Source organism: Moschus berezovskii, chromosome 23 (genome assembly GCF_049115385.1).
Source record: "Moschus berezovskii isolate FMDL1 chromosome 23, NW_MosBer_1.0, whole genome shotgun sequence".
Taxonomy (NCBI): Eukaryota; Metazoa; Chordata; class Mammalia; order Artiodactyla; family Moschidae; genus Moschus; species Moschus berezovskii.
Genome location: NC_142482.1, coordinates 6,923,205 through 6,994,862, shown reverse-complemented (window position 1 = coordinate 6,994,862; position 71,658 = coordinate 6,923,205).

Below are 71,658 nucleotides of genomic sequence, written 5' to 3'. Positions count from 1 at the left end.
AGTCCCTGGGAAGTCAGGATTACTTTCGTTTTGTTAGGGGAGCAGCGGGAGTTCCCTTGAGGCATGGAATAGGAATAAGCCCTCATCTAACGTTGAGTCCATAAATTGTGTTCTCCTCTCAAGTGGGGAGAGCTATGTCAGGGAATGTCTTGAGTCACCTAAAGGGTGTGAAATTCCCGTTTGAGTTTCAAGCGGGAATGTGGGATTTCTCTTGAGACTCTGCAGTGGAAAATTCCTCATCTCCCATTGATGGAATAATTTTGTCGTGTTTCTCGATTTCTGGCGGGAAGCTTGGTGTTCTTCTCACGTTGCGACTGGGATCTCAGGAACTCGCTCGTGTTGCCCCAGGGAAGTCAGGTCTCCTATCTTGTTGGAAGGGGAACTTCTTGATTACTCTCGAGCCATTACATGGGAATAGGGCCTCATCTCGAGGTGAGTCCCTAAATTTTGTGCTCCTCTCCAGTGTGGACGGCTATGTTAGGGAACTTTTTGAGTCACATAAATGGTGTCATGTACCTGTTTAAGTTTCAAGCGGTAATGTGGGATTTCTCTTGAGATTCTGCAGAAGAAACGTTCCTCATCTCGTATTGATGGGGGAATATTTTCATTTTTCTCTAGTTGCAGCAGAAAGTTAGGGGATCCCCTCGAGTTGCGACGGGGACCTCAGGAACTCGCTTGTGTTGCCTCAGGTAATTCAGGTCTCCTGTCATGTTGGAAGGGGAACCTCGGGATTCCTCTCGAGGCACAGCAGGGGAATAGGGCAGCATCTAGTGTTGATTCGGTCAACTGTGTGTTCCTTGTTTGTGACGACAGGGATCTCGGGGTTGGTCTCAAAATTCACCTGGGATGTCAGGCCTCATCTCATGTTAAGATATCGAACTGCGCTTTCTTCTCGAGTAGTAAAACGGGCATTAGGTCACATTAGATTTGAATTTTTACCTGGAGATTTTATCGTGTATGCTCTGCGAGTCAGGTGTCCACTTATCCTGTGAATTGATACTCGAGGATACATTTGAATCTGTGCAGTAGAATCAGACAATATCTCGAGTGGCTGGTGACATCCGTACCTTTTCCATTTGTGTTTTGAAAACCTGGGATCCTCCCGAGTTTCAGCGTGGTACATGCTTCCTCATATTTTGTGACTGGATCGTCCGGATTCCATTCCACAAAAAGCAGAGGAATCAACCCTCATCTGGAAAAGAGGACTGGAAAACGGGGTAATTTGTCAGTGTGGCAGGAAACTCGGGGTTCCTCTAAATTGGTACTGTGTATATCAGTTTAATTTTTGAGTCGCATAAAGGATGTTAAGTAACCTGTTGAGATTCAAGAGTTAATGTGGAATTTCACTTGCGAATCTCAAAGGAAATGTTCCTCATCTCGCCTTGAGGGCAGAATGCTGTGGTTTTACTTGAGATGCGGTGAGAAGCTTGGGCTCCCTCTCGAGTCGAGCCGGGGACATCAGGAACTCGCTCGTGTTGCTTCAGGGAAGTGAGGTCCCATTTGTGTTGGAAGGGGAACTTCTGGATTACTCTCTCGAGCCATTAAATGGGAATAGGACCTCATCTCGAGTTGAATCCATAAATTGTGTGCTCCTCTCCAGTGAGGACGGCTATGTTAGTGAACTTTTAGTGGTGCATAAAGAGTGTCAAGTACCCGTTCGAGTTTCAAGAGAGAATGTGGGATTTCTCTTGAGATTCTGCAGCATTATTGTTTCTCATCTCTCATTGATGGGGGAACATTGTCATTTTTCTCGAATTGCGGCAGAAAGCTTGGGGTTCCTCTTGAGTTGCGTCGGGGATCTCAGGAACTCGTTTGCGTTGTGCCAGGGAAGTTAGGTCTCCTTTCGTGTTGGAAGGGAAACATCGGGATTCTTCTCGAGTCACGTTAGAGGAATAGGGCACATCTAGTGTTGTGTACGTAAATTGTGTTCTCCTCTTCAATGTGGACGGCTATGTTGGGGAAGTTTATGGGTCGCATAATGCGTGTCAAGTACCCATTCGAGTTTCAAATGGGAATGTGGGATTTCTCTTGAGACTCTGTAGCGGAAATATTCCTCATCTCGCATTGAGGGGATAATTTTGTGGTGTTTCTCGAGTTGCGGCGGGAATCTCGGGGTTCTTCTCGAGTTGCGACGGGGACCTCAGGAACTCACTCGAGTTGCACTAGGGAAATCTGGTACCCTATCGTGTTGGAAGGGGAACCTCAGGATTCCTCTATAAGGAGCAGCAGAGGAATAGGGCCACATCTAGCGTTGAGTCAGTCAACGGTTTGTTATTCTCCAGCTGCGACAGGGATCTTGCTGTTGTTGCGGGTGAAATGACACAAAGACAAGACACACAAAAGACAGACAAAGACACAACTCCGGCCGGAGGAAAAATTCTGCTCAAGCCCCCTTGCGGTTTATTTTTATACCCCGGTAGCTGGACACATACCAAAATTTAAGCAATGCATTTTTCTACCAAATAAGGACAAAAAGCCAAGCACATTTCAAGGACGGGAGGAAGAAAGGGAGGAAGTGACAACATCGTGTTTATTACGAAGCCTGCCGAGAACTCCAGCCTCTTCCTTATTTTTAAGGAGCTCATGTTCCCTCGTATGCAAGCGGACCATTAACCTTGGATACTGTGTGCAGGCTTCCTGGCAGAACATCCTGTTTCAAGCATGCTCTGCCCAAGCAGAGAGTCTTGTTTGCAGGCTTCCTTAACCATTCTTTCTCGTGGTCACTGTCGGGCTCCTACATTTCCCCCTTCTTTCTGAGAAGCAGTAGCAAGCTGTAAGGTGGCAATAATACATTGTCTGTCCTTTTTTAGTTGTTGCCTTCTCCACCAGCACCGGAAGACTAGAATAATAACACAGCATAATAGTATTATGAGTAAAGTATTCCCAAAGTAGTTCCAATTAGAGTAGATGCATGCCCAAAAAGATTCAAATTTTTCATCCCTTCCTGCAAATCCTTTAACAGATTGGACCCAGGAATATCAGGTAGCGTTTTGCTAAATGTATACAAAATTTGTTGCCCTAATTCCATAATTTCCCTGGTTAGGTTTTGATGCCCTGTTAAAGACCGTTTCACCTTTTCCCAACCCTCACTCATGTTGAAAGGCAGAGGTGTTATACATAATTGAGAGGAGTTCCAATCACATTTCAACACACTTCTTGTGGATAAGACAGTTAATTGATCCCCAAGCCAAGAAACAGTATGTTGAAGATTGTGCACATAATTTGCAAGTTGGGTATCCAAATCTCGTTGTTGTTGCCATAATAAATGAGAGTCTTTATGCCATTCCCGCACAAAGTCTGCTGTTTGGATTCCTTGATGCAAAGCAAGTCCAGCCATGGCAGCGGTTGTAGTAACTGAAGCCACTGCAAGAACTGAAGCTATGATTACTCCAAGCATGCGTCGGGATCAATGAAGCAAATTCTGTACAGCAGTCACCAAATGAGATACAGCAAAAGAGTCTGACCAAGGTCTTGTCAAACTTACAGGTAGCCATACTTCGGTTTGAGTTTTAACAACCACCATAGAAAACTTAGAATTGCGATTTTGTATGTCAAAATTTTTCCACCATGATTGATTTACATATTGTGTTAAATTACAATGATTACACGATATAGATCCCTCAGTTGCATTTCAAATCCAATTCCCATACAACAATGCAAAGGTGTATTTTAAACAAGCCGTAGCAGAATAAGATTTATTAATATGCAAGTTAACATGTAAGAGACCTGAACTGTCACTTGTATCCAAAGAATAGTTTTCTGACCATATAGTGAGATTCCCGGAAACTGCCCACAATTTCCAAATATTCCCTTGGAATTGGGGATACCCTAACAATTGCAACTGAGGGGGAATGAGTGCAAACTGCTGCCATTTTACGGTTTCATTACCGTTACCCATTAAAGTACCAATAATTCGATGCCATTTGAGAGTTTTGTTAGACCATTTTTCCAAAATTTGGCTATGATCAGGGCTCTTATCTACAATAACAAATCCAGAATAGTTCATGACTTTGAAACGCCAATGACCTTGGCAACTTTCCGATTCCAAAGATTCTAGAGAAGAAATAAAAAAATTTAGAAGGACATAATGGTATAAAGGTATCAGAATGATGACTCATTGGTGTCTTAGAGGTTTTGAACCCCCTGGTGGAAACAAGCACAGTAAAGACAGCAGGATGATAATTATTATATTATACCCCCCACGTATTATAAGAGTGATGATTGTGCTTTTTTGTAGAAAGGCAAAAGGGGAGGCCCTAATGCACAAGGGGAGGCCCTCCACTGCAACAGTAACATTATTTATGTTATATTGATTAATATGGTAATACAAATGCTCAATTTCTCCACACGCGGGTGGTGGGAAGAATGCAGTTTCATTGATGCATACCTATACTTCAGGTTCACCCCAAGAGACAGCTCTTACAAGAGGAGGATTGGAACTTAAGCCCAATAAGTATATTCTATTGCTTGCTCATACATTACCTGACAGGTAACCACAGCCATCATAGCCAACAGCCAATTAGTAGGATTGAGAGGTGGACCAGCATTAACGAGGGTTTGTTCAGCCTCCTGTGTAAGCTTCTTCAGTTGGCCCCATGTTGGAAGGGACGCAGATAGGGTAGGGAAAGTAAAGCTCTGCTGTGCAGAAAGCTCTTCAAATTTTCACACAAAGTGGTCATCCATGATGAATCTTGATCAACCGAGTTGGTGTCCAAAACCTAAAATTATCAACAGATATGAAAGCATAACCTCGTCCTAAATATATCAGTATTGCTGGAACCCAACCTTTTTATCTTTATACCAAAGGAGTATATTCAAGATCTTCTTATCCTCATCTTTTCTTTGAAAATGCAATTCTGCTGCTGATAGAATTTCTTTGCGTCAAATATTCAAAAAATTTAAAGTAAGTAAGATTTTATTCAAGATATCTTTCGGTTTCATAAATCTCTCCTGTTCCCCTTTTTTTATTTTTTCAATATATTTACATAAAGTACGATTAGCTCTTTCAATGGTAGCTTGTCCTTGACTATTATAAGGGATGTCAAAATTATGAATTATATGATACTGGGATAAAAAGTGAGCTAATTTAGCCGATTGGTAAGCAGGTGCATTATCAGTTTTTAATTCAATTGGTATTCCCATAATTGCAAAACAAGATAATAAATGAGTAATAGCAGTGTCATCTTTTTCAGAATGTAATGCAGTAGCCCATTGGAAATGTGTGCATGTATCTATAGTATGATGGACACATTTTTGTTGCCCAAAAGATGAAATAAAAATAAGATCCATTTGCCATATCTGATTTGCTTGTAGTCTTCTTATGTTGACACCTGGTTGGGTAAATGGTAAAGTAAAAGGCGCACATTTGGGACCTGAGCGAACAATATTTTCAGCTTGTTTTTGAGCAATATTATAAGATATTTTTAATCCTTTAGAGTTAGTGTGTGGCAGATGATGCTCTTGTTTTGCCACTTTTATATGATAAAGTAATGCATGAATTGCAGCATTTCTGAAGGACAAGGGTCCAGGAAGGGCGGAATGAGCATGGATATGAGTAAAGAAAATTGATTTTGAATGTTGTAGAAGCAATTGCTGCACCTGATAAAACAACTTATCAATATCTGTCTTAAGAGTTATAGGCAGGAAAACTTGAGGAAGTTGAAGACAAGAGAGAACAGCATATCGAGAATTTGAAACAATGTTAACAGGAAGTTGAGGAAAATCTTGCAAAACTAAATAAATATCCCACAACTCAGCAGGCTGTGCAGAGGAGAATGAATGGAGAAGAACTTTAGAACGTTCAAAAGTAAAATGTCCAGCGGTGTTTTTATTTGCATCAGTAAAAACAGTGGGTCTTTTAACTGGAACATCTGAAATAGGAGATTTCATGGAGTTGGCTCGAAGAAAATCAATCAATTTAGATGACGGATAATGATTCGAAAATGAACCAGGAAATGAAGCAAGGGAGATTTGCCAATTTTTATTAAATTGTAAACATAAAGATATCTGAGCATTTGTTACTTGAATGAAAATTTGGTGTGTTTTTTTTTCTGATAATTTTAAAATACGATAGTGACACTTTTGTATAAGAAAGGCTAATTTATCCATATATATATAGTTAATTTTTTAGAGAAACTATTAGGTAAAAAAACCATTTTATTAATCCTTTTCCTTGAGCAATTGTACCAGATGGAGAATGATGGGTATGAAATATTATGAATGCAATAGGTTGAGACGCAGAAATATATGTTAAAAAACCATCATTTAATCTTTGTTCAACAAACTGAAGCTCTTGCAAAGACAAGGGGGTTAAGATTCGGGGACTATCTAAAGCTGTGTCTCCTTTTAAAGTAGAAAATAAGTGTTGTAATTGATAAGTAGGAATCCCAAATACCGAGTGAAGCCAATTAATATCTCCTCATAATTTCTGGAAGTCATTTAAAGTTTTTAAATGGTATCTTTTAATTTGCAAATTTTGAGGCCAAATTTGGTGTAGTTCTAATATGGTCCTCAAATAAGAAATGGGAAAATCCTTTTGAATTTTCTCTGGCGCTATCAGCAAGTTGTATTATTTCAAAGCCTCCTGTACTTTTCAGAATAATTTATCACTTTCAGCGATACTGGGAACTGCCAATAAGTGATCATCCATATGATGATAGAGAATATAATTAGGATATTCTTGACGGATAGATTGTAAGGAACGAGCTACAAACTCTTGATATAAGGTAGGACTATATATCATTCCCTGTGGCAAGTGTCCAATGGTAGTGCTTAACGGGCTGAGCGTGATTAAGAACAGGAACCGTGAAAGCAAATTTATCTCTATCTTGTAATTGTAAGGTAATAGTAAAAGAAAAAAAACAATCTTTAAGATCTAATACCATTAAAGACCAATTTTGTGGAAAAAGAGCAGGAGAAGGAAGGCCCAACTGTAAGGCTCCCATGGGTTCAATACATTTATTAACTTCTCTTTAATCAGTCAACATTTTCCATTTTTCAGATTTCTTTTTTTATGAGAAATACAGGAGAATTCCAAGGGGAAGTAGAAGGCTCTGTATGGCCAAGTTGAAACTGTGTGTTATTAATTACTCTAAGGCCTCGAGCATCATTTTCGGTAATGGCCACTGCTCAACGCATTTAGGAGTATTAATTATCCATTTTAATGAGAGTGCTCGAGGAGTTTGAGCAGTGGCTATTAGTTTCCCGACGGAATGCTTACAGAGGCTCCCATGGGAGAGAGAATATCTCTTCCCCATATGTTAATAGGTATACTAACAATATAAAAATTGATAAAAACTGTTTTTCCATTATGGAATTGGCATTGTAAAGGATGAGTACTTTTTCAAACATCTGCAATGGAGCCTATTCCGGTCAACATTAGAGGACTCTTTTCTTTGCTCCAGTTTTGGGACAGTTGTTCGGAGGATATGACTGAAACATCTGCCCCGGTGTCTATGAGCCCTTCAAAGTTCTTTCCTTGTATGGTCAAGGAAAGGACAGGACGAGAATCCTTGATGAGCATCTCCCAAAATATATGTTGCCCAGTACTTCTAAAACCTCCTGACCTTTCATAAGGAAGAGCAGAAAATAGTAGATAAGATAAAAGAAGTACTTGTGCTATACGTTCTCCAGCCAATAGTGAATTTGTAACAGAAGTAGAGACCAAAATTAAAATTTCTCCAACAAAATCAGAGTCTATTACTCAAGGAATTATGGTTAGGCCTCTTAGAGCGGCACTATTGCGGCCTAATATTAAGCCAAAAGTGCCTTTAGACAATGGGCCAAATACGTTTGTTCTTAATTTATAAATGCCACAGCCCGGAGACAAAAGAATATTTTCAGCGAGAGGCAAATCAGCAGCAGCTCTTTTTGAAGTTGCAGAGCGTAATCTGACACCATTAGAGGTTTGGTTTTTCCTGTTGTAGTGGTCATCTCTAAGGGTTGTTGGGAAACAAAGGAGTTACTTGAGGAGCAGGAGGCATGGTTAATTGCATCCCCGGCATTGATCTTGGGACCCAGGGACTGAGGCATGCTAAGTAGTTACCGAATGTGGGTTACCAATAGGATTGCCATATTTATTAGTTTTAGAGAGGCATTCATTGGTCCAATGAAGCCTTTTACTACATTGGCAGCAAAGCCCATGGGGCTTATTTTGTTTTGTATATCCTTGTTTTGCCTTTATTTTTTTGCTATCCTTTTTCATATGTCCAGATTTCCCACAATGGTAACAATTTTTGCCCTTAGAGGGCTTCATAGCTTGAGTCAAGGCAGTAGCAAAAACAGTAGCACTATGTTCAGTTCCTCCCACTCCCGAACAAGCTCTAATATATTTAGCTATAGAAGCCCCCTGTCCCCTTAAAGGACCTAAAACACGTTTACATTCCGGGTTTGCATTTTCGAAACAAGTGTTTGTAAAAGTATCTCTGAAATTTCATCACGTCCAACAGCCCCTCAACAGCCACCCACAATCTAGCAAGAAAATCAGTATAAAGTTCAATGGGTCCTTGTAAAGTTTTTGTGAAAGAAGGCTGAGCGTGGCCAGTAGGTACAATAAGGCGCCAAGCCCTAAGAAATACTTGGCGCACCTGTTGTAAATCCTGGTCAGAATATTGAGCCTGATCTCTTAAGGCTCGAAATTGTCATTCTCCCATCAATTTATCTTCTAAAGGACCAGAAGGGTTCTCTCCCTCATTAATTTGAGCCTGTGTTTGGGATTTTTCTTCTCACCAACTCTTTAATTGCAACCACTGGGATCCTTTAAGCAGAGCCTGGGCTATGGACTCCAAATCGAAGAGCAGAATCAATTTTGTCTTCTCTACAGAATCTAACATAGCTAATACAAAAGGGGATTGGGGACCATATTGAGCAACAGCAGCTTTAAGATCCTTGAAAAATTTATATTTAAAAGGCGAATATTGAACATTAATCATATTGTTGGGAGCTGCTTGCCATTGAATTGGAAATAACTGTGGAGGATCTATAAAACCACCAGAGGGCACAGGGATATCATCATCATAAAACATGGACTCAGGAAATGAGAAAGAGGGCCCCTCTTGGCCTACATCTGGAGAACTATGCGATACCGGAAAAAGAGAAGCATAGGGAGGGGCTGTAGGAGGAGGAACCCACTTTGTTCCTTCATTCTGTGTTTTCCACCATTGTTGAAAATTTCAGGTCACTTTATCAACATCATCGTTCCCTTCGGATGACGAGGAGAAATCACTAGCACTATCAGATTTGGTGTCTGATTCCCCATCCCTGGAATGCAAAGCAGTGGCCACGGAAGCGTCATTTAAAGTGGCACCATTTGATTTTTTGTTTGTTTGTTTCTCAATAGGACTTCCTCATAAATTACCTCAGATTTGGTAGATTTAGTTTCACTATCGGTGGAAAGCAATGCAAGTGCTTGAGTGACAGCACTACATAGAGTCCACAATTTCAAAAGAATTATGTTACCCTTCTGATGCTGTTGCCGTAATTCTTTCTGTATTAATTTCCATTCCTTTAAGTTTAATTGTACTTTAGGTTAGCACTTAAACCAATAACAATGCTGCTCCTCAAGGGGAAATAACTCCGATAAACGACGACTAGATGCCTTTACCCCGATGGAGTGGAGAAGTCCTTTGAATAGCTCCATGTATTGTGCCTTTGCTGATGGGGAATTCCCCATAATTTTCCCGAAAGTTCCCCTGCCTTGGAACTACAATGCCCGAGGGGGTACTCACCCTTTCGTTTTCGCTTGGGCCCCATGTTGGGCGCCAGATGTTGTGGGCTAAATGACACAAAGACAAGACACACAAAAGACAGGCAAAGACACAACTCCGGCCAGAGGTAAAATTCTGCGCAAGCCCCCTTGCGGTTTAGTTTTATACCCCGGTAGCTGGGCACATACCAAAATCTAAGCAATGCATTCTTCTACCAAACAAGGACAAAAAACTAAGCACATTTCAAGGACAGGAGGAACAAAGGGAGGAAGTGACCACATCATGTTTACTGCAAAGCCTTCCCAGAACTCCAGCCTCTTCCTTTTTAAAGGAGGGCCTGTTCCCTCGTATGCGAGTGGAACATTAACCTTGGATATTGTGTGCTGGCTTCCTGGAAGAACATCCTGTTTGCAAGCATGATCTGCCCAAGCAGAGAGTCTTGTTTGCAGGCACATCTCTGCTTCCTTAACCATTCTCTCTCGTGGTCCCTGTCGGGCTCCTAAACGTGGTTGCTCTCAAAATTTTCCAGGGGATTCATCCCTCGTCTCTTGTTCAGACATGGAACTGCGCTTTCTTCTCGAGTTGTAAAACGGGTGTTAGGCACCATGAGAGTTGATTTAGCAACTGAAGATTGTATCGAGTATGCTCAGGGAGTCAGGTCTCCACTCGTCTTCTGAGTTGATACTCAAGGCTACATTTGAATCTGTGCAGTAGAATCAGACAATATTTCCAGTGGGTGGTGACCTCCGTACCTTTTCCATTTGTGTGTTGAAAACCTGGGGATCCTCCCGAGTTTCAAATTGGTACCCGCCTCCTCGTACTGTGCGACCAGAACATCCGGATTCCATTCCAGAGAAAGCAGAGGAATCGACTCTCTCATCTGGAAAAGAGGACTGGAAAACGGGGTAATTTGTCACTGTGGCAGGAAACTCGGTATTCGGCTGGATTGGGGCCGTGTATGTCGGTTTAATTTTTGAGTCGCATAAAGGATGTTCAGTAACCTGTCGAGTTTCAACTGGGAATGTGGTATGTCTTTTGGGAAGCTGCAACGGAAATGTTCCTCATCTCTCCTTGAGGGCAGAATCTTGTGGTTTTTCTTGCTATGCGGCAGGAAGCTTGGGGTCCCTCTCGAGTTGGGCTGGGGACCTCAGAACTCTCTTGTGTTTCTTCAGGGAAGTCTGGTCCCCTTTTGTGTTGGAAGGGGAACTTTGGGATTACTCTCGAGCGGTTAAATGGGCTTAAGGCCTCATCTTGAGTTGAGTCCGTAAATTGTGTGCTCCTCTCCAGTGGGGACGGCTATGTAAGGGAGATTTTTAAGTTGCATAAAGGGTGTCAAATACCTCTTCGAGTTTCAACTGGAAATGTGGGATTTCTCTTGAGATTCTGTAGCAGAAAATTTCCTCATCTCGCATAGATGGGGGAACTTTGTCGTTTTTCACGTGTTGAGGCGGAAAGCTTTATGTTCCTCTCGAGTTGCTATGGGAACGTCAGGAACTCACTCTCGTTGTCCCAGGGAAGTTGAGTCTCTTTGCTGTTGGAAGGGTAACCTCAGGATTCATCTAGAGGCGCGGGAGAAGAATAGGGTCGTTATCTAGTGTTGTGTAGGAAAACGGTGTGCTCCACATCAATGTGGATGACTATGTTGGGGAATTTTTTGAGTCGCATAAAGGGTTTCAAGTACCCGTTCGAATTTCAAGCTGGAATGTGGGATTTCTCTTGAGATTCTGCAGCGGAAAATTTCCTCATCTCGCATTGAGTGCATAATTTTTTGGTGTTTCACGAGTGCGGCGGGAAGCATTGGGTTCTTCTCGAGTTGTGACGGGGACCTCAGGAAATCCCTCGTGTTGCCCCAGGGAAGTCAGGTTTCCTATCGTGTTGGAAGGTGAACCTCCGGATTCCTCTCGAAGCGCAGCAGAGGAATAGAGCGGCATTTAGTGTTGATTCGTTCAACTGTGTGTTCCTTGCCAGTGGCAACAAGTATCTCGGGGTTGCTCTCAAAATTCACCTAGGGAATCAGGCCTCTTCTATTGTTCAGACATCTAACTGCACTTTCTTCTCGAGTTGTAAAATGGGTGTTAGGCCACATTAGAGTTGAATTTGTACCTGGAGATTGTATCGAGTATGCTCGGGGAGTCAGGTCTCCACTCGTCTTATGAGTTGATACTCGAGGATACATTTGAATCTATGCAGTAGAATCAGACAATATCTCAAGTGGGTTTTGACATTCGTACCTTTCCTATTTGTGTTTTGAAAACCTGGGGATCCTCCTGAGTTTCAAGGCGGTACCCACCTCCTCGTGCAGTGCGACCTGAAGTTCCGGATTCCATTCCAGGGAAAGCAGAGGAATCTACTCTCATCTGGAAAAGATGACTGGAAAACGGGACAATTTGTCAATGTGGCACAAAACTTGGTGTTCCTCTCGACTGGGGCTGTGTATGTCGGTTTAATTTTTGAGTCGCATAAAGGATGTTCAGTAACCTGTCGAGTTTCAAGTGGGAATGTGGATTTCTCTGGTGAATCTGCTACGGAAATATTCCTCATCTTGCCTTGAGGGCAGAATCTTGGTTTTTCTCCAGTTGAGGCGGGAAGCTTGGGTTCCATCTCGAGTTGCGCCGTGGACCTCAGGAACTCGCTCGTGTTGCTTCAGGGATGTCTTGTCCCCTTTTGGGTTGGAAGGGGAATTCCGGGGTTACTCTTGAGCCGTTAAATGGGAATAGGCCCTCATCTCGTGTTGAGTTTGTTAATTGTGTACTCCTCTCCAGTGGGGATGGCTATGTTAGGGAACTTTTTGAGTTCCATAAATTGTGTCAAGTACCCTTTCGAATTTCAAGCGGGAATTTGGGATTTCTCTTGATATTCTGCAGCAGAAAATTTCCTCATCTCACATTGATGGGGGAACGCTGGTGTTTTTCTTGAGTTGCGGCGGAAAGCTAGGGGTTCCCTGCGAGTTGCGACAGGGAACTCAGGAAATTGTTCACGTTGTCCCAGGGAAGTTAGTGCTCATTTCCTGTTGGAAGGGGAACCTCAGTATTCCTCTCGAGGCACGTGGGAGGAAAAGGGTCGCATCTAGTGTTGTGTACGTAAATTGTGTGCTCTGGTTCAATGTGGACGGCTATGTCCGGGAAGTTTTTGGGTGGCATAAAGGGTATCAATTACCTGTTCGAAATTCAAGCGGGAATGTGGGGTTTCTCTTGAGACTCTCCAGTGGAAATATTCCTCATCTCTCTTTGAGGGCAGATTTTTATGGTTATTCTCTAGTTGTGGCAAGAAGCTTGGGCTCCCTCTCGATTTGCAACGGGGACCTCTGGAACTCGATGGTGTGGCTTCAGGGAAGTCAGGTCTCCTTTCGTGTTGAAGGGAAACCTCGGGATTCCCCTCGAGGTGCATCAGAGAAATAGGGCCGCATCTAGCGTTGTGTACCTAAACTTGTGCTCCTCTTCAGTGGGGACAGCTATGTCGGAGAAGCTTTGATTCGCATAAAGAGTTTCAAGTACTTGTTCGAATTTCAAGCGGGAATGTAGGATTTCTCTTGAGACCCTGCAGCGGAAAAATTTGTCATCTCGCATTGAGGGGAAAATCTGATGGTTTTTCTCTTGTTGCAGCGGTAAGCTTGGGGTTCTTCTCCAGTTGTGACGGGGACCATATGAAATCGATCGTGTTGCCCCAGGGAAGTCAGGTCTCCTTTCGTGTTAGAAGGGGAACCTCGGGATTTCTCTCGAGGTGCAGCAGAGGAATAGGGCCGCATCTAGAGTTGAGTCTGTCAACTCTGTGTTCTTTTCCAGTGGCGACAGGGATCTCGGGGCTGCTATGAAGGTTCTACTGGGGAGTCAGGCTTAATCTCGATTTGAAGCATGGAATTCTGCTTTCCTTTCTAGTTGTAAAAGGGGAATCATTCTTCGTGTCTTGATCAGGAGGTTCATTAGAGCTTTCTCTCTCAGCTGAGCATGGGTGTCAGGTTTCTCATCATGTTGTGAGGGGATAGTCGGTGTTCCATTGGAGCTTTGCTAGATCATCAGGACTTACCTCGATTGGAGGTGGAACTCAGAGTCCTCAGCAGCTTCCGCGGGAGGGCACTTGAGTTTCAATAGGAGACAGAGGCCTCCTCTTGTGGTGGGAGAAGAAGAAAGGATACATCTAGAGTTGAAGCAGGGTTTGAATGCTCATATCATGAGGACGTGGGGAATACAGAGCTCTTCTAGAGCTGTGCACGGAAACTGGGCTTTTCTCTCAATTGAAGATGGATATTCTGGGAGCCCCTTCAATTGTAAATAGGGATTCAAGTCTCCTGTGGTCTCTTGAGAGAGAACTCGGGATTGCTCTTCAGGCACTGTAGTAAAAAAGGGCCTCAAATGATGTTGCCTGGGGCTTCTCGTGGTATATGGCGATTGCAAAGGGAAGTATGACTTTCATTTCGAGTTATGCTAGGGAACTCAGGGAGACACTCATGTTGCCTCAGGGAAGAAAAGTTGTGAGGGGAAGTTCGTGATTGATCTCGAGTCAATGCAGAGGAATCGGGCTTCAATTCACATTGAAAGTGGGTAATCCCAAAGTGTTTCTCGAATTTGGGCAGGAATCTTTCGGATCCCTTGAGTTGCAAACGGGGCCTCACGGATGCTCTCAAGTTGTCTCTGGGAAGTCCAGAAACCTTTTGTAGTGTGGAGAGACTTTGGGATGCCTTTCGAGACAGTGCAGGGGAATAGGGTCTCATCTGGAGTTGAGGCGCTAACCTCAGTGTGCCTCTCCAGTTCTTACATGGATCACAGTGTTCCTACGAAGTTTCAAAAGGGGAGTCATGCCAAGTCTCTTGTTGAGGCATGGAACTCCACTAACTTTTCGAGTTGTCAAAGGGGTGGTCGGCCTCCTGTTGAGTTGATTTTCTGTCCTGGGGCTTTTTCTCTACGATGCACCTGGGAAATCAGGCCTCCCTGAGTGGTGTTACTTGATCCTGGGAGTTCCCTTTGAATTGGGATGGTGGAATCAGTCCTTATATTGAGCGGATGGTTAAATTGGTGTCTTTTTGAATTGTGGCACGACTCCCCGGGGTCCTCTCGACTTTTAAGAGGACATAGGCCTCCTCTTCAGATTTGACAGAAACATCGGGATTACTTTCCATACGAAGCAGGGCAATCGATCCTCACCTTGAGATGACGAGTGGAAAACGGGTCTCTTCTTGAGCTGTGGCAGGAACCTCGCTGCTCCTCTTGAGTTTAGCCGGGTATCTCGGGGAAACTCTTCAGTTGCCTATAGTGGGCCGAGTATCCTTTCGAGTTTGAAGAGGGAATGTGGGACTTCTCTTAAGACGCTGCAGCAGAAAAGGGCATCCTGTGGCGTGGAGTGGAGAATTTCATGGTTTATCTGGAGTTGAGTCTTGAAGCTTGGAGGTATTCTCGCATTATGACGGGAACCACTTGGACTTGCTAGTTTTGCCTCAGGGAAGTCAGGTCTCCTTTCCTGTTGAAAGTGGAACTTTGCGATTCCATTGGAGTCGCTGCAGGGCATGAGGGCCACATTTAGACTTGAGTGGGTAAACTCAGTATTCCTTTCAAGTGACCACATGGATCTTGGTGTTGCTCTGATGGTTGCACTGGGGAATCAAGCCTAGTCTTTGTGGAGGAGGGAGTTCTACTTTACCCCCGAGTTGTGAAAGGACTATCAGGTCTGCTTTCTGTTTTAGCGGGAAATTTGCGCTTTTTCAAGTTTCTCAGCAGGGAATTCATGCCTCCGATCATGTTGCGAGTTGATACTCCATGTTCCACTGGAGCTGCTGCAAACACAACAAGACTCATCTCTAGTTGAGTGTGAACTCGGAGTCCTTTGAACATGCTGCAGTATCTACAGTGTTGCCCTCAAGTGTAAATAGATGTGACAGGACTCGTCCTGTGGTACGAGGTGAAATTGGGATTCCTCTTCAGTTGAATGTGGAACGCTCATTATCTTCAGCTGAGGTGTGATCACTGGCCTTTTCTTAAATTGTGGTGGGGAAAATCGGTTTTCTTCTCTCATTGGGACCGGTAGCTCTGGGAGACCCTTAAGTGGCATCAAGGAACTCAAGCCTAATCGAATTTGGAGAAGGAACTTGGGACTTTTGTCTACGTGCTGTAGGCAAAAAAAAGGGGGGCATCATCTTGCTTTGAAAGAGGAATTTGGAGGTTATTCTCGAGTTGCGGCGGGAAATGTGGTGATCCTCTCGAGTGAAGATGGATATATAAGGGAGCCTCCTGTGTTGTTTCTGGGAAGTCAGAACGCCTTTCCACTTGCAAGGGGAACCTCGGGATTCCTTTGGAGTCACTGCAGAGAAGTAGGTCTGCATCTAGATTTGAGTCCGTTTAACTCAGAATTCCTCTCCAGTAGCGAAAGGGTTGCTCTCAAAATTGTCTTGGGGAGTCAGGACTCGTCTCGTGTTCAGACATGGTACTCAACTTTCTTCTCGAGTTGTGAAAGGAGTGTGAGGCCACAATTGAGTTAAATTTTACCTGGAGATTTTGTTGAAAATCCTCAGGAGACAGGTCTCCACTCGTCTTGTGAGTTGATATTCGAGGATATATTTGAATCTGTGCAGTGGAATCAGACAATATTTCGAGTGGGTGGGGACATTGGTACCTTTTCCAATTGTGTTTTGAAACCCGGAATTCTCCCAAGTTTCAAGGTGTTACCGGTATCCTCGTACTGTGCGACGGGAACATCCGGATTTCAGTCCGGACAAAGCGGGGAAATCGACTTTCATCTGGAAAAGAGGACTGGAAAACGGGACACCTTGTCAGCTGTGGCAGGAAATTCGGTGTTCCTCTCGGTTCAGTTCAGTTCAGTCGCTCAGTCCTGTCCCAGTCTTTGTGACCCCATGATTCACAGCACACCAGTCCTCTCTGTCCATCACCCTTTCCCACAGTTCATTCAATCTCATGTCCATCCAGTCGGTCATGCCATCCAGCCATCTCATTTTCCGTCGTCTACGTCTCCTCCCACCCCCAATCACTCCCAGCAACAGACTCTTTTCCAGTGAGTCAACTCGTCACATGAGGTGGCCAAAATATTGGAGTTTCGGCTTGAGCATCAGTCCTTCCAATGAACACCCAGGTTTGATTTCCTTTAGAATGGACTGGATGGATCTCCCTGCAGTCAAAGGGACTCTCAAGAGTCTTCTCCAGCACCACAGTTCAAAAGCATCAATTCTTCTGCGATCAGCCTTCTTCACAGTCCAACTCTCACATCCATACATGACCACGGGAAAAATCATAACCTTGACTAGACGGAACTTGGTTGCCAAAGTAATGTCTCTGATTTTTAATATGCTATCTAGGTTGGTTATAAATTTCCTTCCAAGGAGTAAGCGTCTTTTAATTTCCTGGATGCAATCAGCATATACAGTTTTTTTGGAGCCCCCCAAAAATGAAAGTCTGACGGTTTCCAAGGATTCCTCATCTATTTCCCATGAAGTGATGGGACCAGATGCCATGATATTCGTTCTCTGAATGTTGAGCTTCAAGCCAAATTTTCACTCTCCTCTTTCACTTTCATCAAGAGGGCTTTGAATTCCTCTTCACTTTTTGCCATAAGGGTGGCGTCATCTGCATATCTGAGGTTATTGATATTTCTCCCAGCAATCTTGATTCCAGCTTGTGCTTCTTCCAGTCCAGCGTTCCTCATGAGGTCCTCTGCATATAAATTAAATAAGCAGGGTGACAATATACAACCTTGACCTACTCCTTTTCCTATTTGGAACCAGTGTGTTGTTCCATGTCCAGTTCTAACTGTTGCTTCCTGACCTGCATAAAGGTTCCTCAAGAGGCAGGTCAGGTGGTCTGGTATTCCCATCTCTTTCAGAATGTTCCACAGTTTGAATTGCAACACGACTCCCCAGGGTCCTCTCGAGCTTCAAGGGGACATAGGCCTCCTCTTCACATTCAACAGGAACATCGGGATTAATTTCCAGACAAAGAAGGGGAATCTATCCTCACCTCGACATGACGAGTGGAAAACTGGTCTCTTCTTGAGTTGTGGCAGGAACCTCGCTGCTCCTCTCGAGGTTGGTCTGGTATCTCGGGGAACTCTTTGAGTTGCATATAGGGTGCTGAGTATTCTTTCGAGTTTGAAGAGGGAATGTGGGATTTCTCTTAAGATGTTAAGCAATTAGACTATCCCTGCTGCTAGAGCTGCTGCATCCATTCAACTGTGGAAATGCAGGCTAAAAAACCCCGCATCTTTCCGAGAAGTTCTCCAGATGGGTTTAGGAACAACACGTTTGCAAAGCAGAGTTGATGACATGCATGTCCATGGAAACTTGACACCTCTCAACAAATGCACTACACATGTTTCCTAGACATACATTCCATGCAAAACGGATCACAAATCCAGAAGGAAATGGAGCAGACAATAGACATGAGCTCTGAGTCTTCACACACAATACAGAATGGCACTACACAAAGAGTAACCAGGGAACAGTGAACTTTGTCAAATCCAAGATTTGGACTCTGGGAAAGACCTTCTGAAAAATGCAAACGAGACATCCCACGTTGGGAGACAACTGTTTTCATACACAGAACTTAGGTAGGATTTGGCTGTTAATACACAAAACACATGATCACAAACGAGCCTGAAGGAGGGGTCTGAAAGGACACCAGGCTAAGGAAGGGACACGGAGAGTACACCGAATGATGCCCAGTACTGAGGGCCTGAGAAATACGATCTAGCTGCACTTCCCGAGACGCGTGTTACCCTGGACTAGGCCTGTTCTACCTGGTGGCTCAGAGAGATGGACAGTGAGGAAGGGGAAGAGAAATCCTTGGCATTTCTATCACTCACAGCAAACACTTAGAAGGAGAAGGCAAGTATCAACCCCACAGACGGTGACATTCCCTGAAACGCAATAGCTAGGAGTCCATCTAACTCAGGAGGGAAGCCCCTGTTCTCAGAGAACTGCAAGAGATGGATGAAAGAAGGTGAAATCCACCAATCCAGTGGAAAATAAGGTGTGCTCACGGATCAAAAGAATTCCTCCTGGTAAGATGATGTCGGTTCCCCTTCCCCTCGACCCCCACCGTGGCGCAATCCAGAGTTTCCACGCTATTCCTCTCAAAATACCAACAGCTGTTCTCAGGGTAATATAACCAAAGAATTCCAAAATGTCTATGGAAATATTAAGAGTCAAAGGAGTCAATGCAATCTGCCACAAAGTCGTGAAATGGACATCACAGGCTGCCTGATAGCCAGTTAGACTATCACACTAGGATCATCAGGACAGCATGGTACTGGGAAGAAATGAAACACGCAGAACCAGATCCATGGAATGGAATTGAGGGTCCAGAAATAAACCCAAGCTTCTATGGTCAATTCCTCGATGCCAAAGGAGAGTACACAATACGAATGGGAACAAGAGCCTCTGCAACGAAAGACAATGGGAATTGGAGATGGTTCCATCTGAAAAATCACATTGGCTTTTTGTCTCATAACACCTCAGATTCAGTGAAACACATCAACGCAAAACTGAAGAGATGAAAGTCCTGGAAATAAACAAGGAACATTGGCTCCTTAATGTCAGGGACTTCTCAACATGTGTGGGGAGTGAAGCAAAATTGGGTGTTTTCAAGTCAAGGAAACAGGAAACCAAAGGACACCAATGGGCTTGCATCCATTTGAACAGTTATACAACAGAAAAGCTAAGCATTCACAAATCAAAATGGTAAAAAACTGAACACAAAATAATATTTGCAAGCAGAATATCGGCGAAGGGGTTCCTTCGTAAAAGAGAGTGAGAAATCCCACCACTAAGTCTCCCAGAATTGACCACAGATGAATCCCTTCCCCTCACACAAACTCCAGTCCCAAATAATTACCTCATTCGAAAGGAAAAACTATAGCCTCACCCTAGGTCAATATTATACATGTGTACATGCATTCACAGTTTGTGAGCATCCACAGGAGAGACACAGAGAAGAAGAGACAGACTGAATTTGGACAGGTCATAAAAGAGACGGAACGAGGGACAGAGACTAGACAATGGAGAGAGGAAATGAGTCAATTTCACAGAATTTGCATGAATCTCTCTTGAGGATGGAAACAATGACAGTGCCTATTTCCCCTCGATGATTAGACTCACAGACAAGGATGTGGGGAGCCACTGTTGGAACAGCCTCCCCCACCCCTCGAGGCTGAGTGGGACACTTGAGTAGGACGAGGAAGGTTGATATCAGAAGGGGCGATGTCTGAATATGACCTTCGATACTCCCAATGCGGGGGTCAAGAAATAGGCAGGAAGGGGACTGCCTTCGCCCAGGTCCCAGAGCCCATCCAGGCCTGATTCTGCCCCATTCTGTGCTAGGTCAGCCCTGTGTGGAATCCTTCCTTTGGGAAGTCTGTGTCCAAGCTCCTTTTGATGGAGGCCCAAAGTTTGAACAGGCACTGGAGCTCTTCGTAAGCTGACAGACCTAGGCAGTAGAAGGGAGAGGGACCCCCACTCTGAACACGGAGAGACTGGGGAAACCCTGCGCGGCACATGTCTTGCCCAGGGCCACATCACTCCTGAGAAGAAGGAGCCTGGGTTGAAAGCAGCTCTGTCCTCAGAGCTCAGGCTCTGGCTGCACCAAGTTCTCCCCAAGGCTGTTGGATGGGGTGTGTAGGTGTCACTTTGCCTGCACGTGGACTAAGGGCCTTGGGGAACAGCCAGAAACCAGAGGTTCCCTTTGGGAGCTTGTGGAAGGGACCTCAGCCACGAACCCAGGAAATGATGTCACTTCCTGGCAACAGAACCCAACAGAACCCGCAACCCATGTATCCAGGCCTCCCCAGCGGAAAGAAGCCCCAAGCCAGGTCACTTGCTGTCAAGATGTTCTGCTGCTTGCCCCTGCTAAGAGGCCGGGGCCTCAGGAGAGCTCACAGGCAGACTGTGTGGGAATGTGGTCGACGCTGGCTCAGGCACCCCCCTCCTCGAGAGGCCTGTGGCCCTTTGCCCGAAGGAACAGAAAGGTACCAGGGGAGACCCAGACCGGGTCCAGCCACATCTCCCGTCCCACGCGGGGAAGACTGTGGCCTTTCCCTGTGTGTGGATTGGGGTTTCTCCGGGTGTGTCGAACTGAAGCAAGCCCAGCCACATGAGGGTCAGGAGTCATTGGGCTGCTTGTGGCCACACCCCAGGGGAGAGCAGGCTGGGTGGCATGAGGAGAGTCCGGGCAGTGCCAGCTGCCCATGCTGGCCGCACACCCTCATGAGGTTCTCCGTCCTTCTGGGTGGGTATCTGAGCAGACACTTTTGTCTCTGGTCTTTCTTGGAGCAGAAGGGTAGGCAGGCAGAAGCAGCAGCCATCCTGGTCAGGCACAGCTCAGAAATATCGAAGCAAGGCTGGCTGATGGTCACTATCATTGCAGATCGTCCCAACTGAGGTGCCCCTGAGGGGCACACCCTATCCACCTCCCAGAGGGAAGGCTCATCGCACCAGCCCCCTGCCCTGGAGGCTAAGTACAGGCTCCAGGTGACAGTGACCTCAGAGGGCTCAGCCCAAATGGCGATGAAGAGGAAGAGGGCAAGGCCTGCTGCTCAGACACCACCCAGCACACAACACGGGGCTCAGTCTCAGGCTGCCACGAACTCAGCACAGCTGGCTCTGACCCAGAGCTCTGAGAATCCCTGCCTCGGAGGCAGCTGGAGGACCTGGAGCCCAGCAGGGCAGAGCACAGAGGTGAGGCGGCTGGGGCTGCTCCATGTGAGTGTGGGCAGGCGGTGCTGAGCCACAGAGAGAGGAGTCTCCCAGAGCTGGGTCTGGGCCTGGACCAAAGGCTGGCCTCACACCACCCATCTTGGAGACTGCAGAGTAGACTCCGATGGTGGGCCTTCTTAGCGAATCTCTAGGAAGCTTTCTGGCCCACTTAGGCACATGGCAAGGCTGGCCTGTGGCAAACTCTTCTCCCCCAGCTCTAGCTCCGGCCGTCAAACTCAGCCAGCCTCCAAGTCCAAGACCTGTCACTAAGGAGGAGGAGAGAGGTCCAAGTGCAGGACCCAGGGATCCAGTGAAGGGATACCGAGACCTGAGATGTCCCCTCCCAATGACACGGGGCCAGCCGGGTACTGGCCAGCACCCTCAGCACATCGGATTTCTGTGCCAGGATGACCCCCAGCCCCAGGCCCCGATGTCCCACCCGACCTTCCAGAAACTCCACCTCCACGTGCACTTGCTCCTACTCAGGTTTTGGCAGCAGAACCCCAGTTAAGACCTGAGTGACCACATGTGCAGAGGCAGCCTGCCCTGGCTCCTGCAAAGGACTCAGACGCCCACCATGACTGTCCCACCCCACAGGGAGAACAGGCCCCTGCTCTGGACAGAGACCCAGAGCCCTTCGGCAACCAAATCATCCAGGGGCGCGGTTGGCGCTGCAGCCTCCATCCCTGTATGTTCTCCATGGATGCTGTCTACTCCCTCCACACCCAGGGGAGACTGAATTTCCTTAACCTGAGCTGATTTTCATCAAGGTCCTAGGCATTTTTCTCCTCCTCTTTATATTCATTTATAGCTTTCTGTATATTTTGCTCCTAAGTGTGTGTCAATAAAGCTTCTTTCATTGATGCCAGTTGGGAATTTGGAGGCCTTCACAATGCTGTGTAAGCATCACCACTGTCTACATTGGGACGCCCTCATTCTATCCACCCTCACTTCAAAAAAAAAAAGCCTCAATTCATGGTAAGCAGTCCCCATCCAACTCTACTCCGCCTGACAACATTGAGTCTTCTTCTCTCTGCATTTCTTCCCATCCTTTCGGGGTCCCCAGTCAATGCCAATCACTAAAATGAGAGGAAACTGGATTTTGCTCTGACTAAAGGTGAATGTTATAGTCTCTCAGTATTGTTAGTCTTGGCATTCCCGTGAATTCTACAGTCCATGGAATTCTCTAGGTCAGAATCCTGGAGTAGGTAGCTTTTCCTTTCTCCAGGGGATTGTGCTGATTCCCCACATATTGGAAGACCAAACTGGAGAATTCTGGTTTCTATGTCATTTGAAGGATCCTTTGGGTATCTGATAGGACCAGGTAGATTCTTTCAAGATGTCATCTGCCAAACGAAGCCCTCTCGGCAAATGTGTTCAGAATCTCCAGGTAGCATTGCTGTTGCAAGTGGGACACCTCAGGCACAAGAGAAAGGCTGAGTTCTTCCGCCGGCCCAAACAAACTCACAGCAATAAACCAGGCAGGAGAAATGGAAAGATAAACCCACACCAACAAAGGGACAAATATTCCTCAGAACACAATGCCAGAGAGAGACCCACCATTCTTGTGGCCCCTACACGCTGGAGAAAATCAGTGATGGTGAAGGAAAGAGAAGAAACATGTGCAGGTCCAAAGAGAGGCAATGCACATGGCTAGTGTAGCTCAGAGACAGCCTGACGCTTCGCATGGACATGCGGGCAAAGGGAAACACAGTGCAAGTGGTGCTGGTCATCATCTCAGAGCTAGGTGCTCAGGATGGTGACAACCAAGCTTCACGACCACGAGAGGGAGTGGAGGCCCTAGCAGAGCCCATAGACATTTCTCTCGCTCTCTGGCAGAAGAATGTGACAGACCCATCAGAGTCCCACAGGAGCATCTCTTGACGATAAGTGCCCACCCTCAGGGTGGATCCCACTCCACTTCTGGCACGGTTGTTCCTCTCCTCTGAAATGCTCACCTCTGGCGGTCCGAAACGGCAGGCCTGCTGGGCGCCTGTGGAGTCGAAACTCACTTCGAATGTGACAGCGACCTCCGGAACTCGCTCAAGTAGTCCCTGGGAAGTCAGGTCTCCTTTCTTTCTGGTAGGGGAACATCGGGAATGCTCTCGAGGCATGGAATGGGAATGGGGCCTCATCTAAATTTGAGTCCAAAAATTGCTTTCTCCTCTCCAGTATGGACAGCTATGTCAGGCAATGTCTTGAGTGGCATAAAGGGTGTCAAGTACCCATTCGCGGGAATGTTGGATTTCTCTTGAGACTCTGCAGGGGAAATTTTCCCCATCTCATCTTGAGTGCACAAACTTGTGGTTTTTTTCTTGTTTCGGCGGGGAGCTTCGGTCCTTTCTCGAGTTGCGACAGGGACCTCAGGAACTCGCTCGAGTAGTCCCTGGGCAGTCAGGTCTCCTTTCGTTTTGGTAGGGGAACATCGGGATTACTCTCGGGGCATGGAAATGGGATACTGCCTCATCTAAAATTGAATCCCTAAATTGTGTTCTCCTCTCAAATTGGGACAGCTATGTTAGGGAATGTCTTGAGTCGCATAAAGGTTGTCAAGTACCAGTTGGCGTTTCATGCGGGAATGTGGGATTTCTCTGAAGACTCTGCAGGGGAAATTTTCCTCAACTCATCTTGAGTGCAGATATTGTGGTTTTTTTCGTGTTGCAGCGGGAAGGTTGGGTCCTTCTCGAGTTGCGACCTGGACCTCAGGAACTCAATCGTGTCGTCCCGGGGAAGTCAGAACTCCTTTCGTTTTGGTAGGGGAACATCGGGATTACGCTCGAGGCATTTAACGGGAATAGTGCCTCATCTAAAATTGATTCCATAAAATATTTTCTCCTCTCAAGTGGGGACAGCTATGTCAGGGAATGTCTTGAGTTGCATAAAGGGTGTCAAGTACGCATTTCACTTCAAGTGGGAATGTGAGATTTCTCTTGAGATTCTGCAGGTGAAATTTTCCTCATCTCACGTTGAGTGCAAAATCTTGTGGTTTTTCTCGAGAGGCGGTGGGAAAATTGGGGTCCTTCTCGAGTTACGACATGGAACTCAAAACTCGCTCGTGTAGTCCCTGGGAAGTCAGGTGTCCTTTCCTTTTGGTAGGGGAACATCGGGATTACTCTTGAGCCGTGGAAAGGCAATAGGGCCTCATCTAAAGTTGAGTCCATAAATTGTGTTCTCTTCTCAAGTGGGGACAGCTATGTCAGGGAATGTCTTGAGTCCCATAAAGGGTGTCAAGTAACCGTTCGTGTTTCAAACCTGAATGTGGCATTTCTCTTGAGATTCTGCAGGGGAAATTTTCCTCAGCTCACATTGAATGCAGAATGTTGTGGTTTTTCTCGAGTTGCGGCGGGAAGTTTGGCGTCCTTCTCGAGTTGTTGCAGGGACCTGAGGAACTCCCTCGGGTATTCCCTGGTATATTAGGTCTCCTTTCCTTTTGGTAGGGAAACATCGGGATTACTCCCGTGGTGTGGAATGGGGATAGGGCCTCATCTAAATTTGAGTCCATAAATTGTGTTACAGTCTCAAGTGGGAAGAGCTATGTCGGGGAATGTCTTGAGTCACATAAAGGGAGTCAACCCATTTGAATTCAAGCGGGAATGTGGGAGGTCTCTTGAGATTCTGCAGGGTCAATTTTCCTCATTTCACCTTGAGTGCAGAATCATGTGTTTTTTCTCGTTTTGGGGCGGGAAGCTTGGTGTCCTTCTCGAGTTGCTATAGGGACCTCAGGAACTTGCTCGTGTGTCCCTGGGAAGTCAGATCTCCTTTCGTTTTGGTAGGGGAACATCGGGATTACTCTCGAGGCATGGAAATGGAATACGGGCCTATTTAATGTTGAGTCCATAAATTGTGTTCTCCTCTCAAGTGCGTACAGCTATGTCAGGGAATGTCTTGAGCAGCATAAAGGGTGTCAATTACCCTTTCGCGTTTCAAGCGGGAATATGGGATGTCTCTTGAGATTCTGCAGGGAATATTTTCCTCATCTCACCTTCAAGGCAGAATCTTGTGTTTCTTTCTCGAGTTGCGGCGGGTAGCTTGGTGTCCTTCTCGATTTGCAACAGGGACCTCAGGAACTCGCTCGTGTGTCCCTGTGAAGTCAGATCTCCTTTTGTTTTGTTAGGGGAACATACGGATTACTCTCGAGGCGTGGAATGGGAATAGGGCCTCATCTAAAGTAGAGTCCGTAAATTGTGTTCTCCTCTCATGTGGGGACAGCTATTTCAGGGAATGTCTTGAGTGGCATAAAGGGTGTCCAGCACCCGTTCGCGTTTCAACAGGGAATGTGGGATTTCTCCTGATACTCTGCATTGGAAAATTTCCCCATCTCACCTCGAGTGCAGAATCTTGTGGTTTTTCTCTAGTGGCGGCGGGAACCTTGGTGTCCTTCTAGAGTTGTGACAGGGACCTCAAGACCTCGATCGTGTAGTTTCAGGGAAGTCAGGTCTCCTTTCGTTTTGGTAGCAGAACATCGGTATTACTCTCGAGGCGTGGAATGGGAATAGGGCCTCATCTATGTTGAGCCCATCAATTGTGTTCTCCTTTCAAGTAGGGACAGCTATGTCAGGGAATATCTTGAGTCACATAAAGGGTGTCAAATACCCATTCGCGTTTCAAAAGGGAATGTGGGATTTCTCCTGAGACTCTGCATTGGAAATTTTCCTCATCTCACCTGAGTGCAGAATCGTGTGGTTTTTCTCGAGTTGCTTTGGGAAGCTTGGGGTCCTCCTCGAGTTGCGACAGGGACCTCAGGAACTCGCTCGTGGAGTCCCAGGGAAATCAGGTCTTCTTTCGTTTCCATAGGGGAACATTGGGATTACTAGTGATGCGTGGTAGGGACATAGAGTCTCATTAATGTTGAGTGCATAAATTGTTTTCTACTCTCAAGTACGGACAGCTATGTCAGGGAATGTCTTGAGTCGCATAAAGGGTGTCAAGGACCCGTTCGCCTTTCAAGTGGGAATGTGGGATTTCTCTTGAGACTCTGCAGGGGAGATTTTCCTCATCTCACCTTGAGTGAAGAATCTTGTGGTTTTTTTTTCGTGTTGTGGCGAGAAGCTTTTGGCCCTTCTCAGTTTGAGACAGGGACTTCATAAACTCGCTACTGTCGTCCCTGGGAAGTCAGGTGTGCTTTCGTTTTGGCAGGGGAACATCGGGATTACTCTTGAGGCGTGGAATGGAAATAGGTCTCTTCTCAATTTGAGTCCATAAACTGTGTCCTCCTCTCAAGTAGGGACAGCGATGTCAGGGATTGTCTTGAGTCGCATAAAGGGTGTCAATTCCCCTTTCCCGTGCCAAGCGGGAATGTGGGATTTCACTTAGACTTTACATGGGAAATTTTACTCATGTCACCTTGAGTGCAGAATCTTGTGATTTTTGTTCTGTTGCTGCGGCAAACTTGGTGCCCTTCTCGATTTGCAACAGGGAACCCAGGAACTCGCTCGTGTATTCCCTGGAATCAAGTCTCCTTTCGTTTTTGTAGGGGAACATCGGGATTAATCTCATGGTGTGTAATGGGAATAGGACCTCATCTAATGTTGAGTACATAAATTGTGTTCTCTCAAGTGGGGAAGCTATGTCGGGGAATCTCTTGAGTCGCATAAGTGGAGTCAAGTACCCGTTCGAGTTTCAAGCGGATATATGCGGTTTCTTTTGAGACTCTGCAGGGTTAAATTTCCTCATTTCACCTCGAGTGCAGAATCTTGTGAAGTCTCTAGAGTTGTGGCTGGAAGCTTGGGGTCCTTCTCGAGTTACGAAAGGGACCTCAAGTACATCCTCTTGTAGTCCCTGGGAAGTCAAGTCTCCTTTCGTTTTGGTAGGGGAACATCGGGATTTCTATCGAGCCGTGGAATGGGAATAGGGCCTCATCTAAAGTTGAGGCCATAAATTGTGTTCTCCTCTCAAGTAGGGACAGCTATGTCAGGGAATGTCTTGAGTCGCATAAAGGGTGTCAAGTACCCGCTCCTGTGTCAAGCGGGAAAGAGGGATTTCCTTGAGACTCTGCAGGTGAAATATTCCTCATCTCACCTTGAGTGCAGAATCTTGTGGTTTTTCTCGTGTTGCGGCGGGAAGCTTGGGACCCTTCTCGAGTTGCGACAGGGACTTCAGGAACTGGCTCGTGTAGTCCCTGGGAAGGCACGTCTCCTTTCGTTTTGGTAGGGTAACATCGGAATTTCTCTCGAGTCATGGAATGGGAATAGGGCCTCATCTAAAGTTGAGTCCATAAATTGTCTTCTTCTCTCAAGAGGGGACAGCTATATCAGGGAATGTCTTGAGTCGCCTAAAGGGTGTCAAGTACCGGTTCACATTTCAAGTGGGAATGTGGGATTTCTCTTGAGACTCTGAAGGGAACATTTTCCTCATCTCATCTTTAAGACAGAATCTTGTGCTTTTTCTCTAGTTTTGGTGGGTAGCTTGGGCTCCTTCTCGATTTGCGACAGGGTACTCTGGAACTCGCTCGTGTAATCCCTGTGAAGTCAGGTTTCCTTTCGTTTTGGTAGGTGAACATATGAATTACTCTTGAGGCGTGGAATGGGAATAGGGCCTCATCTAAAGTTGAGTCCATAAATTATGTTCTCCTCTCAAGTGGGGACAGCAAAGTCAGGGAATGTCTTGAGTCACAAAAAGGGTGTCAAATACCCGTTCTCGTTTCAAGCGGTAATGTGGGATTTCTCTTGAGACTCTGCAGGGGAAATTTTCCTCATCTCACCTTGAGTGAAGAATCTTGCGATTTTTTCTCGAGTTTTGGCGGGAAGCTAGAAGTCCTTCTCGAGTTGTGACAGGGACTTCAGGAACTCGCTCGTGGAGTCCCTGGGAAGTCAGGTCTCCTTTCATTTTGGTAGGGGAAGATCGGGAATACTCTCGAGGCGTGGAATGGGAATAGGGCCTCATCTCAAGTTGAGTCCATAAATTGTGTTCTCCTCTCATTTGGGGACACCTATATCAGGGAATGACTTGAGTCGCATAAAGGGTGTCAAGTACCCATTAGCCTTTCAAGCGGGAATTTGGGATTTCTCTTGACTCTGCTGGGGGAAATTTCATCATCTCAACTTGAGTGAAGAATCTTGTGGGTTATCTCGAGTTTCGACAGGAAGCTTGGGGTCCTTCTCGAGTTGTGAAACGGACCTCAGGAAATCGCTCGTGTAGTCCCTGGGAAGTCATGTCTCCTTTCATTTTGGTAGGGGAACCTCGGGATTTCTCTCAATGCATGGAATGGGAATAGGGCCTCATCTAATGTTGAGTCCATAAATTGTGTTTTCCTCTCACGTGTGGACAGCTATGTCATGAAATGTCTTTAGTCGCAAAAAAGGGTGTCAAGTACCCGTTCACGTTTCAAGCGGGGATATGGGATTTCTCTTGAGAGTCTACAGGGGGAATTTTCCTCATCTCACCTTGAGTGCAGAATCTTGTGATTTTTCTCGATTTGAGGCGGGAAGCTTGCGGTCCTACTCGAGTTGCGCCAGGGACCTCAGGAACTTGCTGGTGTAGTACCTGGGAAGTCAGTTCACCTCTCCTTTTGGTAGGGGAACATCGGGATTACTCTCGAGGCGTGGAATGGGAATAGGGCCTCATCTAAAGATGAGTCAGTAAATTGTGGTGTCCTCTGAAATTGGTACAGCTATGTCAAGGAATGTCTTGAGACGCATAAAGAGTGTCAATTACCTGTTGGCTTTTCAAGCGAGAATGTTGGATATCTCTTGACTCTGCCAGGGGAATTTTCCTCATCTCACCTTGAGTTCAGAATCTTTGGTTTTTCTCCGAGCTGTGGCGGGAAGCTTGGGGTCTTTCTCGAGTCGTGACACAGACCTCAGGAACTCACTCGTGTAGACCCTGGGAATTCAGGTCCCCTTTCCTTATGGTAGTTGAACATCGGGATTACTCTCGAGGTGTGGAATGGGAATAATGCCTCATGTAAAGTTGAGTCCATGAATTGTGTTTTCCTCTCAAGTGGGGACAGCTATGTCAGAGAATGTCTTGAGTCGCTTAAAGGGTGTCAAGAAACTTTTCGTGTTTCAAGCGGGAATGTGGGATTTCTCTGGATATTCTGCAGGGGAAATTTTCCACATCTCACCTTGAGAGCAGAATATTGTGGTTTTTCTCGAGTTTAGGCGGGAAGCTAGGGGTCCTTCTCAAGTTGCTACAGGGACATCAGGAAGTTGCTGGTGTATTCCCTGGGAAGTCATGACTCATTTTCTTTTGGGAGGGGAACATCGGTATTACTAACGAGGTGAGGAATGCGAATCGGGCCTCATCTAACGTTTGTCCATAAATTTTGTTCTCCTCTCAAGTGGGGACAGCTATCAGGGAATGTCTTGAGTTGCATAAAGGGTGTCAAGTACCCGTTCAAGTTTCAAGCAGAAATGTGCGATTTCTCTTGAGATTCAAAGGGGAAATTTTCCTCATCTCACTTTGAGTGCAGGATCTTGTGGTTCTTCTCGAGTTGCGGCGGGAAGATTGGGGTCCTTCTCGAGTTGCGACAGGGACCTCAGGAACTCGCTCGTGCAGTCCCTGGGACGTAATGTCTCCTTTCGTTTGGTAGGGGAACATCGGGATTACTCTTGACGCGTGAAATGGGAATAGATCCTCATCTAAAATTCAGTCCATAAATTGTGTTCTCCTCTCAAGTGGGGGCAACTCTGACAGGGAATGTCTTGAGTCGCATAAAGGGTGTCAAGTGTCCGTTCGAATTTCAAGCGGGAATGTAGGATTTCCCTTGAGACTCTGCAGGGGAAATTTTGCTCATCTCACTTTGAGTACAGAATCTTGTGTTTTTTCTCGAGGTGCGGCTGGAAGCTTGGGGTCCTTCTCGAGTTGCGACGGGGAACTCAGTTACTTGCTGGTCATGCCCCAGGGAAGTCAGGTCTCCTTGTGTTTTGGAAGGGAAATTTCGGGATCATTCTCGAGGCGTGGAATGGCAATTGGACATCATCTAGAGATGAGTCCATAAATTGTGTGCTCCTCTCCAGCAGGGACGGCTTAGTCAAGGAACTTTTATGGTTTCAGAAAGGGTGTCAAGGTCCTGTTCGAATTTCAAGCGGTAATGTGGGTTTTCCCTTGAGACACTGCAGCAGAAAATTCCTCATCTCGCATTGATTTGGGAATCTCATGGTTTTTATCGAGTTGCTGTGGGAAGCTTGTAGTCCCTCTCAAGTTGACACAGTGACCTCAGAACCTAGATCCTTTTACTTCAGGGAGGTCAGGTCACTTTTTTTTTTGCAAGGAGATCTTCGGGATTACACTCAAGGAGTAGAATGGGAATACAGCATCATCTAAAATTGAGTCCAAAAAATAAAAAAAATAATAATAAAATTGAGTCCATTAATTGTGTTCTTCCCTCAAGTGGGGACAGCTATGTCAAGGAATGTCTTGGGTCGCATATCGTGTGTCAAGTCCTGGTTCGAGTTTCAAGCGGGAATGTGGGATTTCTCTTCAGTCTAAGCATGGGAAAATTTTCCTCATCACACCTTGAGTGCACAGTCTTGTGGTTTGTTTCGAGTTGCGGCACGAAGCTTATGGTCCTTCTCAAGTTGCGACGGGGACCTCAGAAACTCACTGGTGTTATCCCAGGGACGGCAGGTCTCCCATCGTGTTGGAAGGGGAACCTCGGGATTCCAATCATGGCATGGAATGTGATTTGCTTCTCATTTTGTGTTGAGTCCGATAATTGTGTGCTCCTCTCCATTGGGGACGGCTTAATCTGGGTTCTTTTTGTGTTTCAGAAAGGGTTTCAATACCCTATCGAGTTTCAAGAAGGAATGTGTGATTTCCCTTGAGACTCTGCAGCAGAAATATTCATCATCTCGCATAGAGGGGAGAATCTTGTGGTTTTTCTCATGTTGCGGCTTGAAGCTTGGGTCCCTTTCAGGTTGCAACGGTGATATCAGGAACTCAATCATGTAGTCCCTGGGAAGTCAGGTCTCCTTTGGTTTTGGTAGGGGATTTCAGGATTACTCTCGAGGCAGGGAATGGGAATACGACCTCATCTAAAATTGAGTCCATAAATTTTTCTCCTCTCATGTGGCGACAGCTATGTCAGGGAATGTCTTGAGTCACATAAAGGGTGTCATGGACCCTTTCGAGTTTCAAGCGGGAATGTGGGATTTCTCTTGGGACTCTCCATGGGAAATTTTCTTCAGCTCACCTTGAGTGCAGAATCTTACGTTTTTTCTCGAGTTGCTTCGGGATGCTTTGGCTCTTTCTTGAATGCGACGGTACCTCAGGAATTCGTTCATGTTGCCCCATGGACGTCCGGTCTCAAATTATGTTGGAAGAGGAACCTCGGGATTCCACTCGTGATGTGAAATGTAATTTGGGCATCATCTTTTGTTGAGTCCGTTAATTGTGTGTTCCTCTCCAGTGGGGACGGATTAGTCAGGGATCTATTTTGTGTCAAAGAAAGGGTTTAAAGTACCCTTTGAGTTTCAAGCGGGAATATATGATTTCTCTTGAGACTCTGCAGCAGAAATATTCCTCATCTTGCATTGAGGGGAGAATCTTCTGGTTTTTCTCGAGTTATGGCTGGATGCTTGGGGTCCCTTTTGGGTTGCGATGGAGATCTCAGGAAAGCGCTCGTGTTGCCCCAGGGAAGTCAGGTCTCATTTGCTGTTGGAAAGGGTACTTTCAGATTTCACTCGAGGCGTCGATTGTGAATTGGGCCTCATCTAATGATGAATCTGTTAATTGTGTGCTCCTCTCCAGTGGGGACGGCTTAGTAAGGGTCCTATTTGTGTCACAGAAATAGTGTAAAGTGCCTGTTCGAGTTTAAAAGGGCATGTGGGATTTCTCTTGAGACTCTGCAGGGGAAATTTTCCTCATCTCACCTTGAGTGAAGAATCTTGTGGTTTTTCTCTAGTTGCGGCGGAAACTTGGGGTCCTTTTCGACTTATAACGTGCACCACAGGGACACGCTCGTGTTGTCCCTGGGAATCAGGTCTCCTTTCCTCTGGTAGGGGAACTTCGGTATTACTCTTGAGGCGTGGAATGAGAATAGGGCCTTATCTAAATTTGAGTCCATAAGTTGTGTTCTCCTCTCAAGTGGGGACAGGTATGTCAGGAAATGTCTTGAGTCGCATAAAGGGTGTCAAGTATCCATTCGGGTTTCAAGTAAGGAATGTGTGATTTCTCTTGAAACTCTGCAGCAGAAATGTTCCTCCTGTCTCATTGAGGGGAGAATCTTGTGGTTTTTCTCTTGTTGTGGCTTGAAGCTTGGGGTCCCTTTCGGGTTGTGACGGTGATATCAGGAACTCGCTCGTGTAGTCCCTGGGAAGTCAGGTCTCCTTTCGTTTTGGTAGGGGATTTCGGGATTACTCTCGAGGCATCGAATGGGAATACGGCCTCATCTAAAGTTCAGTCCATAAATTTTGTTCTCCTCTCATGTGGCGACAGCTATGTCAGGGAATGTCTTGAGTCACATAAAGGGTGTCATGGACCCTTTCGAGTTTCAAGCGGGAATGTGGGATTTCTCTTGGGACTCTCCATGGGAAATTTTCCTCAGTTCACCTTGAGTGCAGAATCTTGTGGTTGTTCTCAAGTTGCGGTGGGATGCTTTGGCTCCTTCTGGATTGTGACGGTATCTCAGGAATTCTCTCATGTTGCCCCAGGGACATCCGGTCTCCAATCGTGTTGGAAGAGGAACCTCGGGATACTGCTCGTGACATGGAATGTGACTTGGGCATCATCTTGTGTTGCGTCCGTTAATTGTGTGTTCCTCTCCAGTGGGGTCGGATTGGTCAGGGATCTTTTTGTGTCAAAGAAAGGGTTTAAAGTACCCTTTCGAGTTTCAAGGGTAAATGTGTGATTTCTCTTGAGACTCTGCCCTAGAAATATTTCTCATCTCGCATTGAGGGGAGAATCTTGTGGTTTTTCTCGAGTTGCGGCTGGATCCTTGGGGTCCCTTTCGGGTTGCGACGGGGATCTCAGGAAATCGCTAGTATTGCCCCAGGGAAATCAGGTCTTCTTTCCAGTTGGGAAGGGTATTTCGGGATTTCTCTCTAGGCATCGAATGTGAATTGGGCCTCATCCAGAGATGAGCCTGTTAAATGTTTGCTCCTCTCCAGTGGGGACGGCTTAGTAAGGGTCCTTTTTGTGTCACAGAAATAGTGTCAAGTGCCCGTTCGACTTTAAAAGGGAATGTGGGATTTCTCTTGAGAATCTGCAGGGGAAATTTTCCTCATCTCACCTTGAATGAAGAATCTTGTGGTTTTTCTAGAGTTGCGGCAGAAACTTGGGGTCCTTTTCGACTTACAACGTGCACCCCAGGGACACGCTCGTGTTGTCCCTGGGAATCAGGTCTTCTTTCCTCTGGTAGGGGAACTTCGGTATTACTCTTGAGGCGTGGAATGAGAATAGGGCCTTATCTAAATTTGAGTCCATAAGTTGTGTTCTCCTCTCAAGTGGGGACAGGTATGTCAGGAAATGTCTTGAGTCGCATAAAGGGTGTCAAGTATCCATTCGGGTTTCAAGTAAGGAATGTGTGATTTCACTTGAGACTCTGCAGCAGAAATGTTCCTCCTATTGCATTGAAGCGAGAATCTTGTGGTTTTTCTCAAGTTACAGCTTGAAGCTTGGCGTCCCTTTCCGTTTTTGATGGTGATATCAGGAACTCGCTCGTGTAGTCCCTGGGAAGTCAGGTCTCCTTTCCTTTTGGTAGGGGATCTTCGGTACTACTCTCGAGGCATGGAATGGGAATATGGCCTCATCTAAAGTTGAGTCCATAAATTGTGTTTTCCTCTCATGTGGCGACAGCTATGTCATGGAATGTCATGAGTCTCATAAAGGGCGTCATGTACCCTTTCGAGTTTCAAGGGGGAATGTGTAATTTCTCTTGAGAGTCTGCAGCAGAAATATTCCTCATCTCGCATTGAGGGGAGAATCTTGTAGTTTTTCTCGAGTTGCGGCTGGAAGCTTTGGGTCTCTTTCAGGTTTTTATGAGTATCTCAGGAAATCTCAGGTGTTGCCCCAGGGAAGTCACGTCTCCTTTCCTCTGGAAAGTGTACTTCTGTTTACTCTCGAGGTGTCGAATGTGAAATAGGCCTCATCTAGAGATGAGTCCATTAATTGTGTGCTCCTCTTCAGTGGGGACGGCTGAGTAAGGGTCCTTTTTGTGTCGCAGAAATAGTGTCAAGTGCCCGTTCGAGTTTAAAAGGGAATGTGGGATTTCTCTTGAGATTCTGTAGGGGAAATTTTCCTCATCTCACCTTGAGTGAAGAATCTTGTGGTTTTTCTCGAGTTGTGGAGGAAGCTTGGGTTCCATTTCTACTTTCAACGGGCACCTCAGGGACACGTTCGTGTTGTCCCTGGGAAGTCAGGTCTCCTTTCCTCTGGTAGGGGAACTTCAAGATTACTCTTGAGGCGTGGAAAGGGAATAGGGCCTCATCTAAAGTTGAGTCCAGAAATTGTGTTCTCCTCTCAAGTGGGGACAGCTATGTAAGGTAATGTCTTGAGTCGCATAAAGGGTGTCAGGTATCCGTTCAAGTTTCAAGCGGGAATGTGTGATTTCTCTTGAGACTCTGCAGGGGAAATTTTCCTCATCTTGCCTTGAGTGCATTATCTTGTGGTTTTTCTCGAGCTGCAGCGGGAAACTTTGGCTCCTTCTCGATTGCTTCAGGGACCTCAGCAATTCCCTCCTTTTGCCCCAGGAACGTCATGTCTCCAATCGTGTTGGAAAGGGAACCTCGGGATTCCAATCGTGGCATGGACAGTGGTTTGGTCATCATCTTTGTTGAGTCGTTTAATTGTGTGTTCCTCTCCAGTGGGACGGATTAGTCAGGGATCTTTGTGTGTCAAAGAATGGGTTTAAAGTACCCTTTTGAGTTTCAAGGGGGAATGTGTGATTTCTCTTCAGACTCTGCAGCAGAAATATTCCTCATCTCGCATTGAGGGGAGAATCTTGTGGTTTTTCTCGAGTTGTGGCTGAAAGCTTGGGGTCCCTTTCAGGTTGCGATGGGGATCTCAAGAAATCGCTCGTGTTGCCCCAGGGAAGTCAGGTCTCCTTTCCTGTTGGAAAGGCTACTTCGGGATTTCTCTCGAGGCATCGAATGTGAATTGGGCCTCATCTAGAAAAGAGTCCGTTAATTGTGTGCTCCTCTCCAGTGGGGACAGCTTATAAGGGTCCTATTTGTGTCGCAGAAATAGTGTCAAGAGCCCGTTTGAGTTTAGAAGGGAATGTGGGATTTCTCTTGAGACTCTGTAGGGGAAATTTTCCTCATCTCACCATGAGTGAACAATCTTGTGGTTTTTCTCGAGTTGCGGCGGGAAGATTGGGGTCCTTCTCGAGTTGGGACAGGGACCTCAGGAACTCGCTCGTGTAGTCCCTGGAAAGTCAATTCTGCTTTGGTTTTGGTAGGAGAACATCGGGATTACTCTCGAGGGGTGGAATGGGAATAGGGCATCATCTAAAGTTGAGTCCATAAACTGTGTTCTCCTCTCAAGTGGAGACAGCTGTGCCAGGGAATGTTCGATTCGCAAAAGGGTGTCAAGTACCCGTTCGAGTTTCAAGCGGTAATGTGGGATAACTTTTGTGACACTCAAGGGGAAATTTTCCTCATCTCACCTTGACTGCAGAATCTTGTGGTTTTGCTCGAGTTGTGGCGGAAACTTGCGGTCCTTCTCGAGTTGCGACAGGGGCCTCAGGAATTCGCTCGTGTAGTACCTGGGAAGTCAGGTCTCATTTCGTTTTGGAAGGGGAACATAAGGATTACTCTGGAGGCGTGGAATGGGAATAGGGCCTCATAAAATTGAGTCCATTAATTGGGTTCTGCTCTCTAGTGGGGACAGCTATTTCAGGGAATGTCTTGAGTGGCATAAAGGGTGTCAAGAACTCGTTTGCGTTTCAAGCGGGAATGTGGGATTTCCTTTGAGACTCTGCAGGGTAAATTTTCCTCATCTCACATTGAGTGCAGGATCTTGTGGTTTTTCTCGAGTTGCGGCGGAAAGCTTGGGGTCCTTCTCGAGTTGCGACAGGGACCTCAGGAATTCTCTCGTGTACTCCCTGGGAAGTCAGGTCTCCTTTCGCTTTGGTAGGGGAACATTGGGATTACTCTCGAGGCGTGGAATGGGAATAGGGCCTCTTTTAAAGATGAGTCCATAAAATGTGTTCTCTTCTCAAGTAGGGACAGCTATGTCAGGGAATGTCTTCTGTCGCATAAAGGGTGTCAAGTACCCGTTCGTGTTTCAAGCGGGAATGTGGGAATTCTCTTGAGACAGTGCAGGGTAAATTTTCCTCATCTCACCTTGAGTGCATAATCTTGTTGTTTTTCTCGAGTTGTGGTGGGAAGCTTGAGGTCCTTCTCGATATGTGAAAAGTACCTCAGCAACTCCCTCGTGTATTCCCAGGGAAGTCAGGTCTCCTTTCGTTTTGGTATGGGAACATTGGGATTACACTCAAGGCGTGGAATGGGAATAGGGCCTAATCTCAGGTTCATTCCATAAATTGTGTTCTCCTCTCACGTGGGGACAGCTATGTCAGGGAATGTCTTGATTTGCCTAAAGGGTGTCAAGTACCCATTCACGTTTCAAGGGGGAATGTAGGATTTCTCTTGTGATTCTGCAGGGGAAATTTTCCTCATCTCACCTTGAGTGCAGAATCTTGTGGTTTTTCTCGAGTTGCGGTGGAAACCTTGGGATCCTTCTCGAGTTGTGACATGGACCTCAGGAACTCGCTCTTGTAGTCCCTGGGAAGTCAGGTCTGCTTTTGTTTTGGTAGGGGAACCTCGGGATTACTCTCAAGACGTGGAATGGGAACAGTGCCTCGTCTATGGTTGAGTCCATAAATTGTGTTCTCCTCTCAAGTGAGTCCAGCTATGTCACTGAATGTCTTGAGTCACATAAAGGTTGTCAATACTTGTTCGCATTTCAAGCCGGAATGTGGGATTTCTCTTGAGACTCAGCAGGGGAATTTTTCTCATCTCACCTTGAGTGCAGAATCCCGCGGTTTTTCTCGAGTTGCGGCGGGAAGCTTGGGGTCCCTCTCGAGTTGTGACATGGACTTCAGAAACTCGCTCGTGTAGTCCCTGGGAAGTCACGTCTCCTTTCATTTTGGTAGGGGAACCTCGGGATTACTGTCGAGGCATGGAATGGGAATAGGGCCTCATCTTAAGTTGATTCAATAAATTTTTTTCTAATCTCAAGTGTGGACAGCTATGTCAGGGAAAGTCTTGAGTCTCATAAAGGGTGTCAAGTACCCTTTCGCGTTTCAATCGGGAATGTGGGATTTTTCTTGAGACTCTGCAGGGTAAAATTTCCTCATCTCACCTTGAGTGCAGAATCTTGTGTTTTTTCTCGATTTGCGTCGGGAAGCTTGGGGGTCCTTCTCCAGTTGTGATGGGGACCTCAGGAACTCGCTTTTTTAGTCCCTGGTAAGACAGGTCTCCTTTTGTTTTGGTAGGGGAATATTGGGATTACTCTCGAGGCGTGGAATGGGAATAAGGCCTCATCTATTGTTGAGTCTATAAATAGTGTTCTCCTCTCAAGTGGGGACAGCTATGTCAGGGAATATCTTGAGTCTCATAAAGGGTGTCAAGTACCCGTTTGCGTTTCAAGCGGGAATGTATGATTTCTCTTGAGACTCTGCAGAGGAAATTTTCCTCATCTCACCTTGAGTGAAGAATCTTGTAGCTTTTCACGAGTAGCCACGGGAATCTTAATGTCCTTCTCCAAATGCGACAGACACCTCAGGAACTCGCTCGTGTAGTCCCTGGAAAGTCAGGTTTCCTTTCGTTTTGGTAGGGGAACATCGGGATTACTCTAGAGGCGTGGAAAAGTTGAGTCCATAAATTGTGTTCTCTCAAGTGGGGACAGCTATGTCACGGAATATTTTGAGTCTCATAAAGGGTGTCAAGTACCTGTTCTGGATTCAAGCGGGAATATGGGATATCCCTTGAGATTCTGCAGGGGAAATTTTCCTCATCTCACTTTGAGTGCAGAATCTTGTGGTTTTTCTCCAGTTGCCATGGGAAGCTTGGGGTTCTTCTCGAAAGGGGAAAGGGATCTCAGGACCTCCCTCCTGTAGTCCCTGGGAAGTCAGATCTTCTTTCGTTTTGGTAGTCACATCGGGATTACTCTCGAGGCTTAGAATGGAAATAGGGCCCCTTACCGAGTTGAGTCCTAAATTGTGGTCTCCTCTCCAAAGCGGATGGCTCTGTGAGGGAACTTTCTGAGTCGCATAAAGGGTGTCAAGTACCCGTCCACCTTTCAAGCGGGAATGTGGGATTTCTCTTGATATGCTGCAGCGGAAAATGTCCTCATCTCGCATTGAGGGGATAATTTTGTGGTGTTTCTCGACTTGCGGCGGTAAGAATTGAGTTCCTATGGAGTTACGACGGGGACCTCAGTACCTCGATCTCTATATCTCAGGGCAGTTAGGTCTCCTTGCGTGTTGGCAGAGGAACATCACCATTCCTCTCGAGGCACGGGAGAGTAATAGGGTCACATCTAGTGCTGTGTAGATAAATTGTTTTCTCTGCTTCAATGTGGACGGTTACCAGGGGAAAATTTTTGGGTCACATAAAGTGTGTCAAGTTCCGTTCGGGTTTCAAGCGGTAATGTGCAATTTCTCTTGAGATTCTGCAGCGGAAATTATCCTCATCTCGCATTGAGGGGAAAATTTTGTGGTGTTTCTCGAGTTGCGGCATAAAACTTGGTATTTTTTTCGACTTGCAACGGGGACCTCAGGAACTTGCTCGTGTCGCTTCAGGGAACTCAGGTCCCCTTTTTTGTTGGAATGGGAACTTCAGGATTACTGTCGACCCGTTAAATGTGAACAGGGCCTCTTCTCGACCTGAGTCCGTAAATTGTGTTCTCCTCTCCAATGGGGACGGCAGTGTGAGGGAACTTTCTGATTCGCATAAAGGATGTCAAGTACCCGTTTGCCTTTCAAGCGGGAGTGTGGGATTTCTCTTGAGATTCTGCAGTGAAAAATTTCCTCATTTTTCTCTGAGGGGATAATTTTGTTGTGTTTCTCAACTTGCAGCGGGAAGCTTGGTGTTCCTCTCGAGTTGCGACGGGGACCCCAGGAACTCGCTTGTGTTGCCCCAGGGAAAGTCAGGTCTCCTATTATTTTCGAAGGGGAACCTCGAGATTCCTCTATAAGGAGCAGCCGAGGAATAGGACCTTATCTAGCATTCAGTTGATCCACTGTTTGTTCTTTTCCAGTGGAGACAGAGAAATTTTGGTTGCTCTCAAAATTCTCCAGGGGATTCAGGCCTCGTCTCTTGTTCAGACCTGGAACTGCGCTTTTTTCTCGAGTTGTAACGGGTGAGAGGGCACTTTAGTTTTCCATTTTTACCTGGAGATTGTATAGAGTATGCTCCTGGAGTCAGGTCTCCAATCGTCTTCTGAGTTGATACTCGAGGATACATCTGAATCTGTGCAGTAGAATCAGACAATATCTCGAGTGGGTGGTGACATCCGTACCTTTTCCATTTGTGTTCTGAAAACCGGTTATCCTCCCAAGTTTCAAGGTGGTACCTGCCTGCTCGTCCTGTGGGATCGGAACGTCTGATTTCCATTCCAGAGGAAGCAGAGGAATCAACTCTCATCTGGAAAAAGGAGTGGAAAACGGGGCATTTTGTCAGTGTCGCAAGAAACTCGGTGTTCCTCTGGATTGGGGCTGTGTATGTAGGTTTAGTTTTTAGTCTCATTAAGGATGTTAAGTAAACTGTCAAGTTTCAAGCGGGAATGTGGAATTTCTCTTGCGAATCTGAAATGCAAATGTTCTTCATCTCGCCTTGAGGGCAGAATCTTGTGGTTTTTCTCGAGTTGCGGCGGGAAGCTTCGGCTCTCTCTCGATTTGCCAAGGGGACATCAGGGAATCCTCCATGTTGCTTCAGAGAAGTCAGTTCCCCTTTTGTGTTGGAAGGAAAACTTCGGGATTACTCTCGAGCCATTAAATGGGAATAAGGCCTCTTCTGGATTTGAGTCCGTGAAATGTGTACTCTTCTTCAATGGGGACCGCTGTGTTAGGGAACTTTCTGAGTCGCATAAATGTTGTCAAGTTAACGTTCGCGTTTCAAGCGGCAATGTGGGATTTCTCTAGAGATCTGCAGTGGAAATTTTCCTCATCTCTCATTGAGGGGTAATATTGTGGTGTTTCTCGACTTGCGGCAGGAAGCTAGCTGTTCCTGTCATGTTGTGACGGGGACCTCAGGACCTTGATCGCTATGTCCCAGGGAAGTTGGGTCTCATTGCGTGTTAGAAGGGGAACATGGTGATTCCTCTCGAGACACAATAGAATAACAGGATCACATCTAGTGTTGTATAGAAAATTGTGTTCTCCGCTTCAATGTGGACGGCTTTCTTGGGGAAGTTTTTGGGTCGCATGAATGGTGTCGAGTACCCGTTCGAGTTTCAAATGGTAATGTGTGATTTCTCTTGAGACTCTGCAGCGGAAAATATCCTCATCTCGCATTGAGGGGAAAGTATTGAGGTGTTTTTCGAGTTGCGGCGGGAAGCTTGGTCCCCCTCTCGATTTGGGACAGGGCCCTGTGGAAATCCCCCGTGTTGCTTCAGAGAAAGCAGGTCCCCTTTTTTGTTCAAAGGGGAACTTCGGGATTACTGTCAACATGTTAAATGTGAACAGGGCCTCTTCTCGACCTGAGTCCGTAAATTGTGTTCTCCTCTCCAATGGGGATGGCTGTGTTAGGGAACTTACTGAGTCACATAAAGGATGTCAAGTTCCCGTTCGCCTTTCAAATGGAAATGTGGGATTTCTCTTGAGATTCTGCAGTGGAAAATGTCCTCATCTCGCATTGAGGGGATAATTTGTGGTGTTTCCCGATTTGCGGCAGGAAGCTTGGGATTCCTCTCGAGTTGCGATGGGGACCCCAGGAACTCGTTCGTGTTGCCCCAGGGAAGTCAGGTCTCCTATCTTTTTGGAAGGGGAAGCTCGAGATTCCTCTATAAAGAGCAGCAGAGGAATAGGGCCACATCTAGCGTTGAGTCAGTCAACTGTTTGTTCTTCTCCAGTGGAGACAGGGATCTCGCGGTTGCTCTCAAAATTCTCCAGGGGATTCAGGCCTCGTCTCTTGTTCAGACCTGGAAGTGCGCTTTCTTCTCGAGTTGTTATACAGGTGATAGGCCACTTTCAGTTCAGTTCGATTCAATCGCTCAGTCGTGTCCGACTCTTAGTGACTCCTGAACCACAACACGAAAGGCCTCCCTGTCCATTACCAACTCCCGACGTTCACTCAAGCTCATGTTCATCGAATCAGTGATGCCATCCAGCGACCTCATTCTCTGTCATCCCCGTCTCCTCCTACCCCCAACCGCTCTCAGCATCAGAGTCTTTTCCAGTGAGTCATCTCATCGCATGAGGTGGCCAAAGTATTGGAGTTTCGGCTTTAGCATAAGTCCTTCCAATGAACACCCAGGATTTTTCTCCTCTCGAATGGACTGGTTGGATCTCCTTGCAGTCCAAGGGACTCTCAAGAGTCTTCTCCAGCACCACAGTTCAAAAGCATCAATTCTTCGGTGATCAGCTTTCTTCACAGTCCAACTCTCACATCCATACATGACCACGGGAAAAACCATAGCCTTGACTAGACGGACCTTGGTTGGCAAAGTAATGTCTCTGCTTTTTAATATGCTATCTAGGCAGGTCATAACTTTCCTTCCAAGGAGTAAGCCTCTTTTAATTTCATGGCTGCATTCAGCATCTGCAGTGATTTTCGAGCACCCAAAAATAAAGTCTGACACGGTTTCGACTGTTATCCCATCTATTTCCCAAGAAGTGATGGGACCAGATGCGATGATCTTCGTTTTCTGAATGTTGAGCTTCAAGCCAACATTTTCACTCTCCTCTTTTGCTTTCATCAAGAGACCTTTGAGTTCCTCTTCACTTTCTGCCATAAGGATGGTCTCATCTGCATATCTGAGGTTATTGATATTTCTTCTGGCAATCTTGATTCCAGCTTGTGCTTCTTCCAGCCCACAGTTCCTCATGATATACTCTGCATAGAAGTTAAATAAGCAGGTTGACAATATACAACCTTGATGTACTCCTTTTCCTATTTGGAACCAGTCTGTTGTTACACGTCCAGTTCTAACTGTTGCTTCCTGACCTGCATACAGGTTTCTCCAGAGGCAGGGCAGGTGTTCTGGGATTCCCATCTCTTTCAGAATCTTCCACAGTTTATTGTGATCCACACAGTCAAAGGCCTTGGCATAGTCAATGAAGCAGAAATAGATGTTTTTCTGGAACTCTCTTGCTTTCTCCATAATCCAGCGGATGTTGGCAATTTGATCTCTGGTGCCTCTGCCTTTTCTTAAACCTGCTTGAACATCTCAAAGTACACGATTCACATATTGCTGAAGCCCAGCTTGGAGAATTTTGAGCATGACTTTACCAGCGTGTGAGATGAATGCAATTGTGTGGTAGTTTGAGCATTCTTTGGCATTGCCTTTCTTTGGGATTGGAATGAAGACTGACCTTTTCCAGTCCTGTGACCACTGCTGAGTTTTCCAAGTTTGCTGGCATATTGAGTGCAGCACTTTCACAGCATCATCTATTAGGATTTGAAATAGCTCTATTGGAATTCCATCACCTCCACTAGCTTTGTTCTTCGTGATACTCTCTAAGGCCCACTTGCCTTCACATTGCAAGATGTCTGGTTCCAGGTGTGTGATCACGCCATTCTGATTATCTTCATCGTGAAAAACTTTTTTGTACAGTTCTTCTGTGTATTCTTGCCACCTTCTCTTAATATCATCTGCTTCTATTAGGTCCATACGAGTTCTGTCCTTTATCGAGCCCATTTTTGCATGAAATGTTCCCTTGATATCTCTAATTTTCTTGAAAAGATCTCTTGTTTTTCCTATTCTGTTGTTTTCCTCTATTTCTTTGCATTGATCGCTGAGGAAGGCTTTCTTATCTCTCCTTGCTCTTCTTTGGAACTCTTTCCTCCTTTACTTTTCGCTTCTCTTCTTTTCACAGCTATTTGTAAGGCCTCCTCAGACAGCCATTTTGCTTTTTTGCATTTGTACCTTGAGATTGTATAGAGTATGCTCATGGAGTCAAGTCACCATTTGTCCTGTGATTTGATACTCGAGGCTACATTTGAAACTGTGCAGTAGAATCAGACAATAGGGTCGAATCTAGTGCTGTGTAGATAATTTGTGTTCTCCGCTTCAATGTGGACCACTATCTCGGGGATATTTTGGAGTCACATAAAGGATGTCAAGTACCCGTTCGAGTTTCAAGCAGTAATGTGTGATTTCTCTTGAGACTGTGCAGAGGAAAATATCCTCATCTCGCATTGAGGGGAAAATTTTGTGGTGTTTCTCGAGTTGTGGCGGAAAGCTTGGAGTTTTTCTCAACGTGTGACGGGGACCTCAGGAACTCGCTCGTGTTCCCCCAGGGAAGTCAGGTCCCCTTTTGTGTTGGAAGTGGAACTTCAGGATTTCTCTCAAGCCGTTAAATCAGAATAGGGCCTCTTCTCGAGATGAGTCTGTGAATTGTGTTCTCTCTAATGTGGACGGCTCTGTTAGGGAACTTTCTGAGTCACATAAAGTGTGTCAAGTTCCCGTTCGCATTTCAAGCGGGAATGTGGGATTTCTCTTGAGATTCTGCAGCGGAAAATTTCCTCATCTCGCATTGAGGGGATAATTTTGTGTTGTTTCTCGACTTGCAGCAAGAAGCTTCATGTTACTCTCGAGTTGCGAAGGGGACCTCAGGACTTAGATCGCGATGTCCCAGCGAAGTTAGGTCTCCTTGCGCATTGGAAGGGTAACATCAGAATTCCTCTTGAGGCATGGCAGAGTAATATGGTCGCATCTAGTGCTGTGTAGACATATTGTGTTCTCCGCTGCAATGTGGATGGCTATCTCGGTGAAGTTTTTGGTCGCATAAAGGGTGTCAAGTTCCCGTTCGATTTTCAAGCGGAAATGTGGGATTTCTCTTGAGATTCTGCTGCAGAAAATTTCCTCAGCTCGCATTGATGGGGGAACGTTTTCGTTTATCTTGAGTTGCGGCGGAAATCTTGGGGTTCCTCTCGAGTTGTGACGGTGACCCCAGGAACTCGATCACGTTGTCCCAAGAAGGTTGAAATCGTTTGCTGTTCGAAGGGGACCTCAGGATTCATGTCTAGTCACAGGAGACGAATAGGGCCGCATCTAATGTTGTGTACGTAAATTGTGTGCTCCGCTTCAATGTGGACGGCTATGTTGGGGAAGCATTTATTTCGCTTAAAGGGTGTCAAGTTCCCATTCGAGTTTCAAGTGGGATAGTGGGATTTCTCTTGAGACTCTGCCGCAGAAAAAATTCCTCATCTTGCATTGAGGGGATAATTTTGTGGTGTTTCTCGAGTTGCGGCAGGAGGCCTGGGCTCCCTCTTGAGTTGCAATGGGGACCTCAGGAAATCCCCATGTCTCTTCAGAGAAGTCATGTCCATTTATTGTTGGAAGGGGGATTTCTGGATTACTCTCGAGTCGTTAAATGATAATAGGGCCTCATCTCAAGTTAAGAATATAAATTGTGTGCTCCTCTCGAGTGGGGATGGCTATGGTAGGGAACTTTCTGAGTCACATAAAGTGTGTCAAGTACCCGTTCACCTTTCAAGCTGGAATGTGGGATTTCTCTTGAGACACTGACACGGAAAAAATTCCTCATCTCGCATTGAGGGGATAATTTTGTGGTGTTTCTTGAGTTGCGGCGGGAAGTTGGGGTTCATCTTGAGTTGCGACGGGGATATCAGGAACTCGCCCGTATTGACCCAGGGAAGTCAGGTCTCCTATAGTGTTGAAAGGGGAAACTCACAATTCCTGTATAAGGAGAAGCAGAGGAATAGGGCCGCATCGAGCATTGAGTCAGGCAACTGTTTGTTCTTCTCCAGTGGAGACAGGGATCTCCGGTTGCTCTCAATATTCTCCAGGGGATTCAGTTCTCCTCTCTTGTTCTGGCCTGGAACTGCGCTTTCTTCTCGAGTTGTAATACGAGTGTTAGGCCACATTAGAGTTGAATTTGTACCTGGAGATTGTATAGAGTATGCTCGTGCAGTCAGGTCTCCACTCGTCCTGTGGTTGATACTCGAGGTTATATTTGAATTTCTCTTACCGAATCTGAAACGGAAATGTTGTTCATCTCGCCTTGAGTGCACAATCTTGTGGTTTTTCTTGAGTGTCAGCGGGAAGCTTTGGCTTCCTCTCGATTTGCGACGGGGACCTCAGGTAATCCCCCGTGTTGCTTCTGAGAAGTCAGTTTCCCTTTGTGTTGGAAGGGGAACTGCGGGATTACTCTGGAGCAGTTCAATGGGAATAGGGCCTCTTCTCGAGTTGAGTCCGTAAATTTTGTTCTCCTCTCCAATGGGGACCGCTGTGTTAGGGAACTTTCTCAGTAGCATAAAGGGTGTCAAGTTCCCATTCTCCTTTCAAGGGGTAATGTGGGATTTCTCTTGAGATTCTGCTGCCCAAAATTTCCTCATCTCGTATTGAGGCCATATTTTTGTGGTGTTTCTAGAGTTTCGATGGGAAGCTCTGGGTATTTTTCTAGTTGCAACGAGGACCTCAGGAACTTGCTCGGGTTGCTTCAGGAAAGTCAGCTCTCCTTTTGTGTTGGAAGGGGAACTTCCGGATCACTCTCCAGGCATTAAATGGGAATAGGGCTTCTTCTCGTGTTGAGTCCATAAAGTGTTTTTTCCTCTCGAATTGGGACATATGTGTGAGGGAACTTTCTGAGTCACATAAAGGGTGTCACTACCATTTTGCCTTTCAATCGGGAATGTGGCTTTTCTCTTGAGATCCTGCAGCACAAAATTACCTCATCTGCACTGAGGGGATAATTTTCTGGTGTTTCCCGAGAAGCGGCGGGAAGCTGGCAGTAATGTTCGAGGTACAACGACGACCTCGGGAACTCATTCCGGTTGCTTCAGGGAAGTCAAGGCCCCTTTTGTGAAGCAAGTGGAAATTCGGGATTACTTTCACGACGTTAAATGGGAAAAGGGCCTCTTCTCGAGGTGAGGCCATAAAGTGTGTTCTCCTCTCAAATGGGGACGGCTGTGTGAGGGAACTTTCTGAGTCCCATGAAGGATGTCAAGTATCCTTTTGCCTTTCAACAGGGAATGTGGGATTTCTCTTGAGATTCTGCAGGGCACAGTTTCCTCATCTCGAATTGAGGGGATAATTTTGTTATTTTTCTCTAGTGTCTACGGGAATCTTGGGGTACTTCTCGAGTTGTGACGTGGACCTCATAAACTTGCTCGGGTCGCTTCAGGAAAGTCAGTTCCCTTTTTGACTTGGAAGAGGAACTTCCAGGTTACTCCAGAGACATTAAATGGGAATAGAGCCTCTTCTCGAGTTGAGTCCATAAGGTGAGTTCTACCCTCCAATCGGGAATGCTGTTGTTAGAGGGAACTTTCTGAGTCGCATAATGGGTGTCAAGTACACTTATGGAGGTAGCTGGGTGTACTTCTCCAGTTGCCACGAGGACCTCAGCTACTCGCTCGTGTTGCTTTAGGGAAGTCAATTTCCCTTTTGTGAAGGAAGGGGAATTTCGGGAATACTCTCGAGCCATTACATGGGAATAGGGCCTCTTTTCGAGTTGAGTCCATAAAGTGTGTTCTCCTCTCCAATGGGGACAGCTGGGTGAGGAAAATTTCTGAGTCACATAAAGGGTGTAAAGTACAGTCTTGCCATTTCCAGCGGGAATGTGGGATTTCTTTTTAATTGTGCAGCGCAAATTTTCCTGATCTAGCATTGAGGGGATAATTTTGTGGTGTTTCTCGTGTTGCGGCGGGAAGCTGGGGGTGATTCTCGAGTAGCGAAGAGGACCTCAGGAACTCACTCAGGTTGCTTCAGGGAAGTCAGGTCCCCTTTTGTGTTGGAAGGGGAACTTCGGGATTACTCTCGAGCCGTTAAATGGGAATAGGGCCTCTTCTCGAGTTGAGTCCATAAATTGTGTTCTCCTCTCCAATGAGGACAACTGTGTGAGGAAATTTTCTGAGACTCACCCGTCGGCACAGACCCGAGAGACCCCGGCCCCACCCGCACAGATGTGAGAGATGCCGGCCCCAGAGCAACCGACCATGCAAAGATGCGTGGCCATGAGGAGCTACCCCAAGACTGAGGCCAGGGCAGGGGGCAAGCGGAGGTACCCCACGTCCAAAAGGCGGTGGCTGTGCGGGGGAGGGCCGAGAGGATCTACTCACATTCAAGGTCAGGAGGGGCGGCCTTGAGGACATAGACCTCATCCAAGGTAATGTGCAGCAGCTGCGCTTTCTTGGAGCAGCTGTGAAGAGATATCCCACACCCAAGGTAAGAGAAACTAAATAAGATGATAGGTATTGCAATGGGGCATCAGAGGGCAGACACACTGAAATCATAATCAGAAGAATCTAGTCGATCTGATCACATGGACCACAGCCGAATGTGGTCCACTGGAGAAGGGAATGGCAAACCACTTCAGTATACTTGCCTTGAGAACCCCATGAACAATATCAAAGGGCAAAATGACACGATACAGAATGAGGAATTCCCCAGGTCGGTAGGTGCCCAGTATGCTACTGGAGATCAGTGGAGAAATAACTCTAGAAGGAATGAAGGGATGGAGCAAAAGCAAAACCAGTACCCACATGTGGATGTGACCGGTGATAGAAGCAATGTCCGGTGCTGAAAAGAACAATATTGCATAGGAACCTGGAATGTTAGGTCTATGAATCAAGGCAAATGGGAAGTGGTCAAACAGGATATGGCAAGAGTGAACATAGACATTCTAGGAATCAGTGAATTAAAATGGACTGGAATGTGTGAATTTAACTCAGATGACCATTATATCTACTACTGTGGGCAGGAATACCTTAGAAGAAATGGAGTAGCCATCATGGTCAACAAAAGAGTCTGAAATGCAGTACTTGGATGAAATCTTAAAAATGACAGAATGATTTCTGTTCGTTTCCAAGGCAAACCATTCAACATTACAGTAACCCAGGCCTATGCTCCAGCCAGTAACGCTGAAGAAGCCGAAGTTGAACGGTTCTATGAAGACCTACAAGACCTTTTAGAACTAACACCCAAAAAAGATGTCCTTTTCATTCTAGGGGACTGGAATGCAAAAGTAGGAAGTCAAGAAACACCTGGAGTAACAGGCAAATTTGGCCTTGGAGCACGGAATGAAGCAGGGCCAAGGCTCATAGAGTTTTGTCAAGAGAACGCACTTGTCATAGCAAACACCCTCTTCCAGCAACACAAGAGAAGACTCTACACGTGGACATCACCAGATGGTCAACACCGAAATCAGATTGATTATATTCTTTGCAGCCAAAAACGGAGAAGCTGTATACAGTTAGCAAAAACAAGACCAGGAGCTGACTGTGGCTCAGATCATGAACTCCTTATTGCCAAATTCAGACTTAAATTGAAGAAAGTAGGGAAAACCCCTAGACCATTCAGATATGACCTAAATCAAATCCCTTATGATTATACAGTGGAAGTGAGAAATAGATTTAAGGGACTAGATCTGATTGATAGAGTGCCTGATGAACTCTGGACGGAGGTTCATAACATTGTACAGGAGACAGGGACCAAGAGCATCCCCATGGAAAAGAAATGCAAAAAAAGCCAAATGGCTGTCTGAGGTGGCCTTACAAATAGCTGTGAAAAGAAGAGAAGTGAAAAGCAAAGGAGAAAGGGAAAGATATAAGCATTAGAATGCAGATTTCCAAAGAATAGCAAGGAGAGATAAGAAAGCCTTCCTCAGTGATCTATGCAAAGAAATGGAGGAAAACAAAAGAATAGGAAAAACAAAAGATCTCTTCAAGAACATTAGAGATTCCAGGGGAACATTTCATGCAAAGATGGGCTCGATAAAGGACAGAAATGGCATTGACCTAACAGAAGCAGAAGATATTAAGAAGAGGTGGCAAGAATACACAGAAGAACTGTACAAAAAAGATCTTCACTACCAGGATAGTCACGAAAATGTGATCACTGACCTAGAGCCAGACATCTTGGAATGTGAAATCAAGTGGGCCTTAGAAAGCATCACTACGAAAAAAGCTAGTGGAAGTGATGGAATTCCAGTTGAGATATTTCAAATCTTGAAAAATGATGCTGTGAAAGTGCTGCACTCAATATGCCAACACATTTGGAAAACTCAGCAGTGGCCACAGGACTGGAAGAGGTCAGTCTTCATTCCAATCCCAAAGAAAGGAAATGCCAAAGAATGCTCAAACTACCGCACAATTGCACTCATCTCACACGCTAGTAAAGTCATGCTCAAAATTCTCCAAGCCAGGCTTCAGCAATATGTGATCCGTGAACTCCCAGATGTTCAAGCGGGTTTTAGAAAAGGCAGGGGCACCAGAGATCAAATTGCCAACATCCGCTGGATCATGGAGAAAGCAAGAGAGTTTCAGAAAAACCATCTATTTCTGCTTCATTGACTATGCCAAAGCCTTTGACTGCGTCGATCACAATAAACTGTGAAAGATTCTGAAAGAGATGGGAATATCAGACCACCTGATCTGCCTCTTGAGAAACCTGTATGCAGGTCAGGAAGCAACACTCAGAACTGTACATGGAACAACAGACTGGTTCCAAATAGGAAAAGGAGCATGCCAAGGCTGTATATTGTCACCTTCCTTATTTGACTTATATGCAGATTACTTCATGAGAAACACTGGGCTGGAAGAAGAGCAAGCTGGAATCACGATTGCTGAGAGAAATATCAATACCTCAAATATGCGGAATACACCACCCTTATGGCAGAAAGTGAAGAGGAACTCAATAGCCTCTTGATGAAAGTGAAAGAGGAGAGTGAAAAGCTTGGCTTAAAGCTCAACATTCAGAAAACAAATATCATGGAATCTGATCCCGTTACTTCACTGGAAATAGATGGAAAAACAGTGGAAACAGTGTCAGACTTTATTTTGGGGGGCTCCAAAATCACTTCAGATGCTGATTGCAGTCATGAAATTAAAAGCCGCTTACTCCTTGTAAGGAAAGTTATGACCAACCTTGATAGTATATTAAAAAGCAGAGACATTTCTTTGCCAGCAAATGTCCGTCTAGTCAAGGCTATGGTTTTTCCTGTGGTCATGTATGGACGTGAGAGTTGGACAGTGAAGAAAGCTGATCGCCGAAGAATTGATGCTTTTGAACTGTGGTGTTGGAGAAGACTCTTGAGAGTCCCTTGTACCGCAAGAAGATCCAACCAGTCCATTCTAAGGGAGATCAATCCTGGGTGTTCATTGGAAGGACTGATGCTAAAGCTGAAACTGCAATACTTTGGCCAACTCATGAGAGGAGTTGACTCACTGGAAAAGATTCTGATGTTAGGAAAGGTTGGGGGCGGGAGGAGAAGGGGACGACAGAGAATGAGATGGATGGATAGCATCACCGACTCTGTGGACATGAGTTTGAGTGAATTCTGGGAGTGGATGATGGACAGGGAGGCCTGGCGCACAGTGACCTATTGGGTTGCAGAGAGTCGGACATGACTGAGCGACTGAAATAACCTGAATAAAGTGTGTCAAGTACCCTTTTGCCTTTCAGGCAGGAATGTGGAATTTCCCTTGATTGTGCAGTGCAAAATTTCCTCATCTCGCCTTGAGGGGATAATTTTGTGGTGTTTCTCGAGATGCGGCGGAAAGCTGGGTGTAATTCTCGAGTTGCGACGGGGACCTCAGGAATTCGCTCGGGTTGCTTCAGGGAAGTCAAGTTCACTTTTGTGTTGGAAGGGGAACTTCCAGGTTACTCTCCAGCCATTAAATGGGAATAGGGCCTCTTCTCAAGTTGAGTACAAAAAGTGTGTTCTCCTCTCCAATGGGGACGGCTATGTCAGGGAACATTGTGAGTTGCATAAAGGGTGTCAAGTAACATTTTTCCTTTCAAGCGGGAATGTGGGATTTCTCTTGAGATTCTGCAGCGAAAAATTTCCCCATCTCCCACTGAAGGATAATTTTGAAGTGTTTCTCGAGTTGCAGCCGGAAACTGCGGGTTCTTCATGAATTGCGATGGGGACCTCAGGTATTCGCTCGGGTTGCTACAGGGAAGTCAAATCCCTTTTTGTGTTCGAAGGGGAACTTCGTGGTTACTCTCGAGTCGTTAAAAGGGAATTGGCCTCTTCTCGAGTTGAATTCATAAAGTGTGTTCTCCTGTCCAACTGGGAAGTCTGTGTGAGGGAAATTTATGTGTCACATAAAGAGTGTCAAGTACCCTTTTGATTTTCAGGCGAGAATGTGGGATTTCTCTTGAATAGTGCTGCGCAAAATTTCCTCATCTCGCATTGAGGGGATAATTTTGTTGTGTTTCTCCTGTTGAGGTGGGAAGCTGTGGGTACATATCGAGTTGCGACATGAAATTCAGGAACTCGCTCGTGTTGCTTCAGCGAAGTTAGCTCCCCTATTTAATGGAAAGGGAATTTCGGGATTATTCTCGAGCCGTTAAATGGGAATAGGGCCTCTTCTCGAGTTGAGTCCATAAAGTAGGTTCTACTCTCCAATGGGGACGACTGTGTGAGGGAAATTTCTGAGTCTCATAAAGCGTTTCAAGTACCCATTTGTCTTTCAAGCGGGAAAGTAGGATTTCTCTTGAGATTCTGCAGCGCAAAATTTCCTCATCTCACATTGAGGGGATAATTTTGTGGTGTTTCTCGAGTTTCGGCGGGAAGTTGGGGGAAATTCTCGAGTTGTGACGGGGACCTCATTAACTCGCTTGGGTTTCGTCAGGGAAATCAGTTCCGCTTTTGTGTTGGGAGGGGAATTTCGGGATTACTCTCGATCCGTTAAATGGGAATAGGGCCTCTTCTCGATTTGAGTCCATAAAGTGTGTTCTACTCTCCAATGGGGATGGCTGATTGAGGGAACTTTCTGAGTCCCATTAAAGGTGTCAAGTAAACTTTTGCCTATGAAGTGGGAATATTTGATTTCTCTTGAGATTCTGCAGTGGAAAATTTCCTCATCTCGCATTGAGGGGATGGATAATTTTGTGGTGTTTCTCGAGTTGCGGCAGGAAGATTGGGGTATTTCTCGAGTTGCGACGGGGAACTCAGGAACTCACTCGGGTTGCTTCAGGGCGGTCAGGTCCCCTTTTTTGTTGGAAGGGGAACTTCCAGATTACTCTCGAGCTGTTAAATGGGAACACTGCCTCTTCTCAAGTTGAGTCCATAAAGTGTGTTCTCCTCTCCAACTGGGACGTCTGTGTGAGGGAAATTTATATGTCGCATAAAGGGTGTCAAGTACCCTTTTGATTTTCAGTCGAGAATGTGGGATTTCTCTTGAATAGTGCTGCGCAAAATTTCCTCATCACGCATTGAAGGGATAATTTTCTGATGTTTCTCCTGTTGAGGCGAGAAGCTGGGGGAACTTCTCGAGTAGCGACGAGGACCTCAGGAACTCATTCTGGTTACTTTAGGCATGTCAGGTCCCCTTTTGTGTTGGTAGGGGAACTTCGCCGTTACTCTCGAACCCTTAAATGGGAATAGGGCCTCTTCTAGAGTTGAGTCCATAAAGTGTGTTCTCCTCTTTAATGGGGACAGCTGTGTGAGGGAAATTTATGAGTCGCCTAAAGGCTGTCAAGTACCCTTTTGATTTTCAGGCGGGAATGTGGAATTTCTCTTGAATTGTACAGTGCAAAATTTCCACATCTCGCATTGAGCGGATAATTTTGTCGTGTTACGCCTGTTGAGGCCGGAAGCTGGGGGTACATCTCGAGTTGCGAAGGGGAAGGCAGGAACTCGTTTGGGTTCCTTGAGGGAAGTAAATTCCCCTTTTGTGAAGTAGTTGAAACCTCAGGATTACTCTCGAACCGTTAAAGGGGAATAGCGCCTCTTCTAGTGTTGAGTCCAAAAAGTGTATTTTCCTCACCAATATGGACGGCTGTGTGAGGGAACTTTCTGAGTCTCATAAAGTTTGTCAAGTACACTTTTTCCTTTCTAGAGGGAATGTGGGATGTCTCTTGAGATTCTGCAGCAAAAAATTTTAGTCATTTCACATTGCGGGGATAATTTTGTGGTGTTTCCGATTTACGGCAGGAAGTTGGGTACTTCTCAAGTTGCGACAGGGACCTCAGGAACTCACTCGGTTTATTCCAGAGAAGTCATGTTTCCTTTTGTTTTGGAAGGGAAACTTCCGGATTTCTCCCAAGTCGTTAAATGGGAATAGGGCCTCTTCTAGAGTTGAGTCCTTAAATTGTGTTCTCCTCTCCAATGGGGACGTCTGTTAGGGAACTTTCTGAGTCGCATAAAGTGTGTCAAATAACCTTTTGCCTTTCAAGCAGAAATGTGGGATTTCTCTTGAGATTTTGCAGTGCATAAATACCTCTTCTCGCATTGAGGGAATAATTTTGAGGTGTTTCTCCAGTTGGGCCTGGTAGGTGGAGTATTTTATGAAATGCGACGGGGGACCTCAGGAACTTGCTCAGGTTGCTTCAGGGAAGTCAGTTCCCTTTTTGTTGGAAGGAGAACTTTCAGAATACTCTCGAGCCGTAAAATGGGAATAGGGCCTCTTCTCGAGTTGAGTCCATAACGTGTGTTCTCTTCTCCAATCAGACTGATATTAGTGAAATTTCTGAGTCACATAGGGTTTCAAGTAACATTTTGCCTTTCAAAAGGGAATGTGGTATTTCTCTTGAGATTCAACAGCGCAAAATTTCCTCATCTCGCATTGAGGGGATAATTTTGTGGTGTTACCGGAGTTGCGGCAGGAAGCTGGCGGTACTTCTCGAGTTGCGACGGGGAGCTCAGGAACTCGCTCGGGTATCTTTAGGGAAGATAGGTCCCCTTTTTTGTTGTAAGGGGAACTTCAAGTTTACTCTCGAGGCGTAAATAGGAATAGGGCCTCATCTCGAATTGAGTCCATAAAGTGTATTCTTCTATCCAAAGGGGACGGCTGTGTGAGGGAACTTTCTGGGACGCATAAAGGGTTTGAAGTACACTTTTGCCCTCAAGAGGGAACGTGGTATTTCTCTTGAGACTCTGCAGCGCCAAATTTCCTCATCTCGCATTGAGGGGATAATTTTGTGGTGTTTCTCGAGTTGCGGCGGGAAGCTGAGGGTAGTTCTCGAGTTGGAAGGGGACCTCAGGGACTCGCTCCGGTTGCTTCAGGGAAGTCAGGTCCCCTTTTTTGTTGGAAGGGAAACTCCCGGTTTACTCTTGAGCCGATAAATGGGAATAGTGCCTCATCTCAAATTGAGTCCCTGAAGTGTGTTCTCCTCTCCAATGGGGACTGATGTTAGTGAAATTTCTGAGTCGCATAAAGGGTGTCAATTACCCTTTTGCCTTTCAAGAGTGAATGAGGTATTTCTCTTCAGATTTTGCAGAGCCAGATATCCTCATCCTGAATTGAGGGGAAATTTTTGTGGTGTTTCTCCAGTTGTGGCGGGAAGCTGGGGGTACTTCGCGAGTTGCGACGGGGAACTCAGGACCTCTCTTGGGTTGCTTCAGGGAAGTCAGGTCCCTTTTTGTGTTGGAAGGGGATATTCTGGATGACTTTCAAGCCATTAAATTGGAATAGGGGCTCATCTCGAGTTGAGTCAATAAATGTGTTCCCGTCTCCAATGTGGACGGCTGTGTGAGGGAACTCTCTGAGTCGCATAAAAGGTGTCAAGTACCCTTTTGCCTTTCAAGACAGAACATGGTATTTCTCTTGAGATTCTGCAGCGCAAAATTTCCTCATGTTGCATTGAGAGGATAATTTTGTGGTGTTTTTCGAGTTGCGGCGGGAACTGGGGGTACTTCTTGAGTTGCGACGGGGACCTCAGGAACTTGCTCGGGTTGCTTCAGGGAAGTCAGGTCCCCTTTTGTGTTGGAAAGGAAACTTCCGGCTTACCCTCGAGCCGTTAAATTGGAATTGTGCCTCATCTCGAACTGAGTCCATAAACTGTGTTCTCCTCTCCAATGGGGATGGATTTTAAGGAACTTTCGGAGTGGCATAAAGTGTGTCAAGTACCATTTTGCCTTTCAAGCGGTTATGTGGGATATCTCTTGAGATTCAGCAGGGCAAAATTACCTCATCTCGCATTGAGGGGATAATTCTGTGGTGTTTCTCGAGTTGCCGTGGGAAGCAGGGTGTACTTCTCGAGTTGCGACCGGGAACTCAGGGACTCGATTGGGTAGTTTCTGTGAAGTCAAGTCCGATTTCGTGTAGGAAGGGGATCTTCCGGATTACTCTCTTGCCGTTAAATGGAAATATTGCCTCATCTCAATTTACGTCCATAAATTATGTTCTCCGATCCACTGTGAAAGGATGTTAGGGACCATTCTGAGTCTCCTTAAGGGAGTCAAGTACCCTTTTGCCTTTCAAGCGTGAATGTGAAATTTCTCTGAGATTCTGCAGTGCAAAATTTCCTCACCTCGCCTTGAGGGGATAATTTTGTGGTGTTTCTCGAATTGCGACGGGAAGAAGGGGTACTTCTCGCATTGCGACGGGGACCTCAGGAACTCACTTGAGTTACTTCACAGAATTCAGGTCCCCTTTTGTGCTGGAAGGGGAACTTCCGGATTACTCTCTTGCCCTTTAATGGGAATAGGGCCTCTTCTGGAGTAGAGTCCATAAAGTCTGTTCTCCTCTCCAATGGGGACAGATGTTAGGGAACTTTCTGAGTGGCATAAAGTGTGTCAAGTAGCCTTTTGCCTTTCAAGCGAGAATGTGGGATTTCTCTTGAGATTCTGCAGGTCAAAATTACCTCATCTGGCATTGAGGGTTTAATTTTGTGGTGTTTCTCAAGTTGCGACGGGAAGCAGGGGTACTTCTCTCATTGCGACTGGGACCTCAGGACCTCGCTCGTGTTGCTTCAGGGAAATCAAGTCCCCTTTTGTGTTGGAAGGGGAACTTCCGGATTACTCTCGAGCCGTTAAATGGGAATATTGTGTGTTCTCAGTTTGAGTCCATAATGTGTGTTCTCCTCTCCACTGAGGATGGATGTTAGGGACCATTCTGATTCGCCTCAAGGAAGTCAAGTACCCGTTTCCCTTTCAAGAGGGAATGTGGTATTTCTCTTGAGATTCTGCAGCGGAAAATTTCCTCATCTCGCATTGAGGGGAAATTTTGTGGTGTTTCATGAATTACGGCGGGATTCTGGGGGTACTCTTCGAGATGCGATGGGGACCTCAGGATCTCACTCGATTTACTTCAGGGAAGTCAGGTCCCCTTTTTGCTGGAATGGGAACTTACGGACTTCTCTCGAGCCGTTAAATGGGAATATTGCCTCTTCTCGATTTGAGTCCATAAAGGATGTTCTCCTCTCCACTGATGACAGATTTTAGGGACCATTCTTAGTCGCCTCAAGGGAGTCAAATACTCTTTTGCCTTTCAAGCGGGAATGTGAAATTTCTCTGAGATTCTGCAGCGCAATATTATCTCATTTCGCATTGATGGGATAATTTTGTGGTGTTTCTCGAATTGTGACAGGAAGCTGGGTGTATTCCTAAACTTGCAACGGGGACCTCAGGAACACACTCGAGTTACTTCAAGGAAGTCAGGTCCCCTTTTGGGGTGGAAAGGGAACTTCCGTATTACTCTCTTGCCCTTTAATGGGAATAGGGCCTATTCTCGAGTTGAATACATAAAGTGTGTTCTCCTCTCTAATGGGGACGGATGTTAGGGAACTTTCTTAGTGGCATAAAGTGTGTCAAATACACTTTTGCCTTTCAAGCGTGAATGTGGGATTTCTCTTGAGATTCTGCAACGCAAAATTACGTCATCTCACTTTGAGGGTTTAATTTTATTGTGTTTCTCGAGTTGCGGTGGGAAGCAGGAGTTACTTCTCCAGTTGCGACGAGGAACTCAGGAACTCGCTTGGGTTGGTTCAGGGATGTCAAGTCCCCTTTTTGTGTTGGAAGGGTAACTTCTGGATTACTCTCGAGCCGTTAAATGGGAATATTGCCTCTTCCCGAGTTGAGTCCATAAAGTGTGTTTACCTCTCCACTGAGGACGGATGTTAGATAACATTCTGAGTCGCCTAAAATGTTTCAAGTACCCTTTTCACTTTCAAGCAGTAATGTGTGATTTCTCTTTTGTGTTCTTCTTTTCTGCTGGAACAGGAACTTCAGTATTACTCTCGCGCCCTTTAATGGGAATAGGACCTCTTCTCGTGTTGAGTCCGTAAGGTGTGTTCTCCTGTCCAATGAGGACGGCTGTGTGAGGGAACTTTCTGAGTCGCATAAAGGGTGTCAAGTACCCTTTTGCCTTTCTAGAGGGAATGTGGTATTTTCTTGAGATTCTGCAGCGCAAAATTTCCTCATCTCGCATTAAGGGGTAATTTTGTGGTGTTTCTCGAGTTGCGGCGGGACGCTGGGTGTAATTCTCGAATTGCGACGGGGACCTCAGGAACTTGCTCGGGTTGAATCAAGGAACTCAGGACCCTTTTGGTTGCAAGAGGAACTTCCGTTTTACTCTTCAGCCGTTAAAAGGAAATAGGGCCTAATCTCGAATTAATTCCATATACTGTGTTCTCCACTTCAATGGGGTCAGCTGTGTAAGAGAACTTTCTGAGTCGCATAAAGGGTGTCAAGTACCCTTTTGCCTTTCAAGAGGGAATGTGAGATTTCTCTTGGGATTCTGCATCACAAAATTTCTTCATCTCGCATTGAGGGGATTATTTTGTGTTGTTTCTCGAGTTGAGACGGGAAGCTGGGCGTACTTCTCGAGTTGCGACGGGTACTTCAGGAACTCACTCGGGTTGCTTCAGGGAAGTCAGGTCCCCTTTGGTATTGGAAGTGGAACTTCCGGTTTCCTCTCCAGCCCTTTAATGTGAACAGAGGCTCATCTCGAATTGAGTCCATAAAGTGTGTTCTCCTCTCCAAAGGGGACGGCTATGTGAGGGAAATTTCTGAGTCGAATAAAGGTGTCAAGTACCTTTTTGCCTTTCAAGAGGGAATGTGGTATTTCTCTTGAGACTCTGCATCGCAAAATTTCTTCATCTCGCATTGAGGGGATTATTTTGTGTTGTTTCTCGAGTTGCGACGGGAAGCTGGGAGTACTTCTCGAGTTGTGACAAGGACCTCCGGAACTCGCTCTTGTTGCTTCAGGGAAGTCAGGTCTCCTTTTTTGTTGGAAGGGGAAATTCCGTTTTCCTCTCGAGCCCTCAAATGTGAACAGGGACTCATGTCGAATTGAGTCCATAAAGTGTGTTCTCCTCTCCAATGGGGACGGCTGTGTGAGGGAACTTTCTGAGTCGAATAAACGGTGTCAAGTACCTTTTTGCCTTTCAAGAGGGAATGTGGTATTTCTCTTGAGATTCTGTATGGCAAAATTCCCTCATCTCACATTGAGGGGATAATTTTGTGGTGTTTCTCGAGCTGCGGCGAGAAGCTGGAGGTACGTCTCGAGTTGTGACGTGGACCTCTGGAACTCGCTCGGGTTGCTTCATAGAAGTCAGGTGCTGTTTTGTGTTGGAAGGGGAACTTCCGGTTTACTCTCAAGCCGTTAAATGGCAATAGGTGATCATCTCGAATCGAATCCATAAAGTGTGTTCTCCGGTCCAATGGGAAAGGCTGTGTGAAGCAATTTCTGAGTCGCATAAAGGGTGTCAAGTAACCTTTTGCCTTTCAAGACAGAATGTGGTATTTCTCTTGAGATTCTGCAGTGTAAAATTTCTTCATCTCCCATTGAGGGGATAATTTTGTGGTGTTACTTGAGTTGCGGCGGTAAGTTGGGGGTACTTCTTGAGTTGCGACGGGGACCTCAGGAACTCGCTCGGGTTGCTTCAGGGAAGTCAGGTTCCCTTTGGTGTTGGAAGGGGAACTTCCGGTTTACTCTTAAGCCCTTATATGAACAGGGGCTCATCTCGAATTGATTCCATGTTGTGTGTTCTCCTCTCCATTGGGGACGGCTGTGTGAGGGAACTTTCTGAGTCGAAAAAAGGGCGTCAAGTACCTTTTTGCCTTTCAAGAGGGAATGTGGTATTTCTGTTGAGATTCTGCATCGTAAAATTTCCTCACCTCATATTGAGGGGATGATTTTGTGGTGTTTCTCAAGTTGTGGCAGGAAGCTGCGGGTCCTTCTCGAGTTGCGACGGGGACCTCAGGAACTCGCTCGGGTTGCTTCAGGGAAGTCAGATCCCCTTTGGTGCTGGAAGGGGAACTTCCACTTTCCTCTCGAGACCTGCAATGTGAACAGGGGCTCATCTCGAATTGAGTCCATAAAGTGTGTTCTCCTCTCCAATGGAGACGGCTGTGTGAGGGAACTTTCTGAGTCTAATAAAGGGTGTCAAGTACCATTTAGCCTTTCAAGAGGGAATGTGGTATTTCTCTTGAGATTCTGCATCGCAAAATTTCTTCATCTCGCATGGAGTGGATTATTTTGTGTTGTTTCTCGAGTTGCGACGGGCAGCCTGGGGTCCTTCTCGAGTTGCGATGGGGACCTCAGGAACTCGCTCGGGTTGCTTCAGGGAATTCAGGTCCCCTTTGGTATTGGAAGGGGAACTTCCGGTTTTCTCTCGAGCCCTTTAATATGAACAGGGGCTCACCTCTAATTGAGACCATAAAGTGTGTTCTCCTCTCCAATGGGGACGGCTGTGTGAGGGAAGTTTCTGAGTCGAATAAAGGGTGTCAAGTACCTTTTTGCCTTTCAAGAGGGAATTTGGTATTTCTGTTGAGATTCTGCATCGTAAAATTTCCTCACCTCGTATTAAGGGGATGATTCTGTGGTGTTTCTCAAGTTGCGGCGGGAAGCTGGGGGTATTTCTCGAGTTGCAATGGGAAACTCAGGAACTAGTTCAGTTTGCTTCAGGCAATTTAGGTCCCCTTTGATGTTGGAAGGGAAACTTCCGGTGTACTCTCGAGCTTTTAAATGGAAATAGGGGCTCATCTTGAATTGAGTCCATAAAGTGTGTTTTCCTCTTCAATGGGGACTGATGTTAGTGAAATTTCTCAGTCTCATAAAGGCTCTCAAGTACTCTTTTGCCTTTCAAGAGGGAATGTGGTATTTCTCTGGAGATTCTGCAGCACAAAATTTCCTCTTCTCGCATTGAGGGGATAATTTTTTTATATTTCTCGAGTTGCGGCGGGAAGCTGGAGGTACTTCTCGAGTTGGGATGCGGACCTCAGTAACTCGCTCGGGTTGCTTCAGGGAATTCAGGTCCCCTTTTTTGTTGGAAGGGGAAATTCCAGTTTACTCTCAAGCCGTTAAATGGAAATAGGGGCTCACCTCGAATTGAGTCCATAAAGTGTGTTCTCCTTTCCAATCAGGACTGATGTTAGTGAAATTTCTCAGTCGCATAAAGGGTCATGTCACCCTTGGTGTTGGAAGGGGAAATTCGGGATTACTCTGGAGCCATTAAATTGGAATAGGTCCTCTTCTTGAGTTGAGTCCATAATGTGTGTTCTCCTCTGCAATGGGGATGGCGGTGTGAGGGAACTTTGTGAGTCACATAAAAGGTGTCAAGTACCCTTTTGCCTTTCAAGAGGGAATGTGGTATTTCTCTAGAGATTCTGCAGCGCAAAATTTCCTCATCTCGCATTGAGAGAATAATTTTGTGGTGTTTCTCGACTCTAGACAGGAAACTGGGGGTACTTCTTGAGTTGCGATGGGGACTTCAGGACCTCGCTCCGGTTTCTTCAGGGAAGTCAGTTTACGGTTTACTCTCGAGCCGTTTAATGGGAATAGTGCCTCATCTCCAACTGAGTCCATATCGTCTGTTCTCCTTTCCAATGGGACGACTGTGTGAGGGAATTTTCTGAGTCTCACCTGGCGGAACAGTCGCGAGAGATGCCGTCCCCTCCCGCGCAGACGAAAGAGAAGCCTTCCCTGCCTGCCCAGAGGCAAGAGACCCCGGCCCTTTCCGCACAGATGTGAGTGACACTGCCCCCGCCCACGCAGACACAAGAGTCGCCTGCCCCGCCCACTCAGACCCTAGATTCCGGCCCCTCCCACGCAGACGTGAGAGACACAGGCCCTGCCCCCGCAGTCGCGAGAGAATCTGGCCTCGCCCGCACAGACGAAAGTGAACCCAGCACCGCCCACGCAGACGCGAGAATTGCTGGCCCCGCCCGCTCAGACGGAGAATACCCGGCCCCACCCGCACAGACGCAAGGACGCAGGCCCGGGCGCAACCGACCATGCAAAGATGCGCGGCCATGAGGAGTTACCCCACGCCTGAGGCCAGGGCATGTGTCCAAGAGGAGGTACCCCACGTCCAATAGGCGGTGGCTGTGTGGGGGAGGGTCGAGAGGAGCTACTGACTTTCAAAATCAGGAGGAGCAGCCTTGAGGACATACCCCTAATCCAAGGTAAGGTGCAGCAGCTGCGCTTTCTTGGAGCAGCTTTGAAGAGATATCTCACACCCAAGGTAAGAGAAACTCAAATAAGATGGTAGGTATTGCGAGGGGGCATCAGAGGGCAGACACACTGAAATCATAATCACAGGAATCTAGTCGATCTGATCACATGGACCACAGCCAAATGTGGTCCACTGGAGAAGTGAATGCAAACCACTTCAGTATACTTGCCTTGGGAACCCCATGAACAGTATCAAAGGGCAAAATGACAGGACACTGAATGAGGAATTCCCCAGGTCGGTAGGTGCCAAATATGTTACTGGAAATCAGTGGAGAAATAACTCTAGAAGGAATGAAGGGATGGAGCAAAAGCAAAACCAGTACCCACATGTGGATGTGACCAGTGATAGAAGCAAGGGCCGGTGCTGTAAAGAGCAATATTGCATAGGAACCTGGAATGTTAGGTCCATGAATCAAGGCAAATTGGAAGTGGTCAAACAACAGATGGCAAGAGTGAACATATAAATTCTAGGAATCAGTGAATTAAAATGGATTGGAATGTGTGAATTTAACTGAGATGACCATTATATCTACTACTGTGGGCAGGAATCCCTTAGAAGAAATGGAGTAGCCATTATGGTCAACGAAAGAGTCCGAAATGCAGTACTTGGATGCAATCTTAAAAATGACAGAATGATTTCTGTTCGTTTCCAAGGCAACCCATTCAACATTATAGTAATCCAGGCCTATGCCCCAACCAGTAACACTGAAGAAGCCGAAGTTGAACGGTTCTATGAAGACCCACAAGACCTTTTAGAACTAACACCCAAAAAAGATGTCCTTTTCATTATAGGGGACTGGAATGCAAAAGTAGGAAGTCAAGAAACACCTGGAGTAACAGGCAAATTTGACTTTGGAGCACGGAATGAAGCAGGGCCAAGGCTCATAGAGTTTTGTCAAGAGAACGCACTTGTCATAGCAAACACCCTCTTCCAACAACAGGAGAGAAGACTCTACACGTGGACATCACCAGATGGTCAACACCGAAATCAGATTGATTATATTCTTTGCAGCCAAAGACAGAGAAGCTGTATACAGTTAGCAAAAACAAGACCAGGAGCTGACTGTGGCTCAGATCATGAACTCCTTATTGCCAAATTCAGACTTAAATTGAAGAAAGTAGGGAAAACCCCTAGACCATTCAGATATGACGTAAACCAAATCCCTTATGATTATATAGTGGAAGTGAGAAGTAGATTTAAGGGACTAGGTCTGATAGATAGAGTGCCTGATGAACTCTGGACGGAGGTTCGTGACATGGTACAGGAGACAGGTACCAAGAGCATCCCCATGGAAAATAAATGCAAAAAAAGCCAAATGGCTGTCTGAGGTGGCCTTACAAATAGCTGTGAAAAGAAGAGAAGCGAAAAGCAAAGGAGAAAGGGAAAGATATAAGAATTAGAATGCAGAGTTCCAAAGAATAGCAAGGAGAGATAAGAAAACCTTCCTCAGTGATCAATGCAAAGAAATAGAGGAAAACAACAGAATAGGAAAATCAAGAGATCTCTTCAAGAACATTAGAGTTTCCAAGGGAACATTTCATGCAAAGATGGGCTCGATAGAGGACAGAAATTGTATGGACCTAACAAAAGCAGAAGATATTAAGAAGAGGTGGCAAGAATACACAGAAGAATTTTACAAAAAAGATCTTCACGACCAGGATAATCACGAAATGTGATCACTGACCTAGAGCCAGACATCTTGGAATGTGAAGTCAAGTGGGCCTTAGAAAGCATCACTACGAACAAGCTATTGGAAGTGATGGAATTCCAGTTGAGCTCTTTCAAATCTTGAAAGATGATGCTGTGAAAGTGCTGCACTCAGTATGCCAACATATTTGGAAAACTCAGCAGTGACCACAGGACTGGAAGAGGTCAGTCTTCATTCCAATCCCAAAGAAAGGCAATGCCAAAGAATGCTCAAACTACGGCACAATTGCACTCATCTCACACTCTGGTAAAGTCATGCTCAAAATTCTCCAAGCCAGGCCCCAGCAATATGTGATCCGTGAATTCCCAGATGTTCAAGCAGGTTTTAGAAAAGGCAGAGGCACCAGAGATCAAATTGCCAAAATCCGCTGGATCATGGAGAAAGCAAGAGAGTTCCAGAAAACCATCTATTTCTGCTTCATTGACTATGCCAAAGCCTTAGTCTGTGTGGATCACAATGAACTGTGGAAGATTCTGAAAGAGATGGGAATTCCAGACCACCTGAGTTGTCTCTTAAGAAACCTGTATGCAGGTCAGGATGCAACACTCAGAACTGTACATGGAACAACAGACTGGTTCCAAATATGAAAAAGAGTACGTCAAGGCTGTATATTGTCACCTTGCCTATATAACTTATATGCAGAGTACATCATGAGAAATACTGGGCTGGAAGAAGAACATGGTGGAATCAAGATTGCTTTGAGAAATATCAATAACCTCAGATATGCTGATGACAGCACCCTTAGGGCAGAAAGTGAAGAGGAACTCAAAAGCCTCTTGATGAAAGTGAAAGAGGAGAGTGAGAAGGTTTGCTTGAAGCTCAGCATTCAGAAAACAAAGGTCCTGGAATCTGGTCCCATCACTTCACTGGAAATAGAGGGGAAAACAGTGGAAACAGTGTCAGACTTTAATTTTTTGGGCTCCAAAATCACTGCAGATGCTGATTGCAGCCATGAAATTAAAAGCCGCTTACTCCTAGGAAGGAAAGTTTTGACCAACCTTGATAGTACATTAAAAAGCAGAGACATTACTTTGCCAACAAAGGTCCGTCTAGTCAAGGCTATGGTTTTTCCCGTGGTCATGTATGGATGTGAGAGTTGGACTGTGAAGAAAGCTGATCGCCGAAGAATTGATGCTTTTGAATTGTGGTGCTGGAGAAGATTCTTGAGAGTCCCTTGTACTGCAAGAAGATCCAACCAGTCGATTCTAAGGGAAATCAATCCTGGGTGTTCTTTTGAAGGACTGATGCTAAAGCTGAAACTGCAATACTTTGGCCAATTCAGGCGACGAGTTGACTCACTGGAAAAGATTCTGATGCTAGGAAATGTTGGGGGCGGGAGGAGAAGTGGACGACAGAGAATGAGATGGCTGGATAGAATCACCGACTCTGTGGACATGAGTTTGAGTGAACTCCGGGAGTTGGTTATGGACAGGGAGGCTTGACGTACAGAGATTCATGGGGTCACGGAGAGTCTGACACGACTGAGCGACTGAACTAAACTGAACTGAATAAAGTGTGTCAAGTACCCTTTTGCCTTTCAGGCGGAAATGTGGAATTTCTTTGGAGATTCTGTACTGCAAAATTACCTCATGTCGCATTGAGGACATAATTTTGTGGTGTTTTTCGAATTGCGGCTGGAAGATGTGGGTACTTTCAAGTTGCGACTGGGACTTCAGGAACTCACTCGAGTTACTTCAGGGAAGTCAGGTCCCCTTTTGAGTTGGAAGCGGAACTTCCAGTTTACTCTCGAGCCGTTAAATGGGAATAGGGGCTCAACTCGAATTGAGTCCATAAAGTGTGTTCTCCTCTCTATATGGGGACTGATGTTAGTAAAATTTTTGAGTGGCAAAAAGGGTGTCAAGTACTCTTTTGCCTTTCAAGAGGGAATGTGGTATTTCTCTTGAGATTTTGCAGCGCAAAATTTCCTCATCTTGCATTGAGGGGATAATTTTGTGGTGTTTCTCGAGGTGCGGCTGGAAGCTGGGGGGACTTCTCGAGTTGCGATGGGGACCTCAGGAAATCGCTCATGTTGCTTCAGGGAAGTCAGGTCCCCTTTTGTGCTGGAAGGGGAACTTCCGGTTTACTCTCGAGCCGTTAAATGGGAATAGGGCCTCTTCTCGAGTTGAGTCCATAAAGTGTCTTCTCCTCTCCAATGGGGATGGAAGATAGGGAACTTTCTGAGTGGCATAAAGTGTAAAGTACCCTCTTGCCTTTCATGTGGGAATGTGTGATTTCTCTTGAGATTCTGCAGCGCAAAATTTCCTCATCTCGCAGTGACCGGCTAATTTTGTGGTATTTCTCGAGTTGCAACAGGAAGCAGGGGTAATACTCAAGTTGCGACGGGGACCTCAGGAACTCACTCGAGTTACTTCAGGGAAGTCAGGTCCCGTATTTTGCCAGAAAGGAACTTCCGTATTACTCTGGAGACCTTTAATGGGAATAGGGCCTCTTCTCGTGTTGAGTCCATAAAGTGTGTTCTCCTCTCTAATGAGGACTGATGTTAGGGAACTTTCTGAGTGCCATAAAGTGTGTCAAATAAACTTTTGCCTTTCAAGTGGCAAAGTGGGATTTCTCTTGAGATTCTGAAGCGGAAAATTACTTCATCTCGCATTGAGAGCATAATTTTGTGTTGTTTCTGGATTGCCATGGGAAGCAGAGTTTACTTCTCGAATTTCGACAGGGAACTGAGTAACTCACTGGGGATGCTTCAGGGAAGTCAAGTCCACTTTTGTGTTGGAAGGGGAACTTCCGAATTATTCTTGAGCCGTTAATTGGGAACATTACCTCTTCTCAATTTGAGTCCATAAAATATGTTCTACTCTCCACTGAGGACTGATGTTAGGGAACATTCTATGTCGCATAAAGTAAGTCAAGTAGCCTTATGCCTTTCAATCGGAATGTGGGATTTATCTTAAGATTCTGCAGCGCAAAATTTCCTCATCTCCCATTAAGGGGATAATTTTGTGATGTTTCTCCAGTTGGGGCGGGAAGCAGGGGGTACATCTCGAGTTGCGACGGGGACTTCAGGAACTCCCTCGAGTTACTTCAGGGAAGTCAGGTCCCCTTTTGTGCTGGAAAGGAATTTCCAGATTACTCTTGAGCCCTTTAATGGGAATAGGGCCTCTTGTCAAGTTGAGTCCATAAAGAGTGTTCTCCTCTCCACTGGGTACAGATTTTAGGGAACGTTCTGAGTGGCATAAAGTGTGTCAAATACCCATTGCCTTTCAAGAGGGAATGTGGGATTTCTCTTGAAATGATGCAGCACAAAATTACCTCATCTCGCATTGAGGGGATAATTTTGTAGTCTTCCTCGAGTTGTGGCAGGAAGCAGGGGGTTCTTCTCGAGTTGCGATGGGGACCTCAGAAACTCACTCAAGTTACTTCAGGGAAGTCAGGTCCCCTTTTGTGCTGGAAGGGGAACTTCCAGATTACTCTCAAGCCCTTTAATGGGAATAGGGCCTCTTCTAGAGTTGAGTCCATAAAATGTGTTATCCTCTCCAATGGGGACGGCAGTTGGGGAATTTTCTGAGTGGCATAAAATGTGTCAAGTACCCTTTGCCTTTCAAGCGGGAATGTGGTATTTCTCTTGAGATTCTAAAGCGTAAAATTTCCTCATTTCACATGGAGGGGATAAATTTGTGGTGTTTCTCGAGTTACGGTGGGAAGCTGGGGGTACTTCTCGAGTTGCTAATGGGACCTCAGGAATTCACTCAGGTTGCTTTAGGGAAGTCAGTTCCCCTTTTGAGTTGGAAGGGAACTTCTGGTTTACTCTCGAGCCGTTAAATGGGAATAGGGGCTCATCTCTAATTGAGTCAATAAAGTGTGTTCTCTTCTCCAATGGGGACGTCTGTGTGAAGGAAGTTTATGAGTCGCATAAAGGGTTTCAAGTACACTTTGCCTTTCAAGAGGGAATGTGGTATTTCTCTTGAGATTCTGCAGCACAAAATTTCCTCATCTCGCATTGAGGGGATAATTTTGTGGTGTTTCTCGAGGTGCGGTGGGAAGCAGGGGTTACTTCTCAAGTTGTGACGGGGACCTTAGGAACTCGCTCGGGTTGCTTCATGGAATTCAGTTCCCCTTCTGTGTTGGAAGGGGAAATTCCGGTTTCCTCTCGAGCCGTTAAATGGGAATAGGGCCACATCTCGAATTGAGTCCATATAGTGAGTTCTCCTCTCCAATGGGGACTGATGTTAGTGAAATTTCTGAGTCGTATAAAGAGTGTCAAGTAAACTTTGGCCTTTCAAGATGGAATGTTGTATTTCTCTTGAGATTCTGCAGCGCAAAATTTCCTATTCTCCCATTGAGGGGATAATTCTGTGGTGTTTCACCAGTTGTGGCGGGAAGCTGGGGGGACTTCTCGAGTTGCGACGGGGACCTCAGGAACTCTCTCGGGTTGCTTCAGGAAGTCAGGTCCCCTTTGGTGTTGGAAGGGAAACTTCCGGTTTACTCTCGAGCCGTTAAATGGAATAGGGGCTCATCTCAATTGAGTCCATAAAGTGTGTTTTCTTCTCCAATGTTGACGGCTGTGAGAGGTAACTTTCTGAGTCGCATAAAGGGTGTCAAGTACCCTTTTGCATTTCAAGAGGGAATGTGTTATTTCTCCTGAGATTCTAATGCGCAAAATTTCCTCATTTCACATTGAGGGGATAAATTTGTGGTGATTCTCGAGTTGCGGTGGGAAGCTGGGGGTACTACATGAGGTGCGACGGGTAACTCAGAAACTCGCTCAGGTTGCTTCAGGGAAGTCAGGTTCCCTTATGTGTTGGAAGGGGAACTTCCTGTTTATACTCGAGCCGTTAGATGGGAATAGGGCCTTTTCTCGAATTAAGTCCATAAACTGTGTTCTCCTCTCCAATGGGGACTGATGTGAGTGAAATTTCTGAGTCGCAGAAAGGGTGTCCAATACACTTTTCCGTTTCAAGAGGGAATTGTTTATTTTATTTAGAGTCTCAAGCGCAAAATTTCCTCATCTCGCATTGAAGGGATAATTTTGTGGTGTTTCTCCTTTTGTGGCGTGAAGCTGGGGGTACTTCTAGAGATGGAACGTGGATCTCAGGAACTCGCTCTGGTTGCTTCAGGGAAGTCAGTTCCCCTTTGCTTTCGGAAGGGTAACTTCTGGTTTACTCTTGAGCCGTTACATGGGAATAGGGGCTCATCTCGAAATGAGTCCATAAATTGTGTTCTCCTGTCCAATGGGAACGGCTGTGTGAGGGAAATTTCTGAGTCGCATAAAGGGTGTCAAGTACCCTTTTGCCTTCATGAGGGAATGTGGTATTTCTCTTAAGATTCTCCGGCGCAAAATTTCCTCATCTCGCATTGAGGGGATAATTTTGTGGTGTTTCTCGAGTTGTGACGGGAAGCTGGAGTACTTCTCGAGTTGCGACGGGGACCTCAGGTATTCGCTTGGTTTGCTCAAGGGAAGTCAGTTTCCCTTTAGTGTTGAAAGGGGAACTTCCGATTTGCTCTTGACCATTAAATGGGAATAGGGGCTGATCTCGAATTGAGTCCATAAAGTGTGTTCTCCTCTCCAGTGGGGACTGATGTTAGTGAAATTTCTGAGTCACATAAAGTGTGTCAAGTACCCTTTTCCTTTCAAGAGGGATGTGGTGTTTCTCCTGAGATTCTGCGGCGCAAATTTCCTCATCTCGCCTTGAGGGGAAAATTTTGTGGTGTTTCTCGAGTTGCGGCGGGAAGCTGGGGGTACCTCTCGAGTTGCCACGGGGACCTTAGGAACTCGCTCGTGTTTCTTCATGGAAGTGAGTTCCCCTTTGTTGTTGGAAGGGGAAATTTTGGTTTACTCTCGAGCCGTTAAACGGGAATAAGGGCTCATCACGAATTGAGTCCATAAATTGTGATTTCCTGTCCAATGGGAACAGCTCTGTGAGGGAACTTTCTGAGTCGCATAAAGGGTGTCAAGTACACTTTTGCCCTTCAAGAGGGAATGTGATATTTCTCTTGAGATTCTGCAGTGAAAATTTCGTCACCTTGCATTGAGGGGATAATTTTGTGGTGTTTCTCGATTTGAGGCGGGAACTTCGGGGTACTGCTCGAGTTGCGACAGGGACTGAAGGAACTCGCTCGGGTTGCTTCAGGGAAGTCAGGTCCCCTTTGGTGTTGGAATGAGAACTTCCGGTTTACTCTCGAACCGTTAAATGGGAACAGGGGCTCATCTCGAATTGAGTCCATAAACTGTCCTCTCCTTTCCAATGGGGACGGCTGGGTGCGGGAACTTTCTGAGTCCCATAAAGGGTGTCAGTACCCTTTTGCCTTTCAAGAGGGAATGTGGTATTTCTCTTGAGATTCTGCCACCCAAAATTACCTCAACTCACATTGAGGGGATAATTGTGTGGTGTTTCTCCAAATGCGGCGGGAAGCTTGGGGTAGTTCTCGAGGTGCGACGGGGACCTCAGGAACTCACTCGAGTTACTTCAGGGAAGTCATGTCCCGTTTTGTGCTGGAAGAGGAATGTCCGGATTGCTCTTGAGCCGTTAAATGGGAATATTGCCTCTTCTCGATTTGAGTCCATAAAATATGTTCTCTCTCCACTGAGGATGGACGTTAGGGACCATTCTGAGTCACCAAAAGTGTGTCAGGTACACTTTTGCTTTTCAAGCGGGAATGTGGGATTTCTCTTGAGATTCTGCAGCGAAAAATTTCCTCATCTCGCAATGAGAGGATAATTTTGTGGTGTTACATTAATTGCGGCAGGAAACTGCGTATACTTCTCAATTTGCGACGGGGACCTCAGGAACTCACTCGAGTTACTTCAGGGAGGTCAGGTACACTTTTGTGGTGGAAGGGGAACTTTCGGATTACTAGCGAGCCCTTTAATGGGAATAGGGCCTCTTCTCGAGTTGAATCCATAAAGTGTGTTCTCCTCTCCAATGGGGACGGATGTTAGGGAACTTTCTGAGTGGCATAAAGTGTGTCAAGTACCCTTTTTCCTTTCAAGCGGGAATGTGGGATTTCTCTTGAGATTCTGAAGCACAAAATTACCTCATCTCGCATTGAGGGGATAATTTTGTGTTGTTTCTTGAGTGCGGCGGGAAGCCGTGGGTACTTCCTGAGTTGCGACGTGGCCCTCAGGAACTCCCTCGGGTTTCTTCAGGGAAGTCACGTCCCCTTTTGTGTTGGAAGGGGAATTTCCGGATTAAACTCGAGCCGTTAAATGGGAATATTGCCTCTTCTAGATTTGAGTTCATAAAGTGTGTTCTCTTCTCCATTGAGGATCGATATTGGGGACCATTCTGAGTCGCCTAAAGGGAGTCAAGTACCCTTTTGCCTTTCAAGAGGGAATGTGGGATTTCTTTTGGGATTCTGCAGTGCAAAATTTCCTCATCTCGCATTGAGGGGATAATTTTGTGTTGTTTCTCAAATTTCGGCGGGAAGCTGGTGGTACCCTCGAGTTGCGATGGGTACCTCAGGAACTCACTCGAGGTACTTCAGGGAAGTCAGATCCCTTTTGTGCTGGAAGGGGAACTTCCGGATTACTCACTAGCCGTTAAATGGGAATATTGACTCTTCTAGAATTGAGTCCACCAAGTGTGTTCTCCTCTCTAATGGGGACGGATGTTAGGGAACTTTCTGAGTGTCATAAAGACTGTCAAGTACACTTTTGCCTGTTAAGCGGGAAAGTGGGATTTCTCTTGAGATTCTGCAGCGCAAAATTACTTCATCTCGCATTGAGGGGATAAATTTGTGGTGTTTCTCGAATTGGGGCAGAAAGCTGGGGGTGGTTCTCGAGGTGCGACGGGGAGCACAGCAACTCACTCGAGTTACTTCAGGGAAGTCAAGTCCCCTTTTCTGTTGGAAGGGGAATTTCTGGATTACTCTCGAGCCGTTAAATGGGAATATTGCCTCTTCTCGATTTGAGTCCTTAAAGTGTGTTCTCTCTCCAGTGAGGACGGAGGTTAGGGACCATTCTGAGTGTCCAAAAGGGAGTCAACTACCGTTTTGCCTTTCAAGAGGGAATGTGGGATTTCTCTTTAGATTCTGCAGCGCAAAATTTGCTCATCTCGCATTGAGGGGATAATTTTGTGGTGTTTCTCGAATTGCTGCGGGAAGCTGGATGTACTTTACGAGTTGGGACGGGTACCTCAGAAACTCACTCGATTTACTTCAGGGAGGTCAGGTCCACCTTTGTGGTGGAAGGGGAACTTCCGGATTACTCTCGAGCCCTTTAATGGGAATAGGGCCTCTTCTCCTGTTGAGTCCATAACGTGTGTTCTCCTCTCCAATGGGGACAGATGTTAGGGAACTTTCTGAGTGGCATAAAGAGTGTCAAGTACCCTTTTGCCTTTCATGCGGGAATGTGGGCTTTCTTTTCAGATTCTGCAGCACAAAATTACCTCATCTCGCATTGAGGG